This window comes from Mesoplodon bidens, assembly GCF_964165515.1.
Source record: "Mesoplodon bidens genome assembly, chromosome: 1".
Lineage (NCBI taxonomy): Eukaryota > Metazoa > Chordata > Mammalia > Artiodactyla > Ziphiidae > Mesoplodon > Mesoplodon bidens.
The window spans coordinates 69054384-69122022 of NC_138176.1; the positions used below are offsets into that span (position 1 = coordinate 69054384).

Here is a 67639-nt window from a genome sequence, read left to right on the forward strand (position 1 = left end):
GATGCAGCCAAAGCACTTCTAAGAGGGAAGTTTATAGCAATACAATCCCACTTTAAGAAACAGGAAACATCTCGAATAAACAACCTAACCTTGCACCTAAAGCAATTAGAGAAAGAACAAAAACATCCCAAAGTTAGCAGAAGGAAAGAAATCATAAAAATCAGATCAGAAATAAATGAAAAAGAAATGAAGGAAACGATAGCAAAGATCAATAAAACTAAAAGCTGGTTCTTTGAGAAGATAAACAAAATTGATAAACCATTAGCCAGACTCATCAAGAAAAAAAGGGAGAAGACTCAAATCAATAGAATTAGAAATGAAAAAGGAGAAGTAACAACTGACACTGCAGAAATACAAAAGATCAGGAGAGATTACTATAAGCAGCTCTATGCCAATAAAATGGACAACCTGGAAGAAATGGACAAATTCTTAGAAATGCACAACCTGCCAAGACTGAATCAGGAAGAAATAGAAAATATGAACAGACCAATCACAAGCACTGAAATTGAAACTGTGATAAAAAAATCTTCCAACAAACAAAACCCCAGGACCAGATGGCTTCACAGGCGAATTCTATCAAGCATTTAGAGAAGAGCTAACCCCTATCCTTCTCAAACTCTTCCAAAATATAGCAGAGGGAGGAACACTCCCAAACTCATTCTACGAGGCCACCATCACCTTGATACCAAAACCAGACAAGGATGTCACAAAGAAAGAAAACTACAGGCCAATATCACTGATGAACATAGATGCAAAAATCCTCAACAAAATACTAGCAAACAGAATCCAACAGCACATTAAAAGGATCATACACCATGGTCAAGTGGGGTTTACTCCAGTAATGCAAGGATTCTTCAATATACGCAAATCAATCAACGTGATACACCATATTAACAAATTGAAGGAGAAAAACCATATGATCATCTCAATAGATGCAGAGAAAGCTTTTGACAAAATTCAACACCCATTTATGATAAAAAACCTGCAGAAAGTAGGCATAGAGGGAACTTTCCTCAACATAATAAAGGCCATATATGACAAACCCACAGCCAGCATCTTCCTCAATGGTGAAAAACTGAAAGCATTTCCACTAAGATCAGGAACAAGACAAGGTTGCCCACTCTCACCACTCTTATTCAACCTAGTTTTGGAAGTTTTAGCCACAGCAATCAGAGAAGAAAAGGAAATAAAAGGAATCCAAATCGGAAAAGAAGAAGTAAAGCTGTCACTGTTTGCAGATGACATGATACTATACATAGAGAATCCTAAAGATGCTACCAGAAAACTACTAGAGCTAATCAATGAATTTGGTAAAGTAGCAGGATACAAAATTAATGTACAGAAATCTCTGGCATTCCTATATACTAATGATGAAAAATCTGAAAGTGAAATCAAGGAAACACTCCCATTTACCATTGCAACAAAAAGAATAAAATATCTAGGAATAAACCTACCTAAGGAGACAAAAGACCTGTATGCAGAAAATTATAAGACACTGATGAAAGAAATTAAAGATGATACAAATAGATGGAGAGATGTACCATGTTCTTGGATTGGAAGGATCAATATTGTGAAAATGACTCTACTACCCAAAGCAATCTACAGATTCAATGCAATCCCTGTCAAACTCCCACTGGCATTTTTCACAGAACTAGAACAAAAAATTTCACAATTTGTATGGAAACACAAAAGACCCCGAATAGCCAAAGCAATCTTGAGAACGAAAAATGGAGCTGGAGGAATCAGGCCCCCTGACTTCAGACAATACTACAAAGCTACAGTAATCAAGACAGTATGATACTGGCACAAAAACAGAAAGATAGATCAATGGAACAGGATAGAAAGCCCAGAGATAAACCCACGGACATATGGTCACCTTATCTTTGATAAAGGAGGCAGGAATATACAGTGGAGAAAGGACAGTCTCTTCAATAAGTGGTGCTGAGAAAACTGGATAGGGACATGTAAACGTATGAGATTAGATCACTCCCTAACACCATACACAAAAATAAGCTCAAAATGGATTAAAGACCTAAATGTAAGGCCAGAAACTATCAAACTCTTAGAGGAAAACATAGGCAGAACACTCTATGACATAAATCACAGCAAGATCCTTTTTGACCCACCTCCTAGAGAAATGGAAATAAAGACAAAAATAAACACATGGGACCTAATGAAACTTAAAAGCTTTTGCACATCAAAGGAAACCATAAACAAGACCAAAAGACAACCCTCAGAATGGGAGAAAGTATTTGCAAATGAAGCAACTGACAAAGGATTAATCTCCAAAATTTATAAGCAGCTCATGCAGCTCAATAACAAAAAAACAAACAACCCAATCCAAAAATGGGCAGAAGACCTAGATAGACATTTCTCCAAAGAAGATATACAGACTGCCAACAAACACATGAAAGGATGCTCAACATCTTTACTCATTAGAGAAATGCAAATCAAAACTACAATGAGATATCATCTCACACCAGTCAGAATGGCCATCATCAAAAAATCTAGAAACAATAAATGCTGGAGAGGGTGTGGAAAAAAGGGAACACTCTTGCACTGCTGGTGGGAATGTGAATTGGTACAGCCACTATGGAGAACGGTATGGAGGTTCCTTAAAAAACTACAAATAGAACTACCATATGACCCAGCAATCCCACTACTGGGCATATACCCTGAGAAAACCATAATTCAAAAAGAGACATGTACCAAAATATTCATAGCAGCCCTATTTACAATAGCCCAGAGATGGAAACAACCTAAGTGTCCATCATCGGATGAATGGGTAAAGAAGATGTGGCACATATATACAATGGAATATTACTCAGCCATAAAAAGAAATGAAATTGAGCTATTTGTAATGAGGTGGATGGACCTAGAGTCTGTCATACAGAGTGAAGTAAGAAAGAGAAAGACAAATACTGTATGCTGACACATATATATGGAATTTAAGAAAAAAAAATGTCATGAAGAACATAGGGCTAAGACAGGAATAAAGACACAGACCTACTAGAGAATGGACTTGAGGATATGGGGAGGGGGAAGGGTAAGCTGTGACAAAGTGAAAGAGCGGCATGGACATATATACACTACCAAACGTAAGGTAGATAGCTAGTGGGAAGCAGCCGCATAGCACAGGGAGATCAGCTCGTTGCTTTGTGACTGCCTGGAGGGGTGGGATAGGGAGGGTGGGAGGGAGACACAAAAGGGAGGGGATATGGGAACATATGTATATGTATAACTGATTAAATTTGTTATAAAGCAAAAAAAAAATTACACAAAACACTGATTAAAATATTCCTCAATTTTCCAACTAAAAAAAAGAAGGACCACTATTCAAACAAGCTGACACATAATTGTACAATTAAAAGGTACAATAGACACAGTGAAGGAAAGCTAAATGGTGTTGCAAAAGTTCATAGGGACACCAGACCTGGTCTAGGGGTGAGTGAAGACTTCCCTGAGAAACCATTGTTTGGATGGAGATCTGAAAGATGAGTAGGAATTAACTAACTGAAAGGAAGAGGAAGCAGCAAGTGCAAAGGTCCTGGAGCAGGAGGGAACATAACACATTCAAAAAGCTAAAGAAGCTGGTCAGTGTGATGGAGCACAGAGGAAAAGTGAAGCACAAGGAAAGTGATATGAGATCAGGCTGGAGAGGTGGTCAAGAAAGACCATGCAGGACCCGGGGCCAAGGTATGTTTCTCTGTCTCAGCAGTGAGGGGAGGCCACCGGAGGATGTTGGGCAGGGGAGGGATAGGAGCATCTTGGCCTTTCTCAAACACCACTCCAGCCATAGCATGAAGGACAGACTGGTAGAGGCAAGGGATGCACTGGAGAAATGAGTGAGGAAGCTACTTCGGAAGACCAAGATGGAGACGATGGTGGCTTGGAGTAGGGGGTGGGGTTGCAAGTGGGGAGAAGTGGATGCAACCAAGGTATTTGGGGGTGGAAGTGACAGGTGTGGCCACTGATTGGAAATGAGGCATAAGGGCAGTGTAAAGACAGCCCTTGTTTGTCTGACTTGAATAACAGACAGAGGCTGGAACAATCCATGGGGATGGAAAATATGAAGGAAGAAGTGGCCAGAGGAGTGGGATATCTTGAGTTTGGTGTTGGACACATTCAGTATAAAGTGTCTTTGAGACATCCAAGTATGCTGCTGGAAATAACTAGCCTGCAGTTGAGAGGTCAGGCTGAAAATGCAAATTTCAGAGCCAACAGTATCTGTACAGTAGGCAAGCCCTTGGCCATGAACTAGACCACCAAGAAGAGCAGTGAGAAGCCAAGAGGACCCAGTATAGCCCCCCAGAAATTCCAACACCAAATGGCCAAGAAGAGGGCCATGAGCCTGCAAACAGCTCTGAGAAGGGAGGCCAGAGAAATAGAACCAACCCAGAGGAAGTGTGTCATTGAAGCCAAGACCCGATTCATGCTGTTCACCTGCTCCATCTGCAGACAGGGAAACCAAGACACAGATGGCTTGGTAGTGCCCTGGACCATCCAGCTTTTTCCGGTGTAAAGGGAAAAAGCATTTCCTATGCATGCGATAACAAACTGCCACAAACTTTGTGGCTTAAAACATAAATTTATTATCTTACCGTTCTGGACATCAAAAGATCAAAATGAGTCTTACTGGACTGAAATGAAGGTGTTGGCAGAGCCATCAACAGAGGCCTGCACAGGGAGATCAGCTCGGTGCTTTGTGACCGCCTGGAGGGGTGGGATGGGGAGGGTGGGAGGGAGGGAGATGCATGAGGGAAGGGATGTGGGAACAGATGTATATGTATGACTGATTCACTTTGTTATAAAGCAGAAACTAATTAAAAAAATACACATTAAAAAAAAAAAAGAAAACAGAGGCCTGAAGGAGAATCCCATCCCTGCCTCTTCCAGCTTCTGGTGGCTGCTGGCACTCCTTGGCTTGTGGCCACATCACTTCAATCTCTGCCTCTGAAATCACATTTCCTCCTCCTCTTCCATAGTCAAATCTTCCTTTTATAAGGACATTTGTGATTACATTGAGGGCCTGCCCTAATATTCCATGAGAATCTCCCATGTTAATATCCTTGACTTAATCACATCTGCAAAGTCCCTTTTGCCTTCTAAGGTGACCTATTCACAGGTTCCAGGGATTAGGACGTGTGGACATCTTTAAGGGGCATTGTCTTTCCTCCTACGGACTCTCTGGGCCATGTAGAGGACCAGCAATCTGAGAATTCTCGGAGCAGCACTTGTCGTGTGCAAAGAGAGACATCTGGTCCACACTCGGCAGCATCCCTGGAGGCAGAGACCTGAAATTGTCCGTGTAGCCATAATAATAACTTGCTGCCAGGGCTTCCCTGGTGGCACAGTGGTTGAGAGTCCGCCTGCCAATACAGGGGACACGGGGCCCCTGTCCGGGAAGATCCCACATGCCGCGGAGCGGCTAGGCCCGTGAGCCATGGCCACTGAGCCTGTGCGTCTGGAGCCTGTGCTCTGCAATGGAAGAGGCCACAACAGTGAGAGGCCCGCGTACCGCAAAAAAAAAAAAAAAAAGAACTTGCTGCCCGCCAGGCTGTATGGTTCCAGCTTTACATGCATCATCTCAGTTCATGCTTTCAGTGACCCTTTAAGGTGTGTCAGGCTATCCCCACTGTCTTATAGAGGAGAAAACCAAGGCTCAGTGAGGGGACAGTAACTTGCAGCAGAGACCTGAACCTGGACTCAAAGCCTGGCCGTCTCCCCAAACCACACTTCTACCACGGAAGTACCATTCATCAGGGACACATTAAGGGGCAGCCCTGGCTCTCTGTGCACCTGGGAAGGCAGAATCAGGGCCCTTTCCTGGAAGGCCCCACCCCTAACTCTTGCTGGGATCTTGTCCTTTCTTCAGGGTCCAGCATAGCACTCAAGGAACACCCAGATTCTAACATCAGGGACAGAGCCCTCACCTGTTTCTGCAGTTCGGGACCACAGTGCTGGCCACGGTCTTAAACACCATTATGCCATCATATCACCTTTAAATTGTAGGAGAAATTGCACTTTCGGGGACGGTGCTCAGTCCAGGAAGGTGATCTGCCCTGTTCCTCCTTTGACTACTCTTTGGCTCTGTGACCTAGTAGACACAGCTGTGGAGCTCAGTCCTGTCCAGTGAGTGGGCCACGCCATCCCCTGCCAGGCAGGGTGGGTGAAGGGCTGACCGCAGCCAGAGTAGAGCATCGAGGGGAAGCAGGAGCGCCTTTCATTCCCTGGATCACATTCCTGGAAAAGGTGAAACCGTTTTTGTTAAGGTCATGTGCTCACAGGACAGTTGTTAGGACTACGAGAAGATATTGGAGGAAACAGTGGGAAGCATGATGTGGACATGGAGAAAAGGACATATCAGTGGGTGGACTTTATGTGCTAATCTCCCAGCACCCACCAGCACTGCAGCACCTCCCCACTCTCAGGCTTACCCCTCCATGCTAGAGCTCAGGGGCACTTCTGAGCTGAGGCCGACTTCAGAGAATGCTAGTTAGGATGGGTCAGCTGCAAGCAACAAAATACCCAATGCACAGCAGGCATCAGCAAGCTCCCAGGGCCAGATCCAGCCCACTGCCTGTTTGGTTCAATAAAGTTTTATTGGCACAGCCCCACCCATTCATTGATGAATCACCTGTGGCTGCTTTCACGCTACAGGGGCAGAGGTAAGTAGTTGCAACAGAGAGCTGATGGTTCACCAAACCTAAAATATTTTCTGCCTGGCCCTCTACAGAAAATGTTTGCCTACCCTTTGCTTAAACAACAATAACGTTTACCTTCCATAAGAAGGAGTTCAGAGGACGACAGTTCCAGGATCAGACAGGGGCTCAGCAGTGTATTCAAGGACTCAGCCTCCTTGCATCTCCTTCCTCTGCATATTGGCCTCTTATTCTTGGGCTGCTTGCTTCATGGTCACAAACTGGCTGCCACAGCTCCAGGCTTGACTTCCTCCCACAACCACATTTAGGCAGGAAAAAAGGCAAACCTCCTCCTCATCTCTTCCTTATTAGGGATCCAAATCCTTCCAGGGCTATCCAGCAGAGGGCTCTTACCTCTCATCATCAAGACCAGGGGTCAGCAAACGTTTTCTGTAAAGGACCAGATAGTAAATATGGTAGGTTCTTATGGGCCATAAGAACCTTATGGTCTCTGCAGCATATTCTTTTTTGAATGTGTTTTTTTAAAAACAACCTTTCAAAAATGTAAAACCCATTCTTAGCTCACAGGCATAGGTTACCCCCAACTGGTCTAGACCTACTCACATGCCCACCTCCATACCATCCATACCGATGCCCAGCGAAGGGGAGGAGGGTGTCACTATGCTTGGCTTGGACCAATCACCCAAGACGGGCGTTCTAGAAACATCTGCCAAGACATGTAGGCAGCCCTTGCGGCTGTCAGTCTGTCGGGGAGACAGTCGAATCACTTCCTGTCCCGGCGGGAAGAAGCGATTGGCCGCTGGTTCCTCCCTACGGAGGAGAGCAGACCCCACCTACAGGCCTCCCTAGAACTGGGTGCCCCTGCTTAGCTCCTGATGCAGAGCAGGAAGAGGGGAGCACATCCTAATGCATGGTCTTGTCTGGACTCTTTATTAAGCACCAGGCTTAAAGCGCCCTCTTGTGCCTTAAAGGCAAACGAGGGTCCGCAGATGTGGACTAGAAGCGGACAGAGAAGTTCTGCCAGGTCTGAAACAGGCCAATCACAAGCCTTCCCGGGGTCTCCCCATGCCCTGCGACAGTCTGGGGTCGAGAAGGCAGCAGATGTGGTCATGCAACCCACGTGGTGAGGCCCTGGGAGAGAAAGAGGCAAAGCGCCACCCTCCCAAGAGAAAAGCGCAAAAAAAGAAGTAACTAACTATGGAAGTAACGGTAAAGGGCGCCGAGGTGAAGCACAACAGAGGGTCTGTTTAGACAGATGATCAAGGAGGGGTGGGAAGCACTGCAAAGGTCCTGAGGATCAGAAGAGCTTGGAATATTCAAGGACGTGCCCTGGGAGAGCTGTGGCTGCAGCAGTGCAGGCGGGGGTGGCTGGGGGAGGGGGAGGCAGAGGGAGGGTCTGGCTTGAGAAGAACATGGAGCTGCAGAGGCCAGATCCTGAAGATCCCAACAGACCACCGTTAGGAGTTTGTACATTCTTCTAAAAGCAACGGGAAGCCGTTGAAGGGTTTTTAGCAGGTGACTTGATTTGATTTACTTTTTTTAGACAATTAACATACCGTCATCACTGTGGTGTTTCCTATGTTATTAATGCGGCTGAAACACCACACCAGAACTACCATCCCTTTTGAGCATTAAAACACTACACTCATCGTTCTCCTGTCTCCTCACCATGGTCCCCATGGCTCTGCTTTTAGGACAAGCTAATGTCTCGGTCATTCCCCATCAGACCCCATGGAGTGCCCTCCCGCCAGCTGCCCTGACCAAGTTCCACCCCAGCCTCATAACACCCTGCATACACCCTGTTCCTCCAAACCTCCCCCAGGAAGTGGGAGGTGGTGAGGGCACGTGGAAGGAGCATCCTTGTTGAAACTAACTAGTTCTCAGCTTCCCTGTGAGAACTCAGAATTTTCCCAGCCCTCCGCTGGGATGGTGACAGCCATCTCTAACACATCGCAGGAACCCAGAGCTATGGATAGAGTACAATCGGGGCATTTTTACCCTTAGGCTGCTACCACAACATCACCCCTCACTTTGGCCTGAAAGTACAAGTGAAGTGGGTTCAGAAGGAAAGGCACCAGCGCCCTCTGCTGGTCATGCTCTTCCACAGCAACGCTCATAATCCCAGGGAAGAACCAGCTGTTTGCAGCAGCTTCTGCTCGCTCTTCACCCTGTGAAGCTAAGTGTAGCAATTTACAACTGGGAGAAAAGGGAGTTGTTCTGTCCGTGGATGCATTGGCCTGTACACACATCCTCAAGCGACTGTTTGAATGATATTTTTACCGAGTTGGCTTTTTTTTTAAGACGATATGTCTAATAGAGAGGAAAAGCAATGGGTTTTTTAAAGGCTCAGTGGTCCAAATGCTACAACTTCCTCGTGATGTAGGCGTGGTCAAAGGTTCCCCGCATTTTTTTTTGGCCGCACCGCGCAGCATGAGGGATCCTAGTTCCACGACCGGGGATCGAACCCCGTGTCCCCTGCAGTGGAAGCACAGATTCTTAACCACTGGACTGCCAGGGAAGTCCCACCCCCCATTCTAATAGAGTAGTAATGCTTATCCAGTGAGGTCAGCTGGGAGCTCAGACTTCATAGACAGAGACAGACAAGAGGAGCTTGGTGAATTTGAAGGGTTATGCAGTGAGCAGGCGAGAGTAGTAATTACTCCAACTGGGCTTCATGTTCCCTGTGGGGAGACAAAGGAGGCTAATTTGACCTCCAGGCAAGGACGACTAGGCAGATGCTGGTGCGGTTTAGTCCAGCAGTTCATAAAAGGTCTTGTGGAAGGGAAATCTTTTCTAAGGCACACCCAGGTGCCACGGGGCTAGTTGTGACCCTGGGTGTCCAGCTCCAAAGTTTCTGCCCTTCCAATTCAGCCTCACCAACAGCCATGGTACCCCAAAATCATGAGTTCAAATCCTACCTTGACCAGGGTCAGGGATGAATGAGCTCAAGCTGCCAAATGCATAGGCTCTTCCCTGATCATGTTGCCACAGGTGAGAACAGATGAGAAAGAGATTATCCTGGTAACTTGAGTGCCGAGGGCATCGGTCCCCACAGTAGAGAACCACACGGGAAAACAAATCCATGTCGGGTTTCCTGATGAGCATGGAATCATCCCTGGGGAGCGAGTCGGGTGATGTTTACAGCTAATGGCATTGAGTTACTCCACCTCTGGCATCTACCTGCCCAGGAAACCACACAGCAGTAGCCTTGACACCCTCCTCCCAGCAATGGTGGATGAATATTGCAAGTTCACCTTCTCTGATGACTCTGAGTTCATCTTCCTTATGTTGACTTTCTTTTCTCTTTCTTTCAAATGTTTTTATTATGAAATACCTTGTGCATATCAAAAAGCACAGAAGAAACTATAATGAATACTTTTATACCAATCACTTTGTCTAAGACATCAAACATTTCAGACACTGCATGCACTCAGCTGTTTGTCTCCACTCCAGTCCTCCCTCCCAGCCCACAGGTAACCACTACACTGAACTTGGGGTGCATCCTACCTTCATGTGCGTTTATAATTTTACTGTGTATGGATGTATCCCTTAAATATCAGGAATTGTTTTGTTTGTTTTGAAACATTATATTAATGGTATCATACCAATTATACCTTCATGCTACTTCATTCTTAATTCCGCATTGTCTTGAGGGATTACCCAAGTTGATACATGTTGTTCTGGCCCATTCATTTTTTTCACTCCTGTGAAAAAACATTCCATTGTAGGAATAGTCCATAATTTACCTATTCATACTCCTAACTGATGGACATTTAGGCTGTTTTCAGTTTTTCCCAATGACAAGCACTATTGCTGTAGACATTTCTGAACACATCTCCTATGTGTGATGAACACATGTGAGTGAGGGTACCTCTGGGGCACACACACACCAAGTGGTATTGCTAGGTCTTAAGAAATATGCACCTGTAGCCCTAGTCAATATTGCCAATTGTTCTTCCACGTGGCTTTATCAATATACTCTCCTACCACCCGTGTATATGAATTCCCTTTCTTTCACATCTTGCCAACCAACCCTTGCCAATCTGATGAATGGGAAATAGTATCTCATTGTTATTTTAATTTGTATTGCTCTTATTCTAGCCCTGAGATCTGGACACTTGTTAATTGCACACTCTGGTTCCTTTTCTGTGAATTGCATTAAGGTAATAAATTTTCCTTGGTGCCTAAACTGGTTGAGTCAGGATGCTTAACCACTTGTGGGTCGAAGCTGCCTGGCTGGAATAGCCACCCCTGAGGCTGTGGGCTCTTCTTGTTTAGGGACATCTTTAAGATCACTTCTCAAAAGCCCTGAGCCCAGCAAGGCTATGCTGACTTTTCTGATCTCTGATGGTGCCCCATGCCACCCAAAAACCACCACGCCTGGACCAGTTGTTCCCAGCATTACTGTGATTCCCTATATCTCTTTTGGCAGGGCCTAAAACCCACAGGCTGAGGCCCTAGGGCTGTACTGATGTGCTTAGAACAGGGGGAAATTAATAATGACCAAAATGGGATCTTTTGGAGAAATTGGCATTCACATGTAGTAATCTCACACAGTGTCGTTTACCAATGTGCACAAAGACTCAGCAGAAGATGCTTGCCATGGTGTCATTTACAAGAGCAAACAAACAAACAAACCACTTAAATGTCTCTAAATGTCCAACATCAGGGTTTCACTACATCACTACATCAGGAATGGTATCTCCCTCCAGGGAATGTACTTTGAAGCCATGCAAAGTCATGTTGCAGAAGAGAACACAATGTCGAGGAATGTCCTTCAGGTGTCTTAACTTGAGGTGCGTGGACTCCTGAGATGCTTCTGGAAGGGAGTTGGCATCACCTGAGATGCTTATTTAAGCATCCAGGACCCCGCTGTAGACCAACGGAAGCTGACCTTCTAGCTGGGAAGGCAGGAATCCTAACAGGCTCCCTAAATGATTCTAATGCATTCAGAAGTGTGAGAATCAATGCCAGGGGACCCTAAAATAGTTACAAAGCTTGCTGGTGTATTAAGATTTAAAAAGCAAGTTACATGCAAATACAATATATATAAAAGCAATCCCGTTTGTGCCTGTGTGAGTGTGTGTGTATCTGTGTGTGTACTAATAGGCAGCAAAAAATTAACAGCAATAACCTCTAGATTGTAATTTCTCAACCTAGGCACTGTTAACATTTGGATCAGGATAATTCTTTGTGGTGGAAACAGTCCCGTCCTGTGTACTGGATGATGTTTAACAGCTTCCCTGGCCTCTACCCATTAGATGCCAGTGACGCCCGCTAGCGGTAACAAAAATGTCTCCAGACATTGCCCAAAGTCCCCTGGAAGACAAGATCACCCACGGTTGAGAACAACTGCCCTAGATGGAAGGTATGATAGATAATGTTTTACTTTGCTTTTAGTCTGTCTGCCCATTTCCTACCTTTCCCAAAAATGAATATAAAGTATTTCAGTTATGTAAAAATTTTGGTGTTTCTTATGTCTCTCTGTGTTGTCAAAAAAAAAAAAATATATATATATATATACACACACACTCAGATGAAAAGATGTTCACATTAGTACTTACAGTAAGTTAACTAATTTTATTATGATTTTAAAAGAATTAATAAAAAGCATATACAAAACCATCCCAAATGTCAATATTCCTTCAGAGGCTTTAAACTATTTATAACCTTTGGATATGGCATCCTGATTTTAAGGATATATCTTAAGAAGCAATTCTAAATATAGAAAATGTTTTACATATATGGTGGATTTTTGCAGAGTCACTGATAAAAACAAAAAGTTACAAACACTCTAAAACCAACAATAGGAAACAGTTAATTACGGTACTCAATAGAATAGAATATAGTATGAAAGTTATATTTACAAAGAGTTTATAACAATGTGGGTGGGAAGGCTTGTGCCATATTGTTGAGGGGAAACTGCATACAAAATTGAATATGTCGCATCATCTCTGGCAAGTATAACAAAACAACAATGAAAAGAATACTGTGCGTCCAACACAGTTAAAAGAAACACATCAAGATGTTTAAAAAATGACTGCCAAGGGCTTCCCTGGTGGCGCAGTGGTTGAGAGTCCGCCTGCCAATGCAGGGGACACGGGTTTGTGCCCCGGTCCGGGAAGATCCCACATGGCGTGGAGCGGCTGGGCTCGTGAGCCACGGCCCCTGAGCCTGCACGTCCGGAGCCTGTGCTCCGCAACGGGAGAGGCCACAACAGTGAGAGGCCCGCATATCGCAAAAAAAAAAAAAAAAAAAAAAAAAAAAAGACTGTTAAGATCCTTATCTTTAATTTTGCATCTATATGAGATGACGAGTGTTCATGAAGCTTATTGTGATAATCATTTCATGATGTAAGCCAAATCATTAATGTACACCTTAAACTTATACAGTGCTATATGTCAATCACATCTCAATTAAACTGGAAGAAAAAGATGATTGTCAATTGAACAATGGCATCTTAGGGGATTTTTTCTCTCTCTACTCTTCTGAAATGTCCTAATTTTCTAAAATAAGCATATATATATTTATAGTGAAAGGTACTAAAAATGTATTAAAAAAAACCTTTACAAATGAAAATATGCCAAAATTTCAGGTGAGAAATATGTCTTTATATTGATCTATACACAAATTTCCATCCAGACGATAAAAATAACTTTGTTCAAAAAATGAAACGTATTCAGAAAGTACAATATAAACTAAATGTGATTTTAGCTACATTCATCAGCTCTGGGAAAGATAAAATTTAAAGGTGATTAGACTATGCAGATGGTCAGGAAAAGGTTGTATATAGTAACATGATAACAGAAAATATTTTAATGAGAAACAAACTGGATACACGTTTTTTCCAACCTGAAATCACATTATTCTAAAACAGAGGATCTCATTTCGAAGGAGATCAAATAATTTAGGTTCAATTAGAATTAACTAACCAAGGGCAGACTTCAGCCATCTCAGATTTTGATCTAACTTGTTTACACTCATCCAGGGTGATGGGCAATTCCAGCTCATGGGAAAAACAATTATCGCAGACAAAAGGCAGCCCTTCTCACATTTGTAAGGCAATGTTTGCCCGACCTCGCCATTCCCAGGTGGCTCCACTGAATTCTCGTTAGCTCTCTCCTCAGTCTTTGATGTGGACACAGATTATATCTTACAATAGACCTCAAAGAGGGAGGCAGCTGCATGCATTCGGTAGAAAATAGAAAAAGGCATGGCCAGGTTGACCACTATTATCCAGGGTTCAAAGCCAAAGACAATTTCCTCCAATCCGTTGTCGTACTCGGGGCGGCAGCCAAAGGCGGGAGGGATCCAGAGCTGCAAGAGAAGAGGAGGTGGTCCTAGCAGCCGCCCGGGGGCCCCCCACAAACCCAGGAGCTGACTTGGACTCAGGGACACTGAGTCACACCTGTCACAAGGGTAAGCAGCCCCTGCGTGTCTCCCATCTCTATGGAGCGTGTCAGTCCACTGAGCCCCGATCCTGCATGAATGTTCTTCACACCTACCTGGTTCTCTCCATCCCCACAGCCCTCACATTGGTCTGGTCCTCCGTCTCCCCTTCCCCGGACTGCTGCAATGCCTCCCATGATCACCCCCACTCCAGTGGGCCCATGATCCCCCCCACTCCAGTGGGTGCCTTCGATTCCCCCCCACACTCCAGCCCATTACATGGTTTCAGAGTGATCTTTATAGAGCACACATCTGACCTTGTCACTCCTCTGCTGACCACTCACCAGGGCTCCAAATGTCTCCAGGAGATAGTCCAAATTCCCTCAATGATCGGGAACACGTCCACGTCTCCGCATCCTTCATCACGCCCTTCACTCTGGCCCTCCCAGGCTGTGCACAGCCCCCAAATGTACCTTTCCCCAGCCTTCAGGGTTTTGCTCCTGCCTCTTCCTCTATCAGGGACTCCCTGTCTTCCTTCTGCTAAGTCCTACCTTCTTCCAAGTCCCGAGACACCTCCCCTTCCAGGAAGCCCTCCTTGATCTAACCAGTCAGGCAGGAACTCCCTGTGTGTTCCCATAGCCCCCAGTGTTTTCCTACTGGGTGCTCCCTGTTTCCCACACCCGTCTTTACATTTCACCATTGGTGCTTGGGGGTCTCAGCCACGTGGGTCTGGGCTGGTGAGTTCTATGGTCCTTTTCCTGCCTTGTTCTTGGCTTAGAGAGGCAGCCCAGGCCCTGCCCACATCCCCCTGATCGGGAGGAGAAGCACATGCCGTGGAACCAGCCCTGGGTTCCTGCCACTTACAGACTATAATTTAACATCTCCAAGCCACAGTTTCCTCACCTATAAGATGGGAATACTAACACCTGTCTCAGAGGGCTCAGATGAGAATAAAATGGCAACTAAGTCTGCAAAACATAAAGCAATAACCTATTATTTTTGTTGCTCATGGAACCTACACACTGGTTCCCCTTTCTCAGCCTCCCTGTCCCAGCTCCTCCTCCTCTACCTCCCCTTAAATTGTTGGGCTCCTAGACCTGCTTCCCTCTCACACTGACATTTCTACAATTTTCTCCACCCCTACACTGTGGCAGGCAGCCTCTTGGGTGACCCCCAATGGTCTCACCTCCTGGGAATCTTGTGGAGCCCTGTCCCCTTGAGTTGGACTGAATCTAGTGACTCTCTTCTAACTAACAGAATATGACACAAGTCATGGGATGTCACTTCTGAGATTAGGTTACAAAAGGACTCTGGAGTCCATCTTGCTCACCCCCTCTTGCAAGAGAGGAAGCTGGATGCCATGTGAGCCAGCCTATGCAGAGGCCACATGGCCAAGAACTGAGGGGGATCTCAGGCCCGCATCCAGCAAGGAACTCAAACCCTCATCCCAACAGCCCACGAGGAGCTGAATCCTTCCAACAGCCACATAAGTGAGTTTAGAAACAGACCCCCTTCCCCTCCAAAATCAAGCCATGAAATGACTGCAGCCCCAGTGGGCAGTTTGACCACAGGCTGGAAGGGACCCTGAGCAGAGCCACCCAGCTAAGTCACACTCAGATTCCTGACCCAGAGAAGCTGTGAAATAAGAAATGTCTGTTGTTTTAAGTTGCCGAGTTTAGGGCTCATTTCTTACGCAGCAATGGGTATCTGATACACGTGGCTTTCATTAACATCTCCATATAGAACACTCGTGGGCTTATATCTCTAGACCACTGTGTTCTCTGTGTTCTGGGTCCTTAAGGGTCATCCTCCCACGCCAGCTGGTTCTTCCCACCCTCCTTAGCTTGTTCCTCCTCCTTTGCTCAGTCTCTTAATATTGGCTGGTCCCAGGGCTCATTCATTCCTGGGTCCTCTTCTCTACCCTATACCCATGACCCCTGATGATCTCACCCAGTCCTGGTTGTAAATACCAGCTATGGGCCTATGACTTCCCAATCTAAATCACCAGTCTGGTCCACCCTTGAGAATTGCAGGCTCGTATATCCCACCGGCTACTTGGTTGTCTAAAATGCATCTCAAATTCAACATTACATTCCCATTTCTCCCCATCTCCTCAGCAACATCTTCCTCCCAGAGGCTTAATCAAAATTTCAGGCATCATCTTCATCTTCTCACTCATTCTCATAACAATCCGCCTGTTACCCAATCCATCAATTCTCAATCCACCCGTTTCTCTCCACTCTACCTGCCAGGCCACCACCCCCATATCTCACCTGGACCATTGCAGTGGCCCCCTGCTTAAGCTCTCAGCCTACAGTTTATTCACCACTCTTCGCCAGATTAATTATTTATGTAAGATGGTGTCCCTTTCCTGGTTAAACACCCAAGGGCTTCACAGCACATTTAAAATAAAATCTACCTGCTACATGGGATGGCAGAGCCCTCTGTTAGATGGTCCCTTACCACACCCCAGCCCAGCTCCCCAGATTGTCCCCCACTCACCCACCCCAGTCACATGCCCTTCCTCCTCTTCTCAAAGGAGGAAAGCTCCTCCCACCCAGGGTTTTGCACCGGCTGATTCCTCTGCCTGGAGCACCCATGGCTTCTTCTGCCATCCAGCTCTGGTCTCTAATCCCACCGCCTGAGAAAGCCCTTCCCACCAACTTGGCCATGTGATCTGCCATGGCCATCCAAGCACCACCTCACGCCCATCCTTTCTTACTTCCCTGCAGGGCACGCAGCACTATAGGCATTTCTCCTGTTTGATTTTTTGTTGCTAGTCCTGCCATCTGGCTTATAGGCCCCATAGGAGGAAGACCAGAGCTTTGGGGCATGTTGCACCCTCATCACTCACAGCACTGCTGGCCCCCAGTGGGCACACAGAGGATATATTGTCAAGAAGGGAGGGAAAATGAGAAGAAAAGGAAGAGACCTTCAAGGTGGCAGAAGAGTAAGACATGGAGATCACCTTCCTCCCCATAAATACATCAGAAACACAGCTGCATGTGGAACAACTCCTACAGAACAACTACTGAATGCTGACAGAAGACTTCAGACTTCCCAAAAGGCAAGAAACTCCCCACGTACCTGGCTAGGGCAAAAGAAAAAAGAAAAAACAGAGACAAAAAATAGGGACGGGACCTGCCCCTCTGGGTGGGAGCTATGAAGGAGGAAAGGTTTCCACACACTAGGAAGCCCCTTCACTGGCAGAGACTGCGGGTGGTGGAGGGGGGAAGCCTCTGAGCCACGGAGGAGAGCACAGCAACAGGGGTGCGGAGGGCAAAGCGGAGAGATTCCCGCACAGAGGATCGGTGCCGACCAGCAGTCACCAGCCCGACAGGCTTGTCTGCTCACCCACCGGGGCGGGCGGGGGCTAGAAGCTGAGGCTCGGGCTTCGGAGGTCAGACCCTAGGGAAAGGACTGGGGTTGGCTGCGTGAACACAGCCTGAAGGGGCTAGTGCACCAGAGCTAGCTGGAAGGGAGTCCGGGAAAAAGTCTGGACCTGCTAGAGAGGCAAGCGACCATTGTTTTAGGGTGCACAAAGAAAGGGGATTCCTCCCCTGTCTGTGCACAGTGGGCAGAGCACCGCCTAAATGAGCTCCAGATACGGGCGCAATCCGCAGCTAACAGCTCAGACACCAGAGACAGGCATGAACCACTAACGCTGCTGCTGCTGCCACCAAGAATCCTGTGTGCAAGCACAGGTCACTACCCCTACCCACCCTGGGAACCTGTGCAGCCCGCCACTGACAGGGTCCCATGATCCAGGGACAAGTTCCCCGGGAGAATGCACGGCACAGCTCAGGCTGTTGTAACATCGCACCAGTCTCTGCTGCCTCAGGTTCGCCCCACATCCCAATTATGACTACCGTACCCCTGCCTCCCCCTGGCCTGAGTGAGCAAAAGCCCCCTAAACAGCTGTTGCTTTAACCCTCTCCTGTCTGGGCAGGTAACAGACTCCTGAGAGCAGCCTACACGCAGAGGCGGGGCCTAAACCAAAGCTGAACCCCAGGAGCTGTGTTAATAAAAAAGAGAAAGGAAAATTTCTCCATGCAGCCCCAGAGCAGCAGATTAAATCCCCACAATCAACTTGATAAACCCTGCATCTGAAGAATACCTGAATAGACAACAAATGTTCTCAAAATTGAGGCAGTGGATTTTGGGAGCAACTGTAGACTTGGAGTTTGCTTTCTGCATCTAATTTCTTTCCAGTTTTATGTTTATCTTAGTTTAGTATTTAGTACTTATTATCATTGGTGGATTAGTTTATTGGTTTGGTTGCTCTCTTCCTTTTTTAAAAATATATATATATTTTCCTTTTTCTCTTTTTGTGAGTGTGTATGTGTATGCTTCTTTGTGTGATTTTGTCTGTATAGGTTTGCTTTTACCATTTGTCCGAGGATTCTGTCTGTTCATTTTTTGTTTTTTTTCTCTCTTCCTTTTCTTCTAAGCCATGTGACTGGCAGGCTGCCTAAAGTCATACTAAGTTCAAAGACACTCCAAAACACACCACTGGACATGGCCCTCCCCACCAGAAGGACAAGATACAGTCCCACCCACCAGAACACAGGCACCAGTGCCCCCCACCAGGAAGCCTACACAGCCAACTTCACCCACTGCGGACAGACATCAAAAATAATGGGAACTAAGGACCTGTAGCCTGCAAAAAGGAGACCCCAAACACAGTAAGTTAAACAAAATGAGAAAACAGAGAAATATGCAGCAGATGAAGAAGCAAGGTAAAAACTCACCAAACAAATGAAGAGGAAATAGACAGTCTACCTGAAAAAGAATTCATAGTAATGATAGTAAAGATGATCCAAAATCTCAGAAATAGAATGGAGAAAATACAAGAAATGTTTAACAAGGACCTAGAGGCACTAAAGAGCAAACAAACTCTGAGGAACAACACAATAAATGAAATTAAAAATACTCTAGAAGGAATCAATATCAGAATAACTGAGGCAGACAAACAGATAAGTGACCTGGAAGATAAAATAGTAGAAATAACTACCACAGAGCAGAATAAAGAAAAAAGAATGAAAATAATTGAGGACAGTCTCAGAGACCTCTGGGACAACATTAAACACACCAACATTCAAATTATAGGGGTCCCAGAAGAAGAGAAAAAAGAAAAGGACTGAGAAAATATTTGAAGAGATTAGAGTTGAAAACTTCCCTAATATGGGAAAGGAAATAGTCAATCAAGCCTAGGAAGCACAGAGAGTCCCATACAGGATAAATCCAAGGAGAAACACGCCAAGACACATATTAATCAAACTATCAAAAATTAAATTCAAAGAAAAAATATTAAAAGCAGCAAGGGAAAAGTGACAAATAACATAAGAGGGAAACCCAATAAGGTTAACAGCTGATCTTTAATCAGAAACTCTGCAAGCCAGAAGAGAGTGGCAGGACATATTTAAAGTGATGAAAGGGAACAACCTACAACCAAGATTACTCTACCCAGCAAGGATCTCATTCAGATTCAATGGAGAAATTAAAACCTTTACAGACAAGCAAAAGTTAAGAGAATTCAGCACCACCAAACCAGCTTTATCACAAATGCTAAAGGAACTTCTCTAGGCAGGAAACAGAAGAGAAGGAAAGGACCTACAATAACAAACCCAAAACAATTAGGAAAATGGTAATAGGAACATACATATCAATAATTACCTTAAATGTAAATGAACTAAATGCTCCAACCAAAAGACATACAATGGCTGAATGGATACAAAAACAAGACCTTTATATATTCTGTCTACAAAAGACCACACTTCAGACCTAGGGACACATACAGACTGAAAGTGAGGGGATGGAAAAAGATATTCCATGCAAATGGAAATCAAAAGAAAGCTGGAGTAGCTATACTAGTATCAGACAAAATAGACTTTAAAGTAAAGACTATTACAAGAGACAAAGAAGGACACTACATAATGATCAAGGGATCAATCCAAGAAGAAGATATAACAATTGTAAATATTTATGCATTCAACATAGGTGCACCTCAATACATAAGGCAAATGCTAACAGCAATAAAAGGGAAAATCGACAGTAACACAATCATAGTAGGGGACTTTAACACGCCACTTTCACCAATGGACAGATCATCCAAAATGAAAATAAATAAGGAAACACAAGCTTTAAAAGACATATTAGACCAGACAGACTTAATTGATATTTATAGGACATTGCATCCAAAAACAACAGAATACACTTTCTTCTCAAGTGCTCATGGAACATTCTCCAGGATAGATCATATCTTGGGTCACAAATCAAGCCTCAGTAAATTTAAGAAAATTGAAATTGTATAAGTATCTTTTCCAACCACAACATAGGATACTAGATATCAATTACCGGAAAAAAACTGTAAAAAAAACAAACACATGGAGGCTAACCAATACACTCCTAAATAACCAAGAGATCACTGAAGAAATAAAAAAATACCTAGAAACAAATGACAATGAAAACACGATGACCCAAAACCTATGGGATGCAGCAAAAGCAGTTCTAAAAGGGAAGTTATAGCAATACAATCCTACCTCAAGAAACAAGAAAAATCTCAAATAAACAACCTAATCTTACACCTAAAGCAATTAGAGAAAGAAGGACAAAAAAATCCCCAAAGTTAGCAGAAGGAAAGAAATCATAAAGATCAGATCAGAAATAAATGAAAAATAAATGAAGGAAATAATAGCAAAGATCAATAAAATTAAAAGCTGGGTCTTTGAGAAGATAAGCAAAATTGATAAACCATTAGCCAGAATCATCAAGGAAAAAATAGGGAGAGGACTCAAATAAACAGAATTAGAAATGAAAAAGGAGAAGTAACAACTGATATTGCAGAAATACAAAGGATCATGAGAGACAACTACAAGCAACTATATGCCAATAAAATGGACAACCTGGAAGAAATGGATGAATTCTTAGAAAAGTGCAAACTTCCAAGACTAAACCAGGAAGAAATAGAAAATATGAACAGACCAATCATACACACTGAAATTGAAACTGTGATTAAAAATCTTCCAACAAACCAAAGCCCAGGACCAGATGGCTTCACAGGTGAATTCTACCAAACATTTAGAGAAGAGCTAACACCTATCCTTCTCAAACTCTTCCAAAATATAGCAGAGGGAGGAACACTCCCAAACTCATTCTATGAGGCCACCATCACCCTGATACCAAAACCGACAATGATATCACAAAAAAAGAAAACTACAAAAAAGAAAGCCACTATCACTGATGAACATACATGAAAAAATCCTCAACAATATATTAGCAAACAGAATCCAACAACACATTAAAAAGATCATAGACCATGATCAAGTGGAGTTTATCCCAGGAATGCAAGGATTCTTCAATATACACAAATCAATGTGATACACTATATTAACAAACTGAAGGCTAAAAACCATATGATCATCTCATTAGATGCAGAAAAAGCTTTCAAGAAAATTCAACACTCATTAATGATAAAAACTCTCCAGGAAGTAGGCATAGAGGGAACTTACCTCAACATAATAAATATGACAAACCCACAGCCAACATCGTTCTCAATGATGAAAAACTGAAACCATTTCCTCTAAAATCAGGAACAAGACAAGGATGCCCAGTCTCACCACTGTTATTCAACATAGTTTTGGAAGTTTTAGCCACAGCAATCAGAGAAGAAAAAGAAACAAAAGGAATCCAAATCAGAAAAGAAGAAGTAAAGCTGTCACTGTTTGCAGATGACATGATACTATACATAGAGAATCCTAAAGATGCTACCAGAAAACTACTAGAGCTAATCAATGAATGTGGTAAAGTAGCAGGATACAAAATTAATGCACAGCAATCTCTTGCATTCCTATACACTAATGATAAAAAATCTGAAAGATAAATTAAGGAAACGCTCCCATTTACCATTGCAACAAAAAGAATAAAATACCTAGGAATAAACCTACCTAAGAAGAAAAAACACCTGTATGCAGATAAGACACTGATGAAAGAAATTAAAGGTGATACAACCAGATGGAGAGATATACCATGTTCTTGGATTGGAAGAATCAACACTGTGAAAATGACTATACTACCCAGAGCAATCTACAGGTTCAATGCAATCCCTATCAAGCTACCAATGGCATTTTTCACAGAACTAGAATAAAAAATCTTACAGTTTGTATGGAAACACAAAAGACCCCAAATAGCCAAAGCAATCTTGAGAAAGAAAAACGGAGCTGGAGGAATCAGGCTCCCTGACTTCAGACTATACTACAAAGCTACAGTAATCAAGACAGTATGGTACTGGCACAAAAACAGAAATATAGATCAATGGAACAGGATAGAAAGCCCAGAGATAAACCCACACAAATATGGTCACCTTATCTCTGACAAAGGAGGCAAGAATATACAATGGAAAAAAGACAGTCTCTTCAATAAGTGGTGCTGGGAAAACTGGACAGCTACATGTAAAAGAATGAAATTAGAACACTTCCTAACACCACACACAAAAATAAACTCAAAATGGTTTAGGGCTTCCCTGGTGGCGCAGTGGTTGAGAGTCTGCCTGCGAATGCAGGGGACACGGGTTCGAGCCCTGGTCTGGGAGGATCCCACATGCCGTGGAGCAACTGGGCCCGTGGGCCACAGCTGCCGAGCCTGTGCGTCTGGAGCCTGTGCTCCACAACAAGAGGGGCCGCGATGGTGGGAGGCCCGCGCACCACGATGAAGAGTGGCCCCTGCTTGCCACAACTAGAGAAAGCCCTCGTACAGAAACGAAGACCCAGCACAGCAAAAATAAATAATAAATAAATTACTAAAACTCCTACCCCCAACATCTTAAAAAAAAAAAAGCTTAGCCTAAAATAGTTCCAAAATCTGAGCAAATACCTGATTTAAATCTTATAAAAAATGGTTTAAAGACCTAAATGTAAGGGCAGATACTATAAAACTCTTAGAGGAAAATATAGGCAGAACACTCTATGACACAAATCACAGCAAGATCCTTTTTGACCCACCTCCTAGAGAAATGGAAATAAAAACAAAAATAAACAAATGGTGCCTAATGAAACTTAAAAGCTTTTGCACAGCAAAGGAAACCATAAACAATACAAAAAGACAGCCCTCAGAATGGGAGAAAATAGTTGCAACTGACAAAGGATTAATCTCCAAAATATACAAGCAGCTCATGCAGCTCAATATCAAAAAAACAAACAACCCAATATAAAAATGGGCAGAACACCTAAACAGACATTTCTCCAAAGAAGATATACAGATTGCCAACAAACACATGAAAGAATGCTCAACATCACTAATCATTAGAGAAATGCAAATCAAAACCACAATGATGTATCACCTCACACCAGTCAGAATGCCCATCATCAAAAAATCTACAAACAATAAATGCTGGAGAGGGTGTGAAGAAAACAGAACCCTCTTGCACTGTTGGTGGGAATGTTGATACAGCCACTACGGAGAACAGTATGGAGGTTCCTTAAAAAACTAAAAATAGAACTACCTTATGACCCAGCAATCCCACTACTGGGCATATACCCTGAGAAAACCATAATTCAAAAAGAGTCATGTACCACAATGTTCATTGCAGCTCTATTTACAATAGCCAGGACATGGAAACAACCTAAGTGTCCATCGACAGATGAATGGATAAAGAAGATGTGGCACATGTATACAATGGAGTATTACTCAGCCATAAAAAGAAACGAAATTGAGTTATTTGTAGTGAGGTGGATGGACATAGAGTCCATCATACAGAGTGAAGTAAGTCAGAAAGAGAAAAACAAATACCATATGCTAACACATATATATGGAATCTAAAACAAAAAAAATGGCTCTGATGAACCTAGGGGCAGGACAGGCATAAAGACACAGACGTAGAGAATGGACTTGAGTACAAGGTAGGGGAAAGGGTAAGCTGGGATGAAGTGAAAGAGTAGCACTGGCATATATACACTACCAAATGTAAAACAGATAGCTAGTGGGAAGTAGTTGCATAGCACAGGGAGATCAGCTCGGTGCTTTGTGACCACCTAGAGGGGTAGGATAGGGAGGGAGGGAGACGCAAGAGTGAGGAGATACGGGGATATATTTATATGTATAGCTGATTCACTTTGTTATACAGCAGAAACTAACGCAACATTGTAAAGCAAATTATACTCCATTAATATGTTAAAAAAAATAAAGAAAATGAGAATAAAAGAGTTTATGGACCTCTTTCCTGAAATCCAGATCTTTCCATCTGCTGTGAAGTTGGCTATAATTCTTGCTACTCATCCCCTTGAAAGGCAACCTATGCCCCCTTCCCTTGAATGTGGGTGGACGCTATCACTGCTGGACCCAAAAAATATGGCAGAAATAGTGCCGTGCAATGTCCACACCCACACCTTAAGAGTCTGGCACTTCCAGTCCTTTGGAAGCCTGGCTCTGGGTCCTGAGCCATCATCTAAGAAGTCCACCTCCCCTGAGACCGCCGTGCTGGAGAGTCCCCACGAATACACTGCAGCCAGAGTCCCCGCTGAGTCCAGCCTTTCAGGCTCCCCAACCCAAGGCACCAGATCGTGGACTTTCCAACCCAAGCAGCCCATCCAGTAGCTTCAGTCAGTTTCATTAGGAATAGAATTGTCCAGTCAAGCCCTGCCAGAATTCCTAACCCACAAGTTCCTGAGACATAATAAAATGGTTGTTGTTTTTGTCATGCATTTGGGGTCACTGGTTGCACAGCAATAGAAAACCAAAATATCTGCCTGTTGGTTATGTCCACTTGGACGTCCAAGAGACCTTACCACTGAATGTGTCCAGTACTAAACTCACGTGCTTCCTTCCACCTGAGCCCCTCCCAAGCCTGCTCCCCCTCCAGAGACCCCAATCTCCATAAGTAGCATCACCATGTACCAGGAACTCAAGGCAGAACCTGGGAGCCACTCTTGTCATCCCTCTCCCTCCACAGGCTACAACATGGATGAACCTGAAGGTCCTTGCACCACGTGAGATAAATCCCATATGATTCCACTTATATGAGATACCCAGAGTCAAACTCATAGAGAAAGAGAGTAGAACGGTGGTTGCCAGGGGATGGGGGTGGAGGGAATGGAGAGTTGTTTCATGAGTACAAAATTTCAGTTTTGCAAAATGAAAAGGTTTTAGAGATGGGTGGCGGTGATGGTAGCACAATTATGTGAATGCACTAAATGCTACAGAATCGTACACTGGAAAATGGTTAAAATGGTAAATTTTAGGTTATGTGTTCATTACCACCATTAAAATTTAATTTAAAAGAATAAAAACACGAATCAGATCTTGTCACTCAGAGCATAAAACCCTTAGATGGGCCTCCCTGGTGGCGCAGTGGTTGAGAGTCCGCCTGCCGATGCAGGGGATACGAGTTCGTGCCCCGGTCTGGGAGGATCCCATATGCCGCGGAGCGGCTGGGCCCGTGAGCCATGGCCGCTGGGCCTGCGCGTCCGGAGCCTGTGCTCCGCAACGGGAGAGGCCACAAGAGTGAGAGGCCCGCATACCGCAAAAAGAAAAAAAAAAAAAAAAAAAAAAACCCTTAGATGGTTTTCTGTTGCATTTAGGATTAAGTCCTGGCTTGTGGCCATGGCTTACCAGGCCACGCCTCTCTCTTCTTGCTCTCCAAGTTCTAGCCACGTGGGTTTCCTTCCAGTTCTTGAGCACATCCAGCAAGCCCTGCCTTGCTCTGCATCCGTGCCTTCCCCATACCTGCTGCTCCACCCAGACTGCCCCACTCCACCAAGAGGAGGCCTCCCCTGAACCCCAGTGTTCCCACAGCACCCAAAGTCTTCCATCATCACACCCACCACCCTTTACTTTCCACTCCACAGCTGCCAATTGCCCCACGTGGTCGTGCACACCAGCACCTCCAGCCGCTGCCTCTGCGCCAGCTCCTGGTCCCGGACAGAAACAGTTCCTGCCTCTGCCAGATGCCTTTAGCACAACATGGGATGAAGTGCAGGGTTTCAAAGTGCTGCCCGTGGAGTTGGCTCAGGTCATCCTAAAACATCAGCCTGCAATGATTTCCGTCCTCTGGCTCACTCCCCAGGGAACGGAGGCAGTGCCTGGGGCCATCAGGGGCAGAGCACAGAGATGAAGAGATAAAACGTGTCCTTCTCCTGGTCCAGAGCGCCGGACCTGGGCTTCGGGTCCCAAGAGACCATCAGTTGCCACTCGATTCTAGTATAGCAGTGCTATTCTCGGTCAAGCTGGTACAAAAAAGCAAGCCAAGTGTACCACCTGGTGAGCAAGCAAAACACCAATACAGGGAAAGTGGTCTTTCTGAACTCACTGAAAAGAGAGATCTTCATACCTTGGGATGCATAAAAAACAATACGCTTTAGGGGCTTTCTAGAACCAACTCTGACTATACAAGAATCTAAGCTGATACACCCCTCTCTGGAATGTAAGCCTTACATAAAATGCAGCCCCACTGTAGCTATTAATCTCTCTCTCTCTTGTTTTCCTGTTTTAAGTCCTTTGTTCACTGCTGCACCCGCATAGTTCCTGACACAGAGCAGGTGCCCCATAAATGTCTACAAGATGAAAGAAGAGGGCACACCTGGAGCCACACTCTTCTGGGACCCCTTCTCCCTTCAGAACTCCCCATATCTGTCTGCCGACCTGGAGGGGGACCAAGGTCCAGGTGAACCAAAGCAAGAATCAGATTTGGCTGGCAGACACATGGCCCTTTCAGCTTCAGATGGACCCTCCCAATTTTGTGGCCTTAGGGTAATATCAAAAGTTGCAGTCCCTGGACATGCACCAACTGATATTAGGGAGAGGAAGCGAAAAAGCCAGTAAGCTTCTGGGGAAACAGAGCAGCCCTGATGATACGGAGGCTGGTAGCAGAGAGTTGGCTGCGATGATGGGCGGGCACCGTGGGCTGGGGCGTCGTCACCATTCCACCAGCCACGGTCACTGCAGATGCCTGTGTGCACCAAAGGCTGCTTCTCCCTCCTTTTTACCCAGACCTTCCACCCTTCTATGTACCTCTAGAACAAATCCCAACAACACACAATGCTTTGTATTCCTTTTCCTTCTCCCCATCCCCACCAGCACTGCCCTGGTTCAAGTTCCCATCATTTCCTCTCTGGGCAGCTGTGTGGGGCTTCTGTTCCGGTTTCCCTGACTTTGATCTTACCTCCCTCCATCCTTCCTGCACGTTGCTGCTAGAAGATCATTCTAAAACACAAATCTGAGAGGGTCCTCTACTGCCCTCAGCGTGAAGACCAGACTCAGCCAGGCTTATGAAGCTCTGCTCAAGCCAGACCCGTCTAACCAGACCCTCCATCCTGTTTCCCGCCCTGCTTCACGTGTATGGAATTCATGACAAGCTGCTGGTGCTGCTCAAATAGGCCATGGTGTCCTTTGCCTCTGTGTCTTTGCACATCATGTGCCCTCTGCCCCAAGCCTTTCTTTTTCGTGCCTTGATCACAGTTGGTAAACTTCCAACTGTTCCTTGAGGCTGAGGCAGACAATATTGAGTGGCTGATTATACATCTTTTTCTACCTTGTTACCGTCCATTATAGAGGCTAGAAAGCAAACCATCCACTTCCCCCTCCTCCCTTGCAGTTAGGGGTGGTCACATCAATTGCAGACATTGCCTGGCACCAATTCTTCCCTCTGTCTTCCTGGCTTGAACCCAGACGTGATGCTTGGTGCTGCTGCAGCCATCCTATGACCATGTGCCAACCACATTCAGTAGAAAGGTGAACAGTGCCTGGATCCTTGATGATAGGATTCAGCTGCCAGGCCAACCCTGAACAGCCAACTTCCAGAATTCTTGTCTTTAAGACTGGAGATACTGCTGATCAAGCTTTCTGTTATTTGCAGCCAAAAGCACTCTTAACTGAGTCTCTGTCTCACCTCAAGCATCCCCTACTTATTGAAGTCCCTCTTTGAATCCATGCTCCCATTCCACCTTGCAGATAGCCCTGTCCCAGCATTTACCATATTCACTGTATTATATTTTTTCCTTGTCTCCCTCTCCCACTAACACTGTGACCTTTTTGAGGAAAGAGATTACGTCTTCTCACCTTTAATTCTTAGTTCCCACCCCAGTCCATGGCATACAGATACTCAGTAAGCAGATTTGTAGAATATAAGCCTATGTTCCAGTCTAATATTTTAACCTTACATTTAAATTATTTTGATTAAAAGCTGCCTTCATTCCTTATTTGAAAATGGCAAGGAAAATAGATTAATCAATATTTTTAAATAAAGAAATAACTTGCAGATTACCGAAATATTGCAGAGGAACAAAAAGGCTGCAATATTCCTTAAGACTCTTCTCTGGGCATTGCCCTGCAGGAAATGGGGGTGGCAGGCTGGGTCCAGGGCCCCTTCCCAACTCTTCTCCTCTTCCTCTTTGCTACCAACTTCTCTCAGACACACATTTCCATTGGCCGCATGTGGCATCTCACTGCCCTGGGGAGCCACGTCCCCGGCTGCAGGTCTGCTCTCGAAGCAAGAAGGGAGGGATGTGTCATTGCCATTGCAGACTGTGACCACCTGCAGGGTTCTGATGTCCTTGGAGAGCTTCTCTGGCTCTCGGTGAATGGACTCAATGATAAAGAGGTTCTGGATGTACTTCTCAACAACCACCAGTATGGAGTAGGGCAGGTTGTACCAGGTGTACGGGGGGCGGGACTCGGCACAGAGGATGGCCAGGATGGAGCCCCAGGAGATGAGCCAGGAGCCGGAGGCAGTGCCCACCAACAGGTCTGCGTCCAGTTTGCGGGCTGGATTTTTGGACTCATCTAGTGATTGCTCATCTAGCCTATAAATCCGGATCCCAGCCAGCCCTGCCACCCCCATGAGTATGAGCAAGATGATGGCATACAGGTAGAACATGATGAGTGCTGACTCGCTCTTGGTTTTGGAGCGCCCTATCCAAATCAGATACACCACCACGACCCCAATGGTGGCAGCCAGTGCGGTCAGGCCCAGTACCGAGCCCAGAATGACCCTGTGAGACCTGAACTGCATCTTCTGATGCTGATGACTGTCAACTTTGCGCCCGATGTTTTTCCACAGGACGTAGAGCATCATGGAGGCCAGTATCTGATATTCTATGTTGAAAGGGTAGAGGTAGTAGATCCCGTGGGAGATGGCAGAGCAGAGGGTCGGGGGTGTGCAGTTACACGGAGGTGTGTGGTCATCTAAAACTAGGGGGGAGACAGACCACAGGGGAGGACAATTAGCACATTCAGTGGCGAAGCAGAAAACCACAAAAAACATATTCTCACTGTGGATTCATGCTTGGGTTTGCCATTGAATTAAAAGCTTTATTTCATGGCTTTTTGTCATGTTTCATATCATGGCTAAATTGACAGCCATGAATACTCCCCAAAGAGTACTAATTACACGAATTAGATCTTATCCATACATTAGAATATTGTCCAGTCATTGCAAATGGTATTTTAGAAATTTACTTATCAACATATAAAGATGTTCAGAAGACACTGTTGAACAAAAGCAGCTGCCAAAGAGGCTAGAGTATGGCTCCATTTTTATAAATTATAGATATCTTGGTGATATATATATACAGAGACAGAGAGATAGGGAGATAGACAGACATAGAAAAAAATTGGAAGGACATAAACTAAAATGTTAACAATGGTTATCTCTGGGCAGAAAAATGGCAGGTGATTTTTTTTTTCAGTAAAAGAAACTTTTATTGAGATATAATTGACATACAACCTTATGTAAGTTTCTCTCTAGATTTTGCTTCGCTGTATTTTCTAAACTTTCTATATGAATATGATTGACCTGTGTGATTTTTAAATTACTTTTTAAAAACAACTTTGTGAGGGAAAATGCCCCTTATCAGCAAAAATTTTCCTCTTGAGAGTATTGGAAGCCAGCAAGTGTGGCACAAGACAGGGCCCACCTTCTGAAAGACACTTGGCAATGGTATAAAGGACCATTTCATAACAAGGAGGGGAAAAGCTGTAAGTAAATAATGAAATAGGAACAAAAGACTTAAAGATGATATAAAGTCTCTGGCCTATAATTCCAATCTATTCTAAGGGACAAGTCAAAAATATAGTCAAAGCATTAGGTAAAATTTTGTTGTGTGTTTTTGAGAAAGAAAGAGAAACACCTCAATGTGTAACAATTTAGGAAGTGTTAAATGAATTTTGGTACATCCTTACAATAGAATAGTAGGCAGTCATTAAAAATTATAATTGTGTTTTAATGATACAAGGAAATAACTGTTATAATAACAATGGGAAAAAAGTAAGAACAAATTGTATATCCAGTATTTTTAAATGCATACCACAACCCAGAACTCAGTTGTGAAATCAACTTAGAGGGTAGCAACCAATATTTTTTTTAATGGAATTGCAATGGAATAAAACAGGATTGAATGAATGGAATCAAATACAATAGAAATTTGAGTGTCTCTGATATAGTAAGATTATTATTTCATGTGTACACACATACAGGTATGTGTTCATTTGGGTTGCAATGTAAAATCTATTTCTTATTGTATGTTGTAGAAAAAAATGATTGAATATGTACAGTATGATCTCAACTATTTATATTTATATTTATTTATTTATAAATAAATAGCACCAAGACCAAAAAATAACCAGATGTTAACAGCATTTAAGTGCACTTCTGGGTAGGTACTATTGTGGATTTTTTCTTTACGTTTTGTCATTGTTTTAATTTATGATATGTTTTAATTTATATGATACAGACAAAAAACCTTGGTAGTAGCATTAATTACCCTCACTTTTGCAGAACACTGCAATTTTCAATTCATAAGGAGTTTCCCCAACACTTGTAACACAATACTATACAATGCAAAAGACAAGGGAAATACTCAGGAGAAAAGGTTCAGATTAACAGAATGTTAGAGCTGACAGAGTCCTTTTTTATAAATTAATCTAATCCCATCTTCACCAAGGTCTCTGGAGCCAGATTGCTGGAATTCAAATCCAGGCTCAATCATCCATCTGCTTTGTGATCTTGGGTTAGTCACTTAACTTTTCTCTGGCTCAATGTCTTCATCCATATAATGAGGTCACTGTTGCCTACCTCAGAGTGTTGGGACAAGAGTTTAATGTGCCAGCCAGCCACTCAGAAAATGCTTAACAAAACTTTTTGTTATTCTTGTCACTGCTGTTACTGTTATTGATACCAATGAGGAAACGGGGTCCAAAGAGAATGGCCTTCCCAAGAGTGGGCTGCTGGTTAGGGGTGGTGAAGAAATGTAGTGTGGCCCCCTGATTTTGTCATCTTCACCCCACTGGTGAGGAAACGGGTTTCAAGTTGCTCTCTGGGACTGACCTGGGTTTGTACAGAGAGGATAGATGTGCATTACATTAAAGCTGGAAGGACTCATGGGAAGTACATGGTTCAAGTCCCCTCACTTCATAAAAGAGAAAAGGGAGGCTCAGAGTGGTTGAATGTTTTCCAAAGGTCACACAGCTAGAAGGTGATGGGGACAAGACCCAAACCTGAGACATCAGGCCCCTGTACATTACACCTTCCTCTACCCCATATTCTTCTCAACCCCAGTGCTCTAATATAGAAGCAACAGGTCACAAATGCTAAAGAATTTTGGAAGAAAATGAGGAGTCATGAGACAGGCGCTCCAATAGGAACAAGGGGGAATAAAGATGGGCCAAAATTATAAACTAAGTAGAGTTAAATAAAAACTTCAAATGAACGAAAACCAATTAACCACAACATACCATTAGACTTCTATGGATTTTTTAAAGCTATACTTTTAGTAGAAAGAACTGGTAATAGAGGTTTAATTAAAAACACAAACAACCACCAATCTTCCAAGGTTGTAAACAAAGACATTCATTTCCACACCAAACTGGACCATGAGAAATGGTGATCAAAATGATGACCCCTGGATCTGACAATCCCTGAGTCACTGAAGAAACCTTTAATTATGCTCAGCACACCCTACTTATGGAAGCAGGATGAGAGACTTAGGAGGTTTTGAAAGATTTTCAACAACAGAGGATTGTCTGGCCGATGTTGAATTGGGTGGACCCTGCAGGTCTTTGAAACCCGTACCTCCATCTATGGACATTCTGGTCTCTGCAGGTTTCCAAACTGTTCCAAGATGGCAGCTGGGCAACTCTTACCACTCACCTATTGTTATGTTCCCGAAGCCCAGGGTGATGAGCCGTTCCTTGTGCTCGTTAAGTTGGTGCTTTGACTCATTCAGGACGCTGTTCGCCCAAAGAAGCAGGTTGGTGAACACTGAGTGGATCACCCCAAACCTGAAAAACACAAGGACTCACTTCCTGAGCAGCCCTGGGAAGCTCCTAGCCCCTTGAGGTGAGATAGAGACATTGCACACATGTACACGGGCACACACACAAGCTTCCTTCTTAGCAGTGATTGTGATTTCATCTGGCAGCTCAGGCTCTGGGTGGGTCCCCTGTCTGGCTAGGAGAAGCAGTTCCATGGGACCTTCCAAAACCACAGCCTTGGGGGCTTCCCTGGTGGCGCAGTGGTTGAGAATCTGCCTGCTAGTGCAGGGAACATGGGTTCGAGCCCTGGTCTGGGAGGATCCCACATGCCGCGGAGCAACCGGGCCCGTGAGCCACAACTACTGAGCCTGCGCGTCTGGAGCCTGTGCTCCACAACAAGAGAGGCCGCGATAGTGAGAGTCCCGCGCACCGCGATGAAGAGTGGCCCCCGCTCGCCGCAACTAGAGAAAGCCCTCGCACAGAAACGAAGACCTAACACAGCAAAAATAAATAAATAAATTACTAAACTCCTACCCCAAACATCTTAAAAAAAAACAACAACAGAAAAAAACACAGCCTTGGCATTCTGCCTTAATCTTGAACCTGCCAGTACTCAATTCATTGTCTATGGGACAAAAGAAAACAAATAAAAATCTGGGTCTTGGAAGCAGGGATACAGGGATGGAAATTTACTAAAACCAGGCAACCAACCCCACCATACCGCAAACCCTTTCTTCCAAAAGGGAAGAGAACAATGAAGGAAAGATGAAAGGGCTACACTGGAAATCTGGAGAATCGGGTACGCCTTTACTGTTGGGTTGCCAACCCAATGATCATTATCCACCCCCTCTGTCTTACCACTTACTTCTAAAGACACCAGAACAAACCAGAAGCTCACTATCTGGCCTCCCTTGAAGTTAGGCATGGCCACTGTGGCCAGTAGGATGTGAGATGAGGTCTACTGGGCACTACTGAAAAGCTTTTGCTTTCTTGATGGAAGAGATCAGAATGAGAAAAGTCTACTTATTCTTCTTCTCCCCCTTTTTTCCAGCCTTCAATACAGACGTGAAGGCTGGAGTTTGGGCAGCTATCTTGTGACCATGAAGCAACAAGCATGGGATGAAACCCTCACCCACAGGGTGGCAGAGTGGAAACACAGAAAGATCCTGCTCTGTGATGACACTGTTGAGCTGCTGGAGTCTTGGATAGGTTCAGGAATTAGGCCATATTATTTACAAATAGAATATGTAGCTGCATTTGGGGTTGAAAGTTAGGAAGTGACAAGGCTGTTCTAGTCTGACCTCAGAGTTCTGTCCCTGCCTCTGACCACACTGCCTCCTAAAGAAGAAAAGAAATGACATGGAGGGTGGACTCTGGACTCTGGAGAACAGAGGACGGATCTGAGGGAATATAGTTCCAATGGAGTCACTGTCTGTTTCAAAACCTCCAAAGATTCCCCATGGCTGCCAGTCTAAGATGTATTCACTTTGGTAGCTTCCAGGGTGCTTAACAATGGGCCTTGCATGGAGCAGGTGCAGCAAATACAGGTGATTTGAGAGAGGAATTCCTTGAAACCTATGTGTAACTGATTACTTCTCAGTTGGAGAGCAGAGGCCCAGAGGGTGTGAGCCCCCTCCCCATGTAACCAAGAGCACCCTTGTCCATAATCTCCCTACAGGAAGAATGGTACAGTTGGGTCCTCAACCCTGACCTTGCCTCTCCTCTGAGTTTTAACCCCAGATGACCCCCTGGGGTTCCCACGAGCAACTGCAAGCAAAGTCTTTCCTCATTTGAACTCCAGCTTCCTTTGGCAGCTTCCCATTGTCCAGGCACAAGTGGAGAAGGAAACAGCCACCTGGGGGTGTCTGAGTCAGCTGTTTGCCCATCTGCTTGCCCCTCATGCTTGCCCAGTTGCTATAGATTGTGGCCAGCCTTCCCCAGGACATCTGGGAGGCATTGTATAGAGCCTTTGACAAATGCAGACAATGCTGTTTGCCTCCGGCTGACTGGCTTTTCTTTTACTTATAATGCACAGAGCTCCCCTTTCTTCTCCTCTTTCCTGGTCCAAATGGTGTTGTCTAATCCCAGGTCAACTGAACCTGAGCAGGTAATACCAATGCAGTCCACAGCTGCTGGCTGTTCTGCCACAAACGCTCCCTGCGAGCTGGCAGCCTCCTGTTGATTTGATCTGGAAATTGTCCTACAAACTAAAGGCAGGCGTTGTTTCCTTATGCCAAGCTGCCTTTCTCACACTTGGATCCGATAACCCCAGACCACAATAAAGAAGTGTTCTGTGAGCCATTTTCTAATCTCAATTTATGTTTCCAGCTCTTTTTTCAGAACTGCTGCTCCTCAAAACTTCATTCTTGAGAAAAGAAAAGGACTCAAACCAGTAAGAGGAATTCTCACACCAGGAGAAAAGTCCTTGTATGTACTAAAAGTCTTTATATGTACTAAAAGCATGGATAGTGGAATATTGGCTCGAAAGATCAGAAAAAAGGGTAAGTACAGGAGAGGGAAGTTTTGAAAACTCCAGGGCATGGCAAGAAATGTCAATGAATAAAGCAGGCCTGGGATAACACTAGGGAGTGCTGGGGACTGTAGCTAACTGAGCAGCCACTCCCCCACCTGGAGGGAACAACCCCAACTTGGCTCTAGCTCTTTGTTGAGATGCACATTTTGGATTATCAAACCTCCCAATTTTTCTAGAGACATCTAAATCTAAAACTGAAAGGTGGGATTTCCCTGGTGGCACAGTGGTTAAGAATCCGCCTGCCAATGCAGGTGACATGGGTTCAAGCTCTGGTCCAGGAAGATCCCACATGCCACGGAGCAACTAAGCTCATGCACCACAACTGCTGAACCTGCACTCTAGAGCCCACAAGCCACAACTACTAAGCCCACGTGCCACAACTACTGAAGCCCACGCGCCTAGAGCCCATGCTCTGCAACAAGAGAAGCCACCGCAATGAGAAGCCCACGCACCACAACAAAGAGTAGACCCCACGCACCACAACTAGAGAAAGCCTGCGCGCAACAAAAATGACCCAATGCAACGAAAAAACAAATTAAAAAAAAAAAAACTGAAAGGTGGTAACTCAAAAATGGTTAACACTTTGCCCTATTAAAAAAAAAAAAGGCTAAATCAAGCTATAAGCATATCTGGTTCAAACCACTCACTATCCAGTTTAGGAAAGAGGCCCAGAGACAGGGAGAGACTTGTCTCCAATTGCTCAACAAGCAAGGCCAAGGCAGGACTAGGCCCCAGTCCTACAGGGTTCCCTCAGATGAAAAATCCTGGTGGGAAATGTCTGCGTACATGGCCTAGAACAGCATTATCCCCCAAAAGATAATGCAAGACACTGATGTGAGCCACATATGTAATTTTTAATTTCTTAGTAGCCACATTTAAAGAATAGTAAAAAGGAACAGGTGAAAATAATTTTAATGATATTTTGTTAATCCTAATATATCTAATATACTGTGATGTCAACTAATCAAAGAGAAAGATTTCACCCAGCAAACCCTGCTGGCCACTGCAGCCACTGCAATGCCATGGAAATAGCAGTAGATTTAAAGTCAGCATTCAGATCCCACCCAGCTATGCACAGGCGAGCTGCCTGACCTTGGACATTTACTTCATTTCTCAGTTTCCTCATTTCTAAGTGGGATCATGATCATACCTACTGTCCCTGACAGGGCTACTGTGAGAGGTTCTCATAAGTAACACGTGTAAAAGAAAATGCTTTATGAATGGGAAAGCCCATTTCATTCAGCCAGGAGTTCCCAGTAGGTCAAACTACCCAATATACATTTGTTGGAAACATCTCACCCTTTATCCCCACAATCCTACTTCTAGGAATTTAACTCAAGAAAATAACCAGAGGATAAACAACAAGGTCCTACTGTATAGCACAGGGAACTATGTTCAATATCCTGCAGTAAATTGTAATGGAAAAGACATATACACAACTGAATCACTTTCCTAGACAGCAGAAATTAACACAACATTGTAAATCAACTATATTGCAATAAAATAAATTTTAAAAAGAAAAGAATCAGAGATGTTCAAAAATATTTTTAGCCAAAGATGTTCATCACAGTACTATTTATAATAACAACAAAAACTTGCAGAAAAATTCGATGTCCAACAAGAGGTGTTATGGACTGGATTGTGGCCCCTCAAAATGTATATGTTGAAGCCCTAACCCCCAATGTGACTGCACTTGGAGATGGGGTATAAGGAGGTAATTAAGGTTAAATGAGGTCATAAGGGTGGGGCCCTGATCCAATAGGACTGGTGTCCTTATAAGAAGAGGAAGAGACACCAGAGAGGTCTCCCTCTCCCTGCCCAGAGAAAAGGCCATGTGAGGACATGGCAAGAAGGCAGCACCTGAAAGTCAGGAAGAGAGCCTCACCAGGACCACAATTGTAAAAAGGAAAAAAGAAAAAATATATATATATCTATTCACCGAAAAAAGACTGGAAGAAAACAGACCAAAATGTGAATAGTAGTGACCTCTGGGTAGCGGCTGTCTTAGCTGTGGTTGCTGTAACAAAACAACAGACATTTATTTCTCACAGTTCTAGAGGCTCAAAGTCCAAGAGCAAGGTGCCAGCAGAGTTGGTCTCTGGTGATGCCTCTCTTCTTGGCTTGCAGATGGCTGCCTGTCACTGTGTCTTCATGTGGCCTTTCCTCTGGGTGCGCTCAGTGCAGGGGTCAAGGAGGGGGGAGATCTGGTGTCTCTTCCTCTTCTATAAGAACACTAATCCCATCATGGGAAATTAGTGGGACCTAATGACCCTCATGACCTAACTACTTCCCAAAGGCACCACCTAATACCATCACATTGGGGGTTAGGGCTTCAACATATGCATTTGGGGGGGACACAAACATTCAGTCCATAACAGTGGCATTATGATGATTTTTAGTTCCACTGTACCCTTACAAGTTTTATCAGGAAAAAAAAAGGACATTTTTTAAAGAATGTCTATGGAATAGATGAAGTGAAACCCATGCCCCAGAACAAAATCAGCAAGTGTTCTCCTCAAGCTGCGAATGGAGCCCAGGCTCACTGAGGGAAGGAGGACCAGGTGACCTGGTCCAGCGCACAAAATGGGAGAAACTGGATGGGGATCCCCAGCTGGTCACTTGCACTCTGGAGACCCAGGTAAGTCCCCTAAACTGCCACATCCATTTAATGCAGAGAAGAATAGTTACCATAGTTACCCTGGCAGAGCCTGGATTAAATGTGAGGATGGATGTGGAAGTCTTTGTCCTGCCCTAAGGGACAGCTAAAGCTGCCTTTGCTGGGTCATCGGGGGCTGGGCTTCATTTGTCCCTGACTTATCTATTGGACCCCATTTGTCCATTCTCCTCCCCTGGAGGCAGAGCAGCGGCACCTTCTGCCAGGAGGCGTGGCTTCTCGAGTTAAGATGGGAATTAAAGATCACTGCCAAGGGGCTTCCCTGGTGGCGCAGTGGTTGAGAGTCCGCCTGCCGATACAGGGGACACAGGTTCGTGCCCCGGTCCGGGAGGATCCCACATGCCGCGGAGCGGCTGGGCCCGTGAGCCATGGCCACTGAGCCTGCACGTCCGGAGCCTGAGCTCCGCAACGGGAGAGGCCACAACAGTGAGAGGCCCGCATACTGCAAAAAAAAAAAAAAAGTTCACTGCCAAGGCCACTGCTTGGGGCTGCACAGGGGAGAACACAGACTGCACATTCCTGGAATGATGCTCAGATGCCTGGATATCTCGGCCCATTACCTCCGCATATCACCACCAGTGCCTGGCAGCAGGCTTTGCATACAGTAGGAGCTCAATAGATGCCTCACTCCCTGTCGAAGCTGATCCTTTTTGCATAATGAGGTTGGTGAAAGTTATTTCTAATTCAATAGTCTGTTAAAATAGTTCCAACCAGTGGTCTTACATAAGTCACTCTCTTAAATAGCAGTTTTCATTTCAAAAGGTACTGGGGGACTTTTCTGTTCCTCACTGACAGTTTATATGATGAGGGATCTTTCTAGAAACCAAACAGTGATCCCTTGATTCCTCTGTATGTGTGCACAGAGGCTTTCTTACATGATAATCATACCATGCGTTTAGGTAATTCACCCTCTTATCCTGTAGATTCTCTCCCTTGATCTTCACAATCATCTCAAGGGAGAGGTGGACAGAGATAATAATAGAGCCAACACTTACTGAGCCCTTGTTCTATGCCAGGAACAAGCTTTACATCAATTATTTCATCCAGTCCCCAGAGGATGGCTATGCTATTATCTCCATTTTACAGATGAGAAAAACTAAAGCTCATAAAGGGGAAGTTTCTAAGACAGCAGAAGTGAAATCCAACCCACAACACCCTACTTCCAGAGCTGTCCCAGAGGGGCCAAAGCGGAGGGTCCCCTTCCCAGGCCACAGATGAAGGCTTTGCTTGTCAGGATGGAGAGGAGGTTCAGTCTCATTTAAAACCCAAGCAAGCTAGTTGGCAGAGTCCAGACTGTTGCTTTTTCACCACGGCTGACACCGTATCATAACTCAGAAGACACAATGTCCGCCAGCGACCAGGAAACCTAGGGCTTGCAGTGTGCTCAGAGCCGTTTCAGGAGGTGAAATCCGTTACAAACAAAAGGATGTGATCGTGCCTTGTAAAGTGCTTTGTAAAATTCACATTTACAGAATAATAAAGTCAGTTCAACGCCCCCCCCAAAAAAAAACCCCAATCAAGATGGCAGTGATGAGTTTTGTTTGTTCGAAATGAACATTAAATTCAACACGTAAGCAATTACCCACGATTTTTACCTTTCCAGTGTTTTGAAAGATTGGATGATATCCTTTGCGTGCCCCCAAAGAAAGTACACCTAAATGGAAATAAAGGAAGAAAAGAAAGATACATCAATGGGAAAGCCATCACTGTATTTGCACCCATGAGAAGCTATAAAACCTAAGGGAAAGGTGTGAAAAATTTTGGGAAAGTCAGTGCAGTGACCTCCCCCGCCCAAAAATGGCAAGTCACTATCCTCATCTCAGGTGGCAGTGCCATTCCCAGGGGTGTTGCGGGGAACAGTGCTGCAGCGGCACTGCCATGAGAATCAGATGGAGGCCTCCAGGTTTAGGAGGAAATAGTGACGAGTCTGCCGTGGGGCGGGGCTTGGGGAGTGGCAGCCTGACTACCATAACCCCTGTTCACGTGTTTATGTCATCCTTATCAGGCTTCATTTGAGAAATATTCACTGAACTGTTACTATGTCAGTGGCCAGAAACCAGATTCTGAATGCTTTAAATGAGGAACAGAATTAATTCAAGCTGGTCTTTTATTTCACTCTGTTATATACGTTGCCCAGGCCCCTGGCCACGCAGTCACTAGAAGCAACTCAGGATGGGGGCTGTATCAGACCCGTGTGCAAATCCTGGCTCCCTCGGCCTTGGGCAGGTTTGTTTTCCCATCTACGAAATGGGTATGATAGTGGAACCTACCTTGGAGAGTGTTGTGAGCAGTGAAATAGGATAATCCATGTCAACTACTTAGAACAGTGCCTGGAGCAGGTACCTTTTCAGTAAAATCTCTCTGTTCTCAACTCACTCATTTGTGGACATTGAATGAGCACCTCCTCTGTCCCAGGCACTTTCTGAGCTCTAAAAGCATTTGGGGCCTTATTTAGACACAAACACATGTTGAGCACCTACTACATGCCAAACACAGCTGGGCACTTTATAAATTTGTCTCATTTAGCCTTCATTTTCAATTAAGTGCTATAAAAAAGAAAATCAAACAACACACAAGAAATTACACTTACACATACTCTCTCTTCCACATAGTTTCACCTAAGATTTACTATCCTGCTCTGGAAAACACTTCAAGGCATGATTCTCGAAACATCTAACAATTTAAAAAACAGATAGCAGTGACTCCTGGTAAAGAGGACATTCAACCCAACAATAGGGAAACACTGAAGTCAATTAACTTTTATCTATGAATTCTAAGTTAGAGGACCACTTATCTGATGCTTGATAAAGACTACATAGCAACACAAAAATGTTTATGATTTTTTGTTTGTTTGTTTGTTTGTTTTTGGTGGTACGCGGGCCTCTCACTGTTGTGGCCTCTCCCATTGCGGAGCACAGGCTCCGGACACGCAGGCTCAGCAGCCATGGCTCACGGGCCCAGCCACTCCGCGGCATGTGGGATCCTCCCAGACCGGGGCACGAACCCGCGTCCCCTGCATCGTCAGGCGGACTCTCAACCACTGCGCCACCAGGAAAGCCCATGTTTATGATATTTTAAGTGAAACACTCAAAACAGTAAATTCTGCACCTTACATGTAAAACTTTGCCAAGAATGTACACTTGAGTACAAAGAATGGAGGGAACACATAAAAACAGCAACAAATATTTCAGTTAATGGGCTTACAGACACATTTTTAGTCTCTTTTTCAATTTTTTCAGTAATGTTATACTATATTTTTTTAATAAATATTTTTTAATTACCATACAACCCAGCAATCCCACTTCTGGGTACAAATCCAAAAGAACTGAAAGCAGGGTACACCCATATTCACAGCAGCATTATTCACAATGGTCAAAAGATGGAAGTAACCCAAGTGTCCAACAGTGGATGAACAGATACACAACACGTGGTCCATCCACACAACGGAATAGTATTCAGCCTTAACAAGGAAGAAAATTCTGACACATTACGACATGGATGAACCTTGAGGACATCATGCTAAGTGAAGTAAGCCAGTCACAGACGGACAGATCCTGTATGATTCCACTTGTCTGATTCAAAGAGACAGAAAGTAGTCAAATTCATAGAGATGGAAAGTTGAATGGCAGTTGCCAGGGGCTAGGGTGGTGGGAATCAGGAGTTAATGTTTAAAGAGGACAGAATTTCCTTTGCAAGATGAAAGAGTTCTGCTGATTGGTTGCACAGCAATGTGACTATACTTAACACTGCTGAACCATACACATAAAAACGGCTAAGGCAGGGCTTCCCTGGTGGCGCAGTGGTTGAGAGTCCGCCTGCCGATGCAGGGGACACAGGTTCGTGCCCCGGTCCGGGAGGATCCCGCATGCCGCGGAGCAGCTAGGCCCGTGAACCATGGCCGCTGAGCCTGCGCGTCCGGAGCCTGTGCTCCGCAATGGAAGAGGCCACAACAGTGAGAGGCCCGCGTACCGCAAAAAAAAAAAAAAGGCTAAGGTGGCAAATGTTATGGTATGTGTACTCTACCATAATTTTAAAATAAATAGTATGTTTTAGAAAGTAATGTTTTTTATTCTCCCATCATCTAACGTCACAAATGCACGTAGTAAGTGTCCAATAGGTATAGAAAGATTGATTAATTGACCTACTGACCAAATGCCTTAAATGAGGAAGAAGGAGATCCCCAACCCACCAAGTAACAGTTTTTGAAAACTCACTTCTGTCCAGGTCTTTCCTCTGCCCAGAACCTTCAATGGCTCCCCATTGCCCTCAAGGTAAAGTCAAAGCTGCTAAGTAGCTGTCAGCCTTGACCAAGCGCTCCCTGCAAAGTGTTCTACACGCAGCACCTTAATCCTCACAACGACCCCGTGAAGGAGGCATCTTTACAGATGAGACTCATGAGGCCTAGAGAAGTTAAGACATTTGCCCGAGGTCACACTGCTGGTGTGAGCCAAAGCCAGGTAGTCTGACCAGAGTCCATGCTTATAAGCCCTACACTAAACCATGGCTCCAGTCCAGGCCCGTCACCCCTGCTCACCTCCCCCGACGGGCCACACATCTTCTCCCCATCTGGTGGAGAGACTTCACAGCCCCAGATGTCCTTTGTAATGGTGTCTGACACACCACACCCCTCTTTCCTTGACAACCACCCCGCACCCCAAAGCTAGTGAGAGGCCCTCCCTGGCGCCCCCTCTGGGCGATTATGTCAAAGCATTGACAGTGCTGACAGAGTCTGTTTTGGTGATTGTCTCCCGCTCTGACACCTCCACAGGGCACAGACCACGGCGTTTCAACCCTGGACACAGTACTGAACACAGGGTTTTGCCCCGTATGGAAGGAAGGGAGGGAGGGAGAGAGAGAGAGAGCAGAGTGGAAGGAGGGAGGTGGTGGGGGGGAGGAAGGAGGAAGGAAGGGAGGGAGGGAGGAAAGAAGGGGGGAGGAAGGGGGGAAGGGGGAAGGGAGGGAGGAAGGAAGTTCTTTCTGGTCCCCTAAGGCTTTCCATGTTGTCACTGGCATCACTATAAGACTGTCATCATGGGATTGGACGCCCCTGGAATAAATAGCCAGTTAACTCTTGTATTCCTTTACTGGCATTTCCAGAACAAAGTACCACAGACTGGATGGCTTAAAACAACCAAAATTAATTTCCCCATAGTTCTAGAAGCCATAAGTCTGAGATCAAGGTATTGGCAGGTTGGTTCCTCCTGAGGCCCCTCTCCTTGCCCTGCAGATGGCCACCTCCCTTCAGCATCCTCACACTGTGTGTCTGTGTCCTCCCCTCTTCTTCTCATAAAGTTGCCAGTCCTATTGGATTAGGGCCCACCCTCATGACCTTATTTAGCCTTAATTACCGCTGTCAAGACCCTATCTGCACACAGTCACATTGTGAGGTCCTGGAGGTTAGGACTTCAACATCTGAATGCAGGGGATACAATTCAGCCCTTAACAACTCTCAAAACACAAGGCGACCTGTTCAAACAAGTCTCCCTGGAAGCTGCCACCCTGTTCCTCCCGCAGAGGCAAACTGCTGCCAGGCTTGTCTCTCACAGAGCTTCACTTGTGAGAGTGAAAGTGTGTTTGATCTCAAGAAACACCATAAGGTCACCAAGAGCTGACTGGCAGTCCCCTGGGTGCAGAGTGGAGACCACTTTCTTATAAAAGACTGAGATTAAAAATGGCATCCTTGGCATTCGGAGGTGAGAAATTGGTCCTGAAGGATGCTCCTAAATCGGGAATGCAGAAATATTTTGAGCAATAACAGTATCCCTGGACCAAGTTCATGGTCTTTCTGGGTGACTTCTGTGGAGAAGAACCATGGAGAATGTAATATATATATATGCATAAGATTGTGTGTGTGTGTGTATGTATATATATATATATATATATATATATATATATATATATATATATATATGTATATGTATAAAGAATGTATTCAATATATCTGTAAAAGAATGTCTATATATATATAAAGAATGTATATATATATATATGTATAACTGAATCACTTTGCTGTACAGCAGAAATTAACACAACGTTGTAAATCAACCATACTTCAATTAAAAAACAGGAATCATGGCATCTTGGCTGTGACTTAGGGCAAGTCATTTGTCCCCTCTTCTTCCTTAGTGTGACAATCCGACAGTTCTCGTGGAGTTGTTGAAAGCATTACACGAAGTGAAAATTAAAAGTACTTTGCAAAAGTCCTATAGACATACTACTTATTACTTTTACCATTATCTCAGCTCTGATAGCCATTTCCAGGGATTTCTGCCAAGGATGGAAGCTACACTGGAGATCCATCTAAGGTTTCTTTCAAACATGAGATTTTTCTGATTCTAAGCTATAGGTTTAAATTATATATCAAATCCTTATTTCTTACCCACACCAAGTTGACCAAGGCTGAGAATGAACCTCTCATTCATTTCTAAAGAATTTATTCCGCAAGTAAGCAAACAAACAAATGAACAAAGAAGAGGTCTCAGTGACTCAGAGGAGGGACTGTAATGGCACAAAGTTTCTTTTGGGGGTGATGAAAATGCTCTAAAATGGACTGTGGTAATGGAAGCACAACCCTATGAATATACTAAACCACTGAAATGTACACTTTAAATCAGTGAATTGTATAATATGTGAATTATATCTCAATAAAACTGTTAATTAAAATTCCCCAGAGCCTTTTCTGGTGGACTCTGACTTAGCAGAGTTTCCTGATTCTTCATCAGTGTAAGTTCTGCCACTTAAGATTCCCACAAAAATGGCCAAGAGGACACAGTCCCACTTTACAGTGCAGGCAGCTGAAGGGCTGTTTTATATACCCTGGGATACAATTAACAGGAATCCAGGCAACAAGCAACAAGCAACAAGCATCGTGTGATTTACCTGCAACAGAGTATGTACCGCATGGGTAACAGGGAAAACTCCTTCTGTGGCTGATAAACATTCAGAAAATCCAACGAAGTACCCAATTTTAAGGCATCCCAGGATGATGGTAATGACTGCAAACAACGTGATACTACCTAAATTGGGGGAGGGGGAAGGGTAGAAATACTCACATATAAGTGTTAATATGCACTAATATCATTTCAAAATAAATTATATTAAACCTTCACATAAATGGTCAAATGATTTTTGACAAGAGTGCCAAGACAATTCAATGGGGAAAGTACATTTGTTTCAACAACTAGTGCTAGGAAACTGGGTATCCACATGCAAAAGAATGAAGCTGGATGCTTACCTTACAGTATATCAAAAATTACCTCAAAATGAATCAAAGATTTAAATGTAAAGCCTAAATCTATAAAAATCTTAGACAAAAACATAGGGGAAAATCTTTATAATGTCGGATTTGGCAATGACTTATTGGATATGACACCAAAAGCACAAGCCACAAAAGAAAGAAATAGGTAACTTGGGCTACATCAAAATGAAAAAAAAATTATGCATCAGAGGACACTATCAACCCACAGAATGGAGAAAATATTCACAAGTTGTATATTTGATAAGGTGTGAGCATCCAGACTCCATACAGAACTACAGTTTAACCATTAATTAAAAAAAATAAAAAATAAACAAAGGACTTGCATAGACATTTCTCCAAAGAACATATGTAAATGGATAATTAATACATGAAAAGATGCTCAACATCACTAATCATTAGGGAAATGAAAATGAAAATCACTATGATATACCACCTCAGGGACTTCCCCGGTGGTCCAGTGGTTAAGACTCCATGCTTCCACTGCAGGGGGTACGGTTCGATCCCTGGTCAGGGAACTAAGATCCCACATGCTGTGTGCCATGGTCAAAAAAAAAGAAAATAAATATGACTTCACATGCATTAGCATGGTTGCTACCCACAAAAGAGAAAGAAAAGGGGTGGGGGGAGGGGGAAGGAGAGGGGGAGGGGAGCGAGGGGAAGGGGGAAAGGAAGGAAGGAAGGGAGGGAGAGAAGGAGTGGGGAGAAGAGTAAAATAATAACAAATGTTGGCAAAGATGTGGAGAAATTGGAACCCTTATACACTGTTGATGGAATGTAAAATGGTGTAGCCGCTATGGAAAACAGTATGGCACTTTCTCAAAAATTTAAAAACCGTAACTCTACATGGTCCAGCAATATACCCAAGAGGATCAAAAGCAGGTACACAAAGCATGTACACCCATGTTCATGGCAGCATTATTCACAATAGCCTAAAGGTGAAAGCAACCCAAGTGTCCATCAATGGATGAACGGATAAAGTGTGGCAGGGACTTCCCTGGTGGCGCAGTGGTTAAGAATCCGCCTGCCAATGCAGGGGACAAGGTTCGAGCCCTGGTCAGGGAAGATCCCACATGCCGCGGAGCAACAAAGTTCGTGAGCCACAACTACTGAGCCCTGTGCCACAACTACTGAAGCCTGCACACCTAGAGCCCATGCTCTGCAACAACAGAAGCCACCGCAATGAGAAGCCCGCGCACTGCAACAAAGAGTAGCCCCTGCTCGCCGCAACTAGAGAAAGCCCACGCGCAGCAACGAAGATCCAATGCAGCCAAAAGTAAATAAATAAATATTTAATAAATAAATTTATTTTTTTAATTGCCCTGTTTTTTAAAAAAAAAGTTTGGCATATCTGTGCAATGGAATATGATTCCGTTTTAAAAAGGAAAGGCATTCTGACCCCTGCTACACCGTGGATGAACCTTGAGGACATTATGCCAAGTGAAATAAGCCAGTCACAGAAGGACAGATGCTGCATGACTGTGCTCCTATGAGATAGATGCCTTAGAATAGTTCAATTCATAGGGAGAAAAAGCAAAATGGTGGCTACCAGGGGCTGGGGTGAGGGGGAAATGGGGAGTTATTTAATGATACAGACTTTTAGTTTTACAAGATGAAAGAGTGTTGGACATTACAATTGTAATGAATTCACAATATGAATGTACTTAACACCACTGAACTGTACACTTAAATGATTAAGTTGGTAAATTGTACGTTATGCTTATTTTGTCACAATTTAAAAAGTTTTAAATATATATAAAGTAAATTCTACTATTGGCCTCACAAGCTGAAAGTAGAAGACAATATTATGTCTTGTTTATCATTGTACCGACTTCATGCATATTCCAGGGTCTGATAAGGGACGTACATTCAACAAAGTTTGGCCAAAACAACACAAGTCCTCTAGAAGTTTTCCCCCCAAAATGATCCATCTAAGAGTGTCACTGCTCTGCTCAAAAATCTCAGTTCTCTGATCCTAAATTCCTGCTCTAAATAATAAAAGGGGTATAAGGTATACAGGAATTTTCTGTACTATCTTTGCAATTCATCTGTAAAATAGAAAGTTTATTTTTCCAAAATGATAGGGAGGGGTCTAGAGCAGTGGCATGAAAAGGGCCAGGCTAGTGAAGTGAAGAAAGGCAAGTTCTCTGGTGGTACATCCAGCATAGTTGACAATAAACAAAAAAATATGCATATGAATAAGACTGGGAAGGAATATGCAAAATACATTAAAAAGAAACTCGTGACCAAATGAAAAAAAATAGCAAGAAAACCATAATGATGGTGGGGACTTGATCAATGTCACAGTCCCTAATCCCCCTTCTGGGCCAACATTAACCACCATTCATACATTCTCTCCCACGAACAGAGGAAACTGGATCTTGTTTGACGTGAATTATGGCAAGAGAAGAGAGAAGGGCATGAGCCATAACAGGGAGCTATAATATTACAGCTCTGGCCTAAGAAGCCTCCAGTGAAGAGTAATGCAATCGCCTGGCTCCTTTCCATTGCTCAAAGCATTATAGAAACAACTCTAAGTCACATTTTCTTAAATCCTGGAAATGCCCCAGTGAAATCAGAAACTTCGTAAGAGTGGAGAATCAATCCCAGGGCTTTGAAATGGTTTGATAAATGCATGGTTCGTTTTGATTACAAAGAGAAATAGCAAGATGAGGTGAGGCAGTCTGGTTGGGTGGTAAGGGCACAGGCTGTAACTCTGGGAACCTGGCTGTGCCACCAATGGAACATGAGAGTTCAGACAGGTCACTTCCATGCTCCCGGCCTCAGTTTTCCCACCTATAAAATGAGATTGGTCCACAGCAGTGGCTCGCAAACTGCAAGAGGATCACCTGGAGGGCTCGTTAAAACACAGAGTGCTGGGCCGCACCCCCAGAGTTTCTGATTCAATAGATCTGGGGTGTGGCCCCCAAATTCGCATCTCTAACAAGTTCATAGGTGGGGTGATGCTGGTGATCTGGGACCCCACCTTGAGAACCACTGCTCTTTGCCACTGACAATTCAAGAGTTGCAACAAACACATCACGTGCCTTCTCATGCTCTTTTTTTTTTTTTTTTTTTTGCGGTACGCGGGCCTCTCACTGCTGTGGCCTCTCCCGTTGTGGAGCACAGGCTCCGGACGCACAGGCTCAGCGGCCATGGATCACGGGCCCAGCCACCCCGCGGCATGTGGGATCTTCGCAGACCGGGGCACGAACCCGTGTCCCCTGCATCAACAGGCGGACTCCCAACCACTGCGCCATGAGGGAAGCCCCCTTCTCACGCTCTTAAAGCCCTTCCTTCTTCCTTCATCCATCCTTCCATCCATTTATTTGTACAACAAATATTTTAGGGACTCATACTATGCATGAGGCATTTTGCCAGGGGCTCAAAGGTAAACAAGTAAGACTGCTGGAGAAACAAAAATACACACATATAGTATTGAATAAATTGTGGAGTACACAAAATATAGAGTGATGAGCTGGCACCAGACTTCTCATCTGCATCGTGGGAAACCAGAAGCCAGCGGAAGAGTAGCTAGAGTCCACTGCAAGGAAAGGACTGCATCTTAAAAACCCTATTCCCAGCCAAGATGGCACCCACTTGTCAGGGCAAAAGACAGAAAGATATTTGAAGGTATGCCAAATATAATTGTTTGACAACTATTTGTTGTTCAACTATGATCCAGGTACTTGGGATATAAAAATGTCAGTAAAGGGCTTCCCTGGTGGCGCAGTGGTTGGGAGTCCGCCTGCCGATGCAGGGGATGCGGGTTCATGCCCCGGTCCGGGAAGATCCCACATGCCGCAGAGCGGCTGGGCCCGTGAGCCATGGCCGCTGAGCCTGCGCGTCCGGAGCCTGTGCTCCATGACAGAAGAGGCCACAACAGTGAGAGGCCCACGTACCGCAAATAAAAAGAAAATCAATTATGCTATAAAAACACAGTACACAGAGTATAGAGGTAGGTACTGACTGCCTGGCTTCAAATCCTTTTTCTACCACTTATTATAGTTGATGACCTTGAGCAATTACTTAACTTCTCTGTGCCTCAGTTTCCTCATCTGTAAAATGTGGATAATAAGATTGACTATCTCCCAGGGATGTAGAGGAGATTAACTGAGTCATAACATGAAAAGCACCTAGAACAGTGCCCCACAAATAGAAAATTCTATAAACGGGATGTTATCATCATCATCATCACTCAACCACAAAGAAACACTTAATGAATTAGAACCAATTAGAAAGTGCCCCAGCCACATTCCTTGAGAATAATCCTAAAATGTCTAGTGTTGGCAGAGGCGAGACTCCTCCTCTGTGTTAGGCTCCCACATCCTTTCTAGAAGTCTAGAATCTTGGAACCATAGGCTCTTAGAGGTGGAAGTTTCCACAAAGTTAGTTTACATCTCCCATCTCATGCAAGGATGCTTCCCAGTGCATCATGACCAGCGGCCACCTGGTCTCCACCTGGACATGCCCAGGGCTGGGAGGCTCACCCTTCCATCACCAGCTGGTGCTTGGATTACAATGCTCTTCCCCACAGTGAACTGCAGTCAGCCTCCCAGAACTGCCATCCTCTTCCCTGGAGATTCTGCCATGGTTCACTCATTCCTTCATCCATTCATCCGTGCATTCATCCATCTGATGATTCAGTAAATGTCAACTGGCACTTGTTACATGTTAGGCACTGTGCCAGGAGCTCAGGTTATAACGGTAATTACATTCAGACAGGGTCTTTGCCTTCAAGAGCTCACCATCTGGTCAGATCAACAAACGAACTGAATGACACAATCTCCTGCTTGAGAAGTGCTAGGAAGAAAACAGGGTGTTATGAGAACATACAACCCGGAAGCCACACCTGGTCTGAAGGCATCGGGAAAGGCTTCCCTGAAGAAGTGACTCTCGTTTGCTGACCTGGAGCTGACGGGGGTGGGCCTGCAGCATTTTCCACCCCACCATCTCCACATCCTCTCTCTCCTGGACTGAACATCCTTTCGCTCCTCCTGGGGCCACCCTCCTGCAGGCACCCATGTGATGCTCAAAGGGGGACGTGACACTCCACGTGCAGCCTGACCTCCTTTCCAATCAATGACCGACTAGCATCGGCTTTTTGGGCAGCTACATCATGAGGCTGAAATCCTGACATCAGGTTTACATTTTCTACTAGAGCAGAAATCCCGTCCCAAAACCCCAAACATGCATGATAATGCATGCAGTTAGGCAAGACCCTCTCAAGATGACCCCAGGCTGGACCTTGGGGATCACTGCTCCTGTTTGTGAGGGAATTGCTCAAAACTCCCTGCATCTTGATCTGCTCCAGAATTTTGCTGGGGGTTGCTGTTATGCTCAGTTCTCTATATTCTGTGTATTCTTTTATCATTTTTAAAATTCAGGGTAGCTTCCTGAGACCCTACATATTCTCCCTAAGTCCACTTAATTCCTAACTGACCTCTCAGCCTCCTGTTTTACTCCTCTGAAAACCAGGTCCCACCCTGCAGATGGAGTGATCATTCTGAAATACAAGTATGATCACATCATTCCCTTTGTTCAAAACCTCCAATGGCTCCCCACTACCCACTGGACAAAACCAAGATCTGAAGTCTGCAGATAGGGTTCCAGCTAACTCAGATCTTGCTGACATCTCTGGACTCACTTCCAGACTCCAGCAAAAGCAGAAGTTCCTCCTCTGGGACCTCTCCCTACACCCCCAAACCCTTGCCCCAGGCTACCCTTCTGCCTACCCATCTATCCCCTGCACATCATAACAATGAATCATTTAGTTAATAATAATAATGTATTTCTCTTAGCAGGTTTCTCTAAGCATTTTACATGTACAAACTCACTGATTCTCATACAACCCTACGTGATGGTTGGGAGGGTATCCTCCTCCCCATTTTACTGATGAGGAAACCGGGGCAGAAAAGGGAGGCTACATGGGGTGGGGTGGGGTTTGGTGGGGAGCTCTTAGCCATCGTGCTCTGCTGCCCCTCATTGTCTGCACTGCCTTTGCCCTCTCCTGCAAGCCCTCCATGCAGGGCCAAACCTGAGCATCCTGCTGCCCCCAGGGCCCAGCCAGCGCCTGGCACAGAATGGGAGCTCAGTCCAGACTGATGAACAAAACCAGACCAAAGTTTCTGCCCCGACGTCACAAAAGTTGTCCCCATGCAGTGGGCTTGGCCACCTTCTCTGTTGTTCCCTGCAAGTTCCACAGATCCCTCTGCTCGATGAAGAGGACAGAAGCCAAATGGAAGTTAGAGGTTTCGCCTTCTCTGTCACCTGCTAATATCACACCCTCTGTCCCGAAGCCAGGAACTTATCTCTCTTCTCTTTCTCACTCTGTCCGAATATTTCTGGTGACAGGGGCTCAACCCTCCTCCTGATGCCCTTTCAGCTTCCTGGTCTAGAAAACAAGGGTGATAACACCCACCCCAAGAACCGCTGGGAGACTGAAAACATTACACTAAGTGAAAGAAGCCAGTCGCCAAGAGGACATATTATGTGATTCCATTTATAAAAATGTCCAGACCAGGGGCTTCCCTGGTGGTGCAGTGGTTGAGAGTCTGCCTGCCGATGCAGGGGACACGGGTTCGTGCCCCAGTCCGGGATGATCCCACGTGCCGCGGAGCGGCTGGGCCTGTGAGCCATGGCCACTGAGCCTGCGCGTCCGGAGCCTGTTCTCCGCAACGGGAGAGGCCACAACAGTGAGAGGCCTGCGTACCGAAGAAAAAAAAAATGTCCAGACCAGGCGAGTCTAGAGACATAAAGTAGATCCATGGTTGTCTATTCCTGGGGAGGGTCTGGGGGATGATAGCTAAAGGGCACAGTGTTTCTTTTTGAGATGATAAAATGTTCTAAAAATTGACTGTGGTGATGGTTGCACATCTCTGTGAATATCCTACAAACCATCAGCTTGTGCACCTTAAATGGGTGAACTGTAGACTATGTGGACTACATCTCAAGAAAACTATTGTTTTAAAGAAAGGAGGAAAATTGCCAGGCACACTGACATGGGCTCACTATACCCAGAGCAGGGACAGAAGCGCAAGGAAACGAGGAGTATCTGGAGAGGCTGTGTCTGCAGAGGAGTGAGGTGATCAAAGTGAGCTGAGCGTGCATTCTGAGGAGGGAAACAAGGTGAAGCCCAGACCCGTGCTCATGAACTTGCTGCATCTGCCCCGAAGTCAGCAGGGTGGGCTGGAATACCACGGTGACCCACCCTGACCACTCCCTCCTTGGCCACACCAGACGCTGCCACAGGACTGCACACCAGGTTTTGCAATCCTGTCAATCATCCTCCAGTGGTTTCTGTGAGTCCTAGCTGCACTCCTAGACTGTGGGCTCCCCTGGGTGCAGGGGCGGTTGCATCCTCGTGTCCTGCAGCCTTCATTCTTCCCCTCTCCCTCCTCTTCTGCTCTCTGCCGCCATCTCGCATGGCACCCCACCTCTCTTCACACATGCACTTGGAACCATTTCTTTTAGCAACCTTCACTTTCTCACACATTGGACCGCCTGTTTCTAAAACCCATCACTGTGTCCCAATCTTTATCTCTACAGCCTGTACAGCCACCTGTCCTGGGCAGATCTTACATAAGCAGCTCACGTCTGCCCCTTTACTTGCAGCCCCTTAGGGATAAAGAACACGGTGCTCTGAGCAGCCCTTTTCCAAGGATGGTGCACTGGACAGAGATGTAATGTGTCGTATACATGGATGTGCCTCATTTTAAGTAAAAAGCACTTTGTAAAAAATCTGATCTCATAAAAGTAGTAGATTTGGGAGTGATTATTCACACGCACAAAGAAAGCCTCACTGTGACAAACAACTGGGACAACGCCTCTAATGTACCAGCATTCCAAACGCACTCAATAAATGTGGCTATTAGTCTTCCTGTTGTCATTGCCATGATTTTGTGTTAATAACACTTCTCTGGGCTTGAGACAGGCCAGAAACAAGGAAAAAGACTACCTTCACCACTGCAGTCTTTTAAGAGACCAGAAACAGAACAGAAACAGGACCCTGGTAATTAACAGGAAGAAATGGCTATTCATTAGGTTTTCATGTCACTGGACACACGCGACTGGCATGAGATATCCCAGCTGCTGCCACTTCTTCCAGAAGAAATCAATCTCTTTACTTAGCAAACAGAGGATCTGGATGAATAATCCATCATTTCCACTCATTTTTAAAAATTAGTCAATATTTTTTGTTCCAAAGAAAGTCTTCACTTTCTCACACCCAGTAGGTGGGACAGAATGTTTTCCTGCTCAAAGAAACGCCTCACAGCCCGAACCAAGACCCAAAACCGTTCTCTGGAAAACCTCAGTGCCCAGAATTCCACAGGTTGGCTCTTTCTCAGAGCCCCAGACTTCTAAGATCATCACAGAAGCCAGGGCAGAGCTAAGTCAAACCTGTTTATCCAGCTAGGATTCCAGGGAAATCCTCAGTCCCTGCTGGGGCTGAAGGCACTTCCCTTGGCATTATGGCCTCCTGGTGTACTTTGGGGATAATTAGGCTCTTGCTTCTTTGATAAACTGCAGCTCACTTACAGGGATAGACAATGCTTTGCAAACAGCTTTCACTTGACCTCTCCCAGCTCCTCCCTGAGAGGTGGCCAGTAGTCTTATTTTACTGATGAGGAAACCGGGACTCAGAAAGGCGAAGGTAACAGAGCTGAGACATCAAGCCAAGACTTTCAGGGTCAGCACCACTTCCATCATCCACATAGCTCACTTGAATAGTTATGTTATTATGGGGTAAATTGCTGAGTGTCTAAACAGCCACGCCCTTTACTGAACACCTACTATGTGCTCTCCTACACTGCCTCATTTACTCCAGCTCTACCTGGTGTCTAATGGACATCTCAAATGTAACACGTCCACAAGAGGAATCCTGATTCTGCATCCCCACTCTTACCCCTCCTTTTGTCTTCCCAGTCTTGGGAAATGGCACCACCATTCACCCATTGACTGGGGTCCCAGTGCTTAGAGTCTTCCTGGAAAGTGGGGGAGAGAGAGAGGAGGGAAGGGTGAGGAAGAACAGGGTGGGGGAGGGAGAGAGGAAGGAAGGATGAGGGGAGGGCAGGAGAGAGAAAAAGAGGAAGGAGGGCGAGAGGGAGGGAGGGCAAGAGAAAGGAAAGGAGGGAGGAGAGGGAGGATGGAACAGGGAGGGGTAACAGAGAAAGGAAGGGATGGATGAGGAGAGAAGAAGAAGGGAAGTAGAGAAGAAAGAAGGAAGAACAGAAGGATGGAATAGGAAGGAAGTGAGGGGAAGACCAAGGAAGGATCCTGCCACTACAGGAAACCACAGGTCAAAAGCCTCTGTATGCAATATTTTTTTAGCCTGTTTAAGTCAACAACCTCAAAATAACATTTTATTCTTGTTTGCTTGTTTGCTATGACACTGGATTCACTGCCATTTATAGGGTCACAAAACCACGAACTTCCCTGAAACAACTACTTTCAGAGCAGGAATCTGGGCCACGCTGCAGTTGTGTGCAGTTTTTCCAAAGGCAAGATGAACTAGACACAGTCCCTGAGCCTAAGAAACCTAAAATCTCATCCAGATGACAAGGTTTATATCCACTAGTCATAAGGCAAGGCAGAAATTGACAAGCGCCCAAGAGCTCTACACAGAGAGAGCTGTGGCAGTCCGTGGGAGCGAGGAGTAATTCCCGCCAGGTGTGTAGAGAAGGTGTCATTGGGGCAGACCTTTGAAGGGAGTGTGGGTGGGAGGGAGAGTGACTGTGTGCTGGGCACCCACCCTGTACCCAGCAGTCACTGGTCCTACACGTGTGTGATTCCCATTCTACACATGCTGAAACTGGGGGAGTGGGAAGACTAAGTAACGTGCCCAAGAGCATGGAAGGAAAATGACAGCCACACTCTACGAGAGACTTAAATTCAGATCGAACATGAGAACTCAAGCAGAGACCTGTGATGTGCCTGGACCACACAGAGTGAAATGTACCCGGCCCCTCCCATGAAGATTTCTCAGGCACCCGCTTTCTCCACAGACTCCCCACCACCTCCTCCCTTTGACCTGCATCATGTCTATCTCCCTTCCAAGAGTGCAAGGTCCTTGAGGAGGGGAGGGTTCCTGTCTTGACAACGTTTCAATCAATGGGTTGTGAGTACCTAGCAAGTGCTTCTATTCCCCGCTGCCTGAACATGTATCCACTCATGGATTACATCATTCATCTCAAGCGCATTTTCTTAGCACCCACCCTATGCCAGGCCCTGAGTTGGCTCTAGGACTAAGAGATGAGCATCTTAGAGTTCCCCCAGTGTGGTGGAGGGGACAGAAGTGTCAACAAGAGGCACAGTGCCTTCCCAGGGCGCAGTGAGGGGTGAAGGAGTGTGGTCAGAACCCCAAAAGGTGAGAGAGGGGTCTGAAAAGCATCACTGGGGAGCACGGGGTGGGGCCTGAGCCCTATCTCCTAAAGCAAGGCACGTGGGAGGCACTCCAGGAGGAGGGAATAGAATATGCAAAGGCAGATAAGCATGAAATATTGTGAAGGGAACTAAAAGCCTTTGAGACTGGAGCACAGAATGCGGGCCAAGGAGAGGATAAAACTAAAGAGGCCATCTGGGCTCAGATCTTAGCGGGCCTTGAATGCCAGGATAAGCAGTGTGGCCTCCATCATGGGGTCCGTGGAACCATGGCAGGGCTTTAAACAAGGAAAGATGTGAATAGGTTTGTGTAACCGTAGTTCCAACGATGGCATGTAAGGCAAGAACCTGAAGGCGGAGAGAGGAGACTATGGCAATAATCCATCCTTAACGAAGAAAGAGGGAGAAGGGAAGGTGGGCGGGGGCGGGCAGAAACGACGTGCAGGAAGATGGAGGCAGAAAGGACTAAAGGAGAGAAGTCAGAGGAGGAAAGGGCACAGAGCTGCTGTCGGGCTGCGGCTAGCGGGCGAGCAGGCTGGGTTCGCTGGGCACTCACCCGCCGGCCGGCTCGCTGCTTCGGGGACTCACCGCGGAGCCAGCGCGCGCCGGCGTGCGTGTCCTTGAGGCGGCGGTGCGCGGAGCTGCGGCCCACGTACCACAGCATCCAGAGCAGCTGGAGCAGCATGAGCGCCGTGAGGAAGCACAGCAGGTCGCTCTTGCCCACGCCCGAGGCGTGCACGGCCCAGGCCAGCAGGAAGAGCAGCCCCGCCACGAACACGTTCAGCCCATACTGGCTGCTGAGCGCCTCCGCCAGCTTCTGCGGGAAGCTGGCGCGGAGGGCGCCCCGACGAGGGGCCGGGGACTCCGGGGGCCCCGGGGCCGGGAGCTGGGGCGGCGGGCAGGCTGCAGGCCCCGAAGAGGCCCTGTCCGGGCTGCTCCGAAACGCTTGGGGAGAGGCAGGCTCCCCCTGGCCCTCGGGCATCATTGAGGGACCCGCACTGAGTCTAGTCCCGGGGGGTGGCTGCGACCCGGGCCCCACCCGCTGCCCCTGTCCTCTGCCCTAGCCCCGACGCCCTCTGCCAACCAACCCGCTGTTCTGATCACCCTCGGACACCGGATCTCCCGCCTTCTAACCCCTGGTCAAGGTACCCACCCGATCCACTTACCACCTTCCCCCCGCCCCGCACCCCGCCGACCCGGGCTGACCCCGGCTTCTTCGCGCTCCCCAATTCGCACCGCCCACCTTCCCTCCCTCCTCAATGTCCGGGGCAACACTTCCGCCCACTCTGGACCCACGCGGGCCTCTCCCCGCCCCTGGTGCCTCGGCCTGGGGCCAGCCCTGCCCCGACGGCCGCGCGTCCTCCCGCTCCCCGACCCGCGCGCCCGGACCCGCCCGCTGTCCTCACCTCTGTCCCCTGAGCCGATGCCAGCTGAGCCAGTCCTGCCCGATGACAGGTGCCTCCCGCCCGCTCCCAGAGGGGGGATGGGGGGCAAGGTGTCGCCCTGAGCCGGCCCGAGGGTGTGGGCGCGGAGGCGTGGCCGCGGCGGAGCGGCGCGTCCGGGGCCCCGCGGGTGAGTGCGCTCCTCTGGTGCCCCTGAGCGTCTCCGTAGCGGACCACGGAGGTCTAGGTGAGCCCGGACGAACGCGTCCGTGTGCGTGAGTGTCTGCCTATCCTCGTCTCTGCGTATTTCTACGGTCTGTTTTCTCTGTTGTGTGTTGCTGTGTCTCTCTGGAGGTCAGTCTTTGGGTGTGTCTGGTTGGGTCGGGGAGGATGGGAGGGGGTGGCAGCTCCTGTCCCTAGATCTATGAATAGGGGGACAGGGTGTCCTTTTCGTTTGTGTCTATGTTTGTCTGTCCGTCTGGTGTACCTGGTGTCTGCCAGGAGATGACCAGATGCGGACAAGACAGGAGCCACTTCCCAAGAAAAGAGATCATTTCTCTCCCTCCTCCAAGGGAATGGGGAGCTACTTCTGGAGTGAGCTGAGCTGGGGCTGGGGGCTGCCAGGGATCCTCCCTGGAGCCGGGGGAACCGGAGCATCTCCCTCTGCTCCCCCAGGCCCCCCCCAAACTGACCTGATCCGCCAGAGTGCCCCTCTGGAGCAGGAAGCTGGGAGGGAGCCTCTGGGGGATGGAGCCCAGGAAAGGGCAGGCAGGGCTCAGAGCAAGCCCCTTGTGCAGTAGCATAGGGCTCAGCACCCAGGAGACACACCCTTTCCCCCTTGGTTTAACATCCTGCTGTTGCCGTTCTGAAATTCTTAATTTTTGAACAGGGGGACCCATATTTTCATTTTTGCGGTGGATCCAGCAAATTACGTAGCTGGTTCTGACTGCCAGAGGGTCCTGGCTGTGAGTGAGCCCTGGGCTGGGAGGGAGTCAAGCTGAGGACTTGCCATCATTCACGTTTTCACTTTGTTCATTCATTTATGTGGTCAACACTCACTTATACTACACTGAATCATTTCAGGCTCTGTTCTAGGTGCCAGGAATTCAGTTATGAAAGACTGCCCTCACGGAGCTGACATTCTGGTGGAGACCCACTCAATGGATAACTATTTAACTCGCTGAGAAGCTACAGAGTATCAAACATGAGACTCAGCCCTGCCTTCCAGGAGCTCATGACCCAGGACTGCCTAGGGCGGGAGGGTTGGGCGAGCCCTGAGTCTGCCAAGAAGGGTTGAGAGGTTCCCGGAGGAAGCACCACCTGTACAGTTGTTTTTGTGGGTTGTTTTTTGTTTTGTTTTGTTTTGTTTTTGCGGTACGTGGGCCTCTCACTGTTGTGGCCTCTCCCGTTGCGGAGCACAGGCTCCGGACGCGCAGGCTCAGCGGCCATGGCTCACCGGCCCAGCCGCTCCATGGCATGTGGGATCTTCCTGGACCGGGGCACGAACCCGTGTCTCCTGCATCGGCAGGCGGACTCTCAACCACTGCGCCACCAGGGAAGCTCCTGTGGGGTTTTTTTAACATCTTAATTGGAGTATAATTGTTTACAATGGTGTGTTAGTTTCTGCTTAATATCAAAGTGAATCAGCTATACATATACATATATCCCCATATCTCCTCCCTCTTGCGTCTCCCTCCCACCCTCCCTATCCCACCACCTGTACACTTTTGATAGCAGTAGGAGCTGGCCAGGTGACATGGGGCAGGGCAGAGGGGGGCGTTCCAGAGAGAGGATGAAGCAATTGCACAGAAATAGCGTGAAAAGGCAGGTGGGGACCAGGAAACGTGTTCATCAGTATGAAGCTTAGAGGGTGCCCTTCAGCTGGGTGTCCCCAGAGCCAAGTCAGGTGGGTGCTCAGTAAATAAACCAAAGAGTTAATGAATGCACAAGTGGATGGAGGCTGTATGAATGAGTAAGTGAAGTGTCGTCTTCTCATCAGATCAATGGGAGGTGGGACTTGGGATGTGTTTCCCCCCCGCCAGTGCTCTAGCCCCTGACCTTGCTTCATTTTCCTTCTTAGCACACAGCGTTACCTGGAGTGTGTGTATATCTGGGGCCTGTCACTCCCACTGTAATGAAAGCTCTATGAGAAGGATGTGGCCTGTCTTGTCCACTGCTGTATTTCCAGCATGTAGAACAGTGGTGCCTGGCACATAAGAGGTACTCAATAAATATCTATTGAATTGTGTCCCCCCAAAAGATGTTGAAGTACCTGTGAATGGGACCTTCTTTGGAAAGGTCTTTGCAAATGATCAAGTTGAGGTCATTAGTGTGGGTCTCAATCAATATGACTGCATCCTTATAAAAAAGGGAAATTTGGGACTTCCCTGGTGGCGCAGTGGTTGGGAGTCTGCCTGCCAATGCAGGGGACGCGGGTTCGTGCCCCGGTCCAGGAGGGTCCCATATGCCGTGGAGCGGTTGGGCCCATGAGCCATGGCCGCTGAGCCTGCGCGTCCGGAGCCTGTGCTCCGCAACAGGAGAGGCCACAACAGTGAGAGGTCCGCGTACTGCAAAAAAGAAAAGGGGGGAAATTTGAAGATAGACACATACAGAGGGAAGAGGATGTAAAGATATAGAAAGAATGTCACCTGCAAGCCAAGGATTATCTGAGACTACCAGAAACTAGGAGGGGCCCGGAACAGCTTTTTCCCTCCCAGCCCCCAGAAGTAACCAACCCCTCTGACACCTTGATCTTAGACTTTTAGTCTTGAGAATTGTGAGATTATAAATTTCTGTTGCTTAAGCCATTCAGTGTGGTCTTTGTTAGGGCAGCCCCAGGAAACTAAGACACCCAGCTTATTCCTTCTGTGGTCCCCTGGGGACCTGTTCACCTCTCCATCCCTCTATTTCCCACATGGCATAATCTATTTTTTAACTGTCTTTCCTACTCTGAGCTCCCTAAAGGCAAGAACTACACCTGGTTCATTCTGTTTTCTCAACCCAGCATGTGTTTTTTTCTTTTTATCTATTGAAAAATGGGTCCTAAGCACCTCTCATGTGCCAGGTATGGGACCAGGCCTGGGGCCAACAAGATGAAACCCACAGTTTATGCCAAATGCCACGGGAACCTGGGAGAGAAAGAGCTTAGTGTCTGACAGGTGGCCAGGGCTCCGTGAATGCCCTAGAGTCCCATAAAAACCACCTCTGCTTTTATTTCACTCTACACGTTTACAAGGCACATTCACATCCGTTATCTCTTTTTCATATGTCAGCTCAAGTCAACATGAATGTAGAGGGAAAGGCAGCACCAAGTGGTGGTTAGGGGGATGAGCTCTAAAGCCAGGCTGCGAGGTTTGACTCCTGTCTCCATCACTTCCTGCTGTGTGACCCTGGATGAGTTACTAAGACTCACTGTGCCTCAATTTCCTCATTGGTAAAAGGGAGCTCTTAATAGTAACCACTTACAAGTTTCTATGAGGACAAAATGAGTTGATACATATGAAGCACTTTGGAAGGTGCCTGCCAAATACAATGTACCTAAGACCCTTTGTTATTTACTGAGCACCTACTATGTGTCAGACCCTGAGCTGACGCTGTGTGGCAGAGGCTGCCAACTGTCCATTAAACACATGCTCCCCTTCCGGAGCATAGAGCTGTCACAGGGAAGTGTCTGCCCATCCAGGGACTCAATTCCCAGGGCAACTTGCATCTAAGTGGACCAAATGACTAAGTTCTGGACAGTGGGATGCGGACAGAAGTGATACACACTCTCGGGGCCCTAGCCCATGAAAAACCCCTACACAATCCTCCATTTTCTCCTCCCCCGCCCCGCCACCAGCCAGATGTTGACACCAACACCCAGGGCAACCTTGGAGCCTCGTGCTGAAGACGGCGGAGCCTGTCAGCCTGAGCCCCCAGTGACTGGTGAAGCACATTCTCCCTGCTGAAACTGGACCTTACATGAGTGAGACATGAGCTTCTATTGTGCTAAGCCACTGCAATTTGGAAAGGTATCTGCTACAGCAGCTAGCATGACCCTTAACTCGCTTAGAATACAAAGACAGGTAACACACAATCCCCATCAGAAAATCAGGTGGGACTCCCTGGTCTGGGCTACCTTGATTCTTTTTAATAAGCAATGAAATGTAAGTTTCTGGACACCAAAGAGAGAAACTAAAGTCTGTCCCCTTTCCTCTCTACTCAAGACAATGGGAAAAACTGATTGAAAGATTTACCCACGCTGCTTTCTGCCTTCTGCCGACGACATTTTTTCAAAGGTCTGAACTGCACAGGAACCTCAATGTCTTCTGATTGATCCCAGCTCAGCAGTGGGCAGACATGGGGGTGTGAGAAATGGTGGGCTCTGATGGCATCCAGGCCCCTGGCTTTCACCTCTGGAGCACGTTACTCCACCCACATTCCACCGTGAGAGCTGGTCGCAGGGCTCACCTAATTGTAAGGGGCTGGGAATGCCTTGACCAGGCAGCTGCTCTCCTGTGACAATTCAGCGCCTCTTGGATGATGCTGAGAAACGCTGCCCTGAAACATGGGCTCCCCAATTTCAATGAGGATGACAGAATCCCCAGAGGGGCAGAGGCCAACCAGACGTGCTCAAGTGCCACAGATAACACGGGCACAGTTACTCTGATAGGCAAGAGGACCCGAGTGCCAATTAGAAGATTTTGTCCCCACTTATGTTTGCTGGTGGCTACATAATCCCAGAGTTTCTAAGAATAAGAGAGGTGAGCAGTGTATTAGCTTCCTAGGGCACTGTAACAAAGTCCACCAAGTGGGTCCCTTAACAGAAATTTCTTGGCTCACAGTTCTGGAGCCTGGAATTTGGAAATCAAGGTGTCGGCAGGGACAGGCTCTCTCTGAGGATTGTAGGGAGGAGCCTTCCTTGCCTATTCTAGCTTCTGGTGGCTGCCGGGGATCCTTGGCATTCCTTTGCTTACGGTTGCATTACTCCAATCTATATCTCTGTCATCACATGGCCATCTTCCCTCTGTCTGCGTCTGTCTCTTCTCCTCTTTTATAAGGACACCAGTCATATTGGATTAAGGGCCAACCCTCCTCCAGTATGATCTCGTCTTAACTTACATGGTAATTACATCTGCAAAGACCTTATTTCCAAATAAGGTCACATTCAGAGATATCAGGGGTTAGGACTTCAACATAAATTTTGGGAGGCACAATTCAACCTACAACAGGCAGCCTATTAAAGCATTATTGGATCTATTATTGGTAAATAGAGACCTATCTTGAATCATTATGCAAGACAGTCAAAAACTCTCAATTCCCACACCTGAGCCAGTTCACAGACCTGGAACCCTTGAATGAAGAGGGAGCTGGTCTCCTCGAGAAAAAGCTCTGGAACGCTGCCACAAATATACTGGGGATCTTCGTCCAAGGCTCCACAAAATGACATACAGCATTACAGCAAGGTGATCATTCTCTGGGGAGAGGTCCAAACCAGGTCTTCTTTTCTTAACCTTTTCTTTTGAAATAATATTAGATTTACAGAAGAGTTGCAAAGATAGTATAGACTCTCCTATTTACCCTTCCCCCAGCTTCCCCTAATATCTTACACATCATGGTACCCTTGTCAAAATGAAGAAATTAACACTGATGTAAAACCATTAACGAAACTACAGGCTTTATTCAAACTTAGCTACTTTTCCCACTAATGTCATTTTTTCCTACACAGATCTTTTGGAAAACGCTAGATATGGGCTCTGAGTGGATGCTAAGTCCTGAGGATTGGTGGAGTCCATGGTCATTTCTTTTGCTGGGAAATAAATTCCTTGCTCAGAAGCTAAGAATACCCTGACAATTTTAAGAATCTCCCTGAGTGTACAGATGGGAAAGCTAGCAGAAGCATCATGGGAAGGAAAGGCAAATACATCTTCAGAATATGTGTCTTATCCAGGAAGGACAAGTCTCCACTCCCTCCATGACGGAAGGGGTGTCATATAATCACCCACCAGGCAGGTCTCCCCAGGGAAAGGTGCCACATCAGCAGCTCAGCATTGATCTCTGCTCTTGGCATCTGTTCCATTGTGCCATAATAAACTACCCAACTTAGTAGTAAATAACAACAATCATTTTGTTGGATTTTTTGGGTCAGAATTTGCAGAGGACACAGCAGGAATTGTTTTTTTCTCTGGTCTACAATGTCTAGGTCCCTCCCTGGGAAGACTTGAACAGCCGGGGGTGACTCAATTGCCAGGGCTGGAATCATTTAAAGGTTTCCTCACTCACATTCTGGTGCTTGGAATAGGATAACCCGAAGGCTGGGCTCAGCTGGGACTCTCGATCAGAGCACCTCGACGTGGCTTCTTTATGTGTGGCTTGAACCTCTCACAGCGTTGCATCTCGGCTTTGAAAGGGAGCATACCAGGAGGGAACATCTGGCAAGCAAGCATTCCAAGAGAACTAGCAAAAGCTGTATGGCCTTTATGACCTAGCCTGAGAAGCCATATAGCATCATTTATGGCATCCTATGTTGGTGAAAGCTGTCATAAGCCCACCCAGATTCAAGGGAAGGGGATAAAGATTTCCCCCTCTCAATGGAAGACGTTTCCAAAATTTTATTTTTTCAGATCATCACAGCAGGTTCTGCACTCAGCACTCTGTTAACCACATCAGCCTTGGAGAGATTTCTGTGTTGCTGAGCACATGCATGGTCTCCATCCCTGCCACCGTGTACCCTGTACATGGGCCCGTAGAGCAAGCACTGGAGTGGCCAGGCAACGAGGCTGACGGACTCCCACAGAAGAGCCATTTCATCCCGCTCCTCTGTAGGGGACGCCGCTGGTGAGCATTCACATGAGATGCAAATCTTCATACCCTGAATCCATTCTGAGAAGTCCATCCACCCACTTTTCCCCCAAACCTCCTTGTAACCAATCTTCAGATTTTATTTCCAAGTCACTGAATATCTAGACAAACTGGTAGCCTGTTGTTAACAACCATCCATGGGTTCATGTATATTTGTACTCTGGACGTCTCTCAATCCAGACAAAGTGAACAACCCTGTGTACCAGTCAACACTCTGCCCACTGGGAAGATTTTCCCTTACCACCCTTCCCTTCAGGGATCCCTTTGGGTGGGTCTGTAATGCCGCAGCTGTCCACATGGTTGGACGTCATATCATGATGGTTGGTCTTGTCGTATCACATACAGCCACCTGTAAACTAAGCCTGAGCTTTTTCTCATCAGTCATGAAAAAAACCCCATGAGACCATAAGTGTGAATTAAAGGAAAGGAGACAATACAGGAGGAGTGGTTTCAAAGGACTGAGCCACATGTGCATGCAACTTATTCATGGTTTTCAACCCTGCTCAAGTTCAAGTCTTCTACATCATTCCTACTCAACAATGTATCACTGCTGGGCATGCCCAACCTTGTGGTTTGGTGGGTCAGATGACTCCAGTCCATGCAACAGATGGACATTCAGTCTCTACCGGGGCCTAGTAGCAAGTGAGAAGTTATTTTTCAAAAGGGAAATAATTATCTACAGAAGAAGGTATGGATTTGCTCTAAAATCCTTGTGGTCTGTGCTGTGACCCTCCTAGTGGTTTGTGCTAGAGTCTCCAACATAAGACCACTATTTGCCACAAACACTTCAAGTGCCATTCTTTGTTGGGTTATAAGATCCGAGTAGGAGAATGTGTGCACTACAGCCTGGAGATGTTTCTAAGCCTTCTCTTGCTGCAACACCCACTCAAAATGGGCAGCCTCAAAATGAGTTCCTCAGTAAATAGGTCAAAGTAACACACTTAGATGTAGTCCATGTAGTCTATGTTGCCTCCAACGTCTAGAAATCCCTATAAGTATTTGCCTCTTTTTTAATAAGAGGAAGTACAAGGAGCAGCATCTTGTCTTTCATCTTGGAGGTGATATGCTGACACGTTCAAGATCACTGAACCCCCAGAGACTTCACCAAAGTTATAGCCTCCTGAATTTTAGTAGGTTTTCTCATCCACCCTGTTTCAGATAAGACATCTAAAGTACTGGCTGCTTCCTGCTCATCAGATCCAAGGACTGTAGATCATCAGTGTAGTGGCCCAGTATGATATTATGTAGAATGTCAGATAATCCAGTTCTGCATTATGGGAGATAACAAGAGTCAGGTAGGTCTGAGGCAAGGCTGTGAAGGTGCACTGTCAGACCTACCTGGGAAAAGCAAAAATGGTACAGGCTCCACTATTATGGGATCCTAGCATTCCAACTGCTGCTAGGGAGACCAGTTCTATAACAGCATTCCTGCCTCAGCATGGCCTACAGAGGACAGTCACTGTTGACCAACTCAATGATGCCTGTCCCTTCTTATTGGCATATTCCTTATCTCCATGATCAACGGAGAACCTTTGGGGTCCTCCAAAGATCAGGTGGTAGGTTTTCTAACCTTACATGGTGGACCCATTTGAGCATGCCCACTTCCCTGAGTCCGTTGATCCCTTCCCCTACAATGTGTCATGGCGATCCTGGCATCTCTACTTTGTTTAATGTGGGCCATGACTTCTTCCAAGTCTCCAAGAACCATAACAGCAGTGGATTAGAACCATCTCTTCAAGCCCTTGCCAGGGTGTTGAATCCTGTTTCAAAAGGGAGCACCCACACTGACAAACTCTCCCTAAACCAATGTTATAGTCTGTTTTTAATCCAGCACCACCATGATTTACTCCCAGGCACAGGCTCCTGAAGTATTTGTCAGTATATGTTATTCAGGTCCTGAAGCACCTTTGCCATACGATCCCTCTCTCTACTTAGCAGGCCAGCACATCCCCAGTAAGGCTATGCAAGCATTTGATCCAGAATAATGGATGGATGGGTGGCCAGGAGGGACATGGGGACAAATATGGAGGAGAGCAAGCATTGTTTTGTAAGATTCCTACCGCCTCTGGGGCCTCAGCATGGTCTTCAAGCAAGTAGTGGCTCTATCACCCAGTAAGAGGGAGGTGGCCCTTCTGTAGGTCCAGAAGGTTCTGAGGAATCTAGGAGTGCAAGGTTCTCAAGTGCATTTCACCAGTTATCCCCTTCCCAATTCTCAAATTCCTGCTCCTTCCCTATCAGGGCTCTGACTCTGGTGGATATTTTCCTAGACTGAGAATTCAGCCTTCTCTGCTACTCTGCCACTCTCACAATTCAGTTCGGTGTTGATCCTTAGCTATGTCTACCCTCCAGCTCCAGGAGGTAAAGATTTCTTTAAATGCTACCAAGAAGCTCTTCTGGGACTTCCCTGGTGGTCCAGTGGTTAAGAATCTGCCTTCTAATGCAGGGGATGCTGGTTCGATCCCTGGTCGGCAAACTAAGATCCCACACGCCATGGGGCAACTAAGCCCACGCACCGCAACTACTGAGCCCAGGTGCTACAACTAGAGAGCCCACGTGCCTCAACAAAGAGCTCGCGTGCTGCAATGGAAGATCCCTCGTGTCACAACTAAGACCTGACACAGCAATAAACAAACAAACAAACAAATAAATAAATAAAATATTTTTTTTAAGAAAGGAAGCAGCAGCTCTTCTGAGACTTGTTCTAGTGGAAGAACCACCGGCTTCCACTAAAAAAAGGATGACACAGAGGGCAGAATAGAGCCCAGAGGGTAGAGCCTAAAGCTTTGCACAGTCCTAAGAAGCAGCACTGGTCCCTAATCAAGAGAGGGAGACATATGCCCAGCTGGCTTTCAGAATTTTTAGGGAACAGAGGCCGCGTGCCTTGTTACCCCTCTTTGAACGGGAATGTTATTACGAGCACCCTATGTCTATCTCACCCCTGTATGTTTGGTTTGTAATTGGCAGGTAACTTACCTTTAAAGGTGTGCAGATTGAGAGGACCTTGCACCTGATGAGGCACCTTTTATTGATTTAGATGGTGAGATCCGGGAGCTCAAGCCTGAACCTGATGCTGTCATGGGATGAAACTTCAGTGATTCCTGGAAGATAAATGACTTTTGCATGTGGAAGGAATCTAGAGAATTTATGAACAGAGATTAGACTGTGGCAATTTTCACTTTTCTTTTTTTTTTGTTGAAGTATAGTTGATTTACAATGTTAGTTTCTATTGTACAGCAAAGTGAATCTCATATATATATATTATATATATATATTTCTTTTTCATATTCTTTTCCATATGGTTTATACAAGATATTGAATATAGCTCCTTGTGCTATACAATAGGACTTTGTTGTTTATCTATTCTACATATAGTAGTGTGTACCTGTTAATCCCAAACTCCTAATTTATTCCTCCCCCATCCCCATCCCCCTTTGGTAACTGTATGTTTGTTTTCTATGTCTGTGCCTGTTTCTGTTTTTTAAATAAGTTCATTTGTATCATATTTTAGATTCCACACATAAGTGATATCATATGACATTGATATTTGTCTTTTTCTGTCTGACTTAACTCCACTTAGTATGATAATCTCTAGGTCCATCCATGTTGCTGCAAATGGCATTATCTCATTCTTTTTTATGGCTGAGCAGTATTCCATTGTATTTATACACATCTTCTTTATCCATTCATCTGTTGATGGACATTTAGGTTGCTTCCATACTTGGCTGTTGTGAATAGTGCTGCTATAAGCACTGGGGTGCATGTATCTTTTAGAATTCAAGTTTTCTCAGGATATATGCCCAGGAGTGGGATTGCTGGATCATATGGCAATTCTATTTTTAGTTTTTTAAGGAAACTCCCTACTGCTCTCCACAGTGGCTGCTAGACTATGGCAATTTTATAACATGACCTCCAAATTTTTTGGTACTCCTCCTTTAGGATGGGGCAAAGCCATGTCCCCTCCCCTTAAATATGGGATCTGTGACTGCTTGACCAGTAGCATAGGATGGAAGTGACACTCAGCTTCTGAGCCCACGCTTTAAGGTAGCTTCCATTTCCTGTCTCTAGGAACACCGTGGTAGGTGGAGTAATGGCCCCAAAGATGTCCACACCCTACTCCCTGGAACCTATAAATATGTTGTGTTACCTGGCAAAAGGAACACCGAAATGAAGTAAGGATTTTAAAACATGGAGATGATGTTGGGTGACTCAGGTGATTGGGCCCAATGTATTCACACGGACCCTTAGGAGTGAAGGAGGCAGCAGAAGAGTGGGTCAGAGCAATGT

General features: G+C 45.8%; 1 protein-coding gene across 1 annotated transcript; it reads right to left on the reverse strand.

Moving 5' to 3' along the window:
- Positions 1-13808: 13808 nt before the first annotated feature.
- On the reverse strand, positions 13809-56118 carry OTOP1 (otopetrin 1; the record flags this gene model as incomplete). The annotated part of the gene is made up of 6 exons (XM_081240554.1): positions 13809-13979; positions 28306-29231; positions 32188-32318; positions 39094-39152; positions 44378-44514; positions 55722-56118. The coding sequence occupies 6 exons, from the start codon at positions 56116-56118 to the stop codon at positions 13809-13811; spliced, it is 1821 nt and encodes a 606-aa protein (XP_081096680.1).
- Between the last annotated feature and the right edge of the window lie 11521 nt (positions 56119-67639).